Consider the following 72,089-nt stretch of genomic DNA (forward strand, 5'->3'; position numbering starts at 1 on the left):
TCTTTTACTCTGCGGTCTGAGTACTACATCTCAACAAATCACCAGCATTCAATATAATTCTTTACAAAACCCAGATCCTTCAAGTTGGCAAACTTGTATATGAGGAATCCGAGCTGAAAATACATTCAAAGTTCCTTTCTAGTAGGAAAGACATATATATGGATCCATAAGAAGCCATTTTAAGTCCTAGCTCTGCCACTCAATGGCCATGTGACCTTGGGCCAGGCACATCTTTTTAGAGCCACTTTCCTCACTTGTCAAGTGGTAATAACACCTGCCCTACATGGTTATTGTGGGGCTCAAAGGAGATAATGCATGTGAAGTGCTTTATAACTAGAAAAAGCTAGACACATGTAAGCTATTATCATTAAATGCATGAAGAAGCTACGCTTTTATCAGCCCAGAAACTCCCTCCACCAAGTTAAGCCCATGACTCAGTAAATAACTAGTAACTAGAGACTTACTTAAGGCACTCAGAAATAAAGTGATTTTTCAAGGGTAATAAGTGACAATATATCAAGGACTCAAAAGGGAGTCTGCAGTCTCCAAGACAAGAACCTTACTATACCTTACTTTGTCTCTAAGTTAGTCTCCTCTGTATGTTCATGTATACATGGATGCATGTATGTGTCTGTGTATACATGTCTATGTATGTATTTGTGTGTGTGTGTGTGTGCGTGTGTGTATGTACACACACACGCACACACACACACTCACTCAATGGACTTTCCATTCACTTGCATGTCCTCATCTGGGTAAGATGTGTTATTCATGCACTTTGTTTCTCCTCTGTTAATTTTTCGACTGACCTTCTTCTAAGTGGTCCTGCATCTCAAGGGGGGCCCATAGTATTCCCAAGCTCAATGACAGCAGCATGCTGCAAAGCAGAACAGCTGGAAGATCTCATCACCCACCAACATGAGATAATAACAGAAAGACCTTTGCAAACCTTAAAATGTGTTGCTGTTTTCGTCAGTGTTGTTGTTGCAGTATTTTTCCCATTTTGACCTTACACAATATATTCCTCATGACAATGCCTAATATGCTTGATAAACACAAGCATATTTAATTTTTTTTGATATTCAGATGTATGAAATCATTGCACAAAATGATTTGTGACAGCATTGATCCCAGTGAATCATTCAGGGACTTAAATTCATGATGAAACAGGTTATGAACCTCTTGACAGAGAAGCGAAGGCCCAAGTGCAAAATGAGAAATATTTTTTAGGAGATAAACAATGTAAGAATTAGTTTTATTTGACTCTGTGTGAATGTAACGGGAATTTTCTCACTTTCTCAATGGGGTGGGTGGATGCGGGATGGAAAGAAATAGACTTTCTTTGACTGAAAAAAGAAAACTTAATTTAAAATATTTTAAAAAGATGTGCATGCTAATAGATTGTTGGTGGAGTTGTGAACAGATCCAACCATTCTGCAGAGCAATTTGGAACTATGCTCAAAGAGTTATCAAACTGTGCATCCCCTCTGACCCAGCAGGGTTTCTATTAGGCTTGTATCCCAAAGAGATCTTAAAGGAGGAAAAGGGACCCACATGTGCAAGAATGTTTTTGTGGTGAAAATTGAGTGCATGCTCATCACTTGGAGAATGGTTGAGTAAATTGTGGTATATGAATGTTATGGAATATCATTGTTCTGTAAGAAATGATCAGCAGGAGGAATACAGAGAGGTCGGAGAGACTCACAGGAACTGATGCTGAGTGACATGAGCAGAACCAGGAGATCATTATACACGGTAGCATCAAGACTATACAATAATCAATTCTGATGGATGTGGCTCTCTTCAACGAGATGATTCACTCCAGTTCCAATGGTCTTGTGATGAGAGGGAGCCATCTTCCCCCAGAGAGAGGACTGTGGGAACTGAGTGTGGTTCACAACAGAGCATTTTCACTTTTTCTGTTGTTGTTTGCTTGCATTTTATTTTGCTTCTCTTTTTTTCTTGTGTGGGCCGATAATTGTATAAATATGTATGCATATATTGGATTTAACATATATTTCTACCATGTTTAACAGGTATTGGAGTAATTGCCATCTAGGGGAGGGCATGGGTGAAGAGTGGAAAATTGGAACACAGGGTTTTGCAATGCATAATATTGAAGATTGTCCAGGCATATGTTTAATGAAAGACAAAAAGCTTTCATTAAAAAAATGAAAAAAAAAACCTAAAACAAGTGTATGATCTTATCACGTGCGTGGGAGACACCTTCTTGCAATGAAATTTTAAGATTTCCTTCTGTTCAACTGAGGCAAGTACTTTTCAGTATAGTACCTCAGAGGCACTCCTCAGCCCAATTCAAACTCACTAGCCAGGTGGTCTTGAGTACAGTTATCCCAGGTACGCAGAATGCACATGATGCCATGTGCATGATGTGGGGGAACACAGGTGGAGAGGCAATTTATGCCTCCTAAACTGCAAGGCTCCCAATATCCATTGGGGATATTTTCACATTGCTCCCTAAGGGGAAAGACTTCTTAAGTGGCTGTGTTGCTTTTTTGGGCTCAGTGGGTCTGTTGTCTGCTGAGTGTGTAGCTTGGCCAGAGCCACTGAGCCTGCTGCTCTTCTTGGGCACATTGGTCCACCAGCTGTTTTGTAAAGAATTTGTGTGTTCTTTTAATGCTTTTGCCTTTTGTTTCTAGTCTGCCAACTTTTCTTCCACTTCAGCCTTCTAGTGATCCTGAATCTATTAACCTTTTCCACTTCTTTAGAGAGATTCTCTATCACAGATTCCATTTTGCCCATTCTGGTAAACTGTTTTTAAATTCTGTTTTGAGAACTCTGCTTTCTATATCAAAAATATCATTTCAGGGGGAAAAAATCAATCCTTATTTTTTCTCCTAAGACTTGTATTTCTTGAGACATTCTGAGTTTTTTTTTAATTTTTTAAAAAAGAAAGTTATTCTGGCTTCATCTCAGAGCAGGAGAAAGGGTAGAAAGCATCAACAAGGTTCTGTCTTTCCTTCAGACATCAGTGGTTCACTAAGCCCAACCCTGGATGAGTTCTTTAAGCTTTTACTTTCAGTTTTATCCTTTCCAAAATGAGCAAAATAGCATCTCCCTCTTAATTTTTTTTTAATGAGAGCTAAAAGAATCAAGCATTGTGCAAATCTTCTATAAAAGCATAATACATAAAAACAGTATATATAATTTAGCTACCATCTAATATTCCTTTATTTTGTTATGTTTTCTTACTGCATTCTGGTTTGTCTGCCATTTTGCTCATTTTCTGCCTAATTTTTTTAGGATTTTCCATTTTGGCTAGTCTGGTTATTGGTTACCATATAGCATTGTGATCTAGATGAAATAATATAACATGGAAATGCTTTGAAACATAGTGACAAATTAAAATCATAGCATAAAAAGAAAATAGTGGAAGGTTATATTTTAAACAGTTGGGTAGGGGAAGACTTTATGGTCAGACATGGAAGAGAAGAGACTATAAAAGACAAAAGAGAAAATTATGATTAGATATAATTAAAAGGATATTCACAAACAAGTACAATTCAGATAGCAAAAAAGTTATCAGACATCTTTGATAAGAGTCCATCACCAGAATCTACAAAAGAATAATACCAATACAACCTGGCATTCCCCAATAAATAAGTGGTGAAAGGACACAAACCTTTTCCAAAGAAGAAATGCAAACAATGTGATATATAAAAGTTCAAAATTATTAAAAATAAAGGAAATGGAAATCAAACATCTCTGAGGTTTCATCTTACACTCACTGACTTGGCAAAGATGGCAAAAGATTTACAAAGTTATTGTTGGAGGGACCATGGGAATAAGCATAGCAATTTGATATTATTAGAACCATGAATGTGTCTATCCACTCTGGAAAACTGGTAAGCACGAGACAAAAGTTACTTTGATCCTTGTCAGCAAGGTACCATACATACCAAAATATTCACAGCAGCTCCATTTGCAATAACAATAAGTTGCAAATAAATGGTGTGCCCAAATGTACTGAAAAATGGCAGTATGTAAACGTAAGTGAATATTACTACCCCAAAATGAAAAATGAGTATGAAAAATTCAGAAAAGCGTAGGAAGACTTGTATGAACAAACAGAGAAAAAGAACCAAAAGAACAAAATATACAGTTCCTACAATAATATAAAGAAAAGCAACACTAAAAGGCAACAAAATTCAATTAAAATACAATAGGCAACATAGGTGCCAAATGATTAGAACTAAAACACACTACTTTCTTTTCTGTAAACAAGTTGTAAACAAGAGTAAAAAGAGACAGGTACTATCAGCTACAATCTCCCAATTAAATGATGTATCTTCCTTTAAAAAAAAAAGTCCTGTGAGGGGAGAGTTGTTTATTCAGGAAGTGATATTTTGTCAAAACAAAATATAAAATTTAAAAAAAAAAACTTTAAAGCATGGTCCAAATGTTTTGTAATAATTGAATAACCCAGAAACACTGTTATGGTAAAGAGTGCTTCAGTACTATTAATTATCATCCAGGATTTCACAAATGAGCAGAGCTTATTGACAAAAGTGATGTAATTACCCCCAGAGACAGATGGGAGATGTGTGATGGGTCCAACTCACAGTAATATGGGAAATGGGACAAAGCTGTTATTTCATAGATCCCTGCTTCATGGTTAGTCTGGAAGTCAAGGCCACTTGGCCCCAAACTTTGATAATCTCTCCAAGTATATTCTGGTCACCCAGACTTCGGATATAATCATAGGGTAGGAAAAGCCTCTGGGAAACATTCTGATGTATAACAGCAGCGAGTCACAGAGGAGCATTCTACAATGCATAGTGTATGGAATATAATAGGTGCTTATTTCTATACCTGTTCTTTCATTCTGTCACACTGTCCCAATTTCAATTTAATTTTACCTTATGGATTTGTTTCTTCTAAAAATGTCTAATTTGGAAGCACAGACTTAAAAGTGCTCCCAAACAGTGATTCCTCCTATGTTTTGGTCAAAATTGTATAAGATTCCAGGGGCAACTAAGTGACACAATGGATAGAGCACCGGCCCTGAAGTCAGGAGGACCTGAGTTCAAATCTAGCCTCAAACACTTAACACTTCCTAGGTGTGTGACCCTGGGCAAGTCACTTAACCCCAATTGCCTCAGGGGGGAAAAACATATGTACAACATTCCTTGGAATACAGAACAACAGAACTGCCTTTATTTGATAACCTTTTGATAATTAATGTAGTGAGCCATTACATAAGGGGACATATATTCCGAAAAGATGTTAATGGTCATAAAGAAAATCCAGCATGGAAATCAAGTGGAAGAGAAGGATTCCCCAGGGATAGTACCTTCCTCTATAATGCTACTGTTTAATACATGTAATATACATAATATATATATCTTTCATTGACTAGTGACTCCTCCAGCAGTCTGGGCTCACCCAGATGAACTATTATTGTGACCTGGGGGGGGGGGGGCTCAAGCCACCAGAGGGGTTAGAGACAAAGCTTAAGATAGAGAAAAGGATAACTGGCTTCAAATATGTGAAGAGCTATCATAGGGAAGAGGGATTTGAATTGCTCTGCTAATGGGCAAAAGTTGCTAAGAGACAAATTAAGATTTAAGAAGGGAAAAAACACTCCAACTATATGGCAAATAAAAGTTAGAGCCTTGGTATTTTGGAGAAAGATGTGGGTTCTACTCCCAGCCCTACTACATATTCTCACCCTAACCCATTCAACCATGGCCAAGCCACTTAATAGCTCAGGACTTCATATGTCAAAGGAGGAGGCTGGATTAGAAGACCTCTGGGATTGCTCCCAGCTCAAAATCTCCAAGTTATCCCAAAATAGAATATGGTCCCTTGGGCAAGGAGTTGAATCTTGGAGGATGACGTAGTCCTCACTCAAACATTAGATGATGCCTTTTGGAGCAAATTAGAGAAGGGATCCTTGGCCAGCTGGCCCAGATGACTTCTGAGGTTCCCCTGATGTCTGTGATGTTGTGACTGTCAAATACAGAGACACTACTAAATTAACACATTTATTGATTAATCTCAATCAATCATTACCCAGAATTTTACTCGGTTGCTATGCAACTAGAGCAAAATTCAGAAGCCTTCCTGGGGTTTCTGACTGAATATATCTTCAATTTGCAGTAGATAAAATCGGTTCCAATGTGATTCAGTAGATCGGCTGGTCTTGTTGAATTTTCAAATAGCCTTGATTTATATATACCTTTTTCCAGTCTTACAAGAATTCTCTTGTGGAGGGTAAAATCATGTTTACACTCTGCCCCTTCATTATTGAATAACTCTAGGTTGTGGCGGTGGTTGTTGATGTATACCACTCATGTCCCTAAACATCTATATTTAAAGGTGTTTACTTGTAGCTACGTTTTGTTGTTTGGCATGCCAGGAAATATGATCCTTTGTTTCTTGTATCTTTGAATTCCTATTTTTCTGGCATTGTTTAAAAATGTCCTATCCAGTACATTACACCATTATAAGGAAAGCCAGCCACATATCAAAGAACTCTCTAAAGGTCAGTTACGTGCTTTCTGTGTCAGGCTATTTAGTGACTATATTGGACTATGGTGTGACTGGACATCCGATTTCATTCCTGTAGGCGACTCTCCGGGTGGAACTGCCTCCACCAATGCACACCGGCCCTGAATTTCATCAGCGTTTAACATCTCATGTAACATTGATCAAAGGTGATTGTTTAGAAATGATTTGAAATTGAACATGTATCTGAATTGTAATAGGAAAATTTCCTTTAGGTTCTCTATGACCAAGGGCAATAATAAAGAGGAACAGGATCGCTATGGGCAAGCTGCAAACCATTTAACACCTGGGAAGTGGAAAAGAGAAATGGTCCAAGAAAAGCACCAGGGAGATGGAGTCGTGGAACAGAAGGCTGAAAAGCCAATGGGAAGCTGGAATCTTGCACTAGTGTCCACCCACTGGTAAAAAGAACTAAAGGAAGAGTTCCAGTGGGATGCATGAACATCTGGAGGGGATTTACAGGAAAAGACCAATAAAAGATGAACGGGCAGCAGTTAGGGCTTCTGTTGCTGGAGGGACAACCTGGATCCATGGCAGTACTCAAGTCTTTCGGCTCCCTTTGGCCATTTCATTTCTTTTATTACCATTGTCCAACCACTGCCAACAATTGCTTCACTATTCATAGGGAAATGCAAAGACTATATGTGGGCATATAACGAGTTATTGACATATTGTCACTGCCATCATCATGGGAGGTTCTTCAGGACAAGGACTGTTCTTTCTTTGTATTTTCATTATTTAGCACAGCACTAGACACATGGTCATTGCTTTAGAAATGCTTGCTTACTGATCTTGAATTGGAAGAACCAACAGTTGAGTTGGAATTAGAGTAGTCCAGAACAGGCTCAAAAAATTAACCAAACAAATAAGGTAAAATCATAACAAACAGTAGAAACAAAAAGAACAATGGGAATCTTTAGAGGCAGTATGGCAAAGTGGGGAGGAATCTGGCCTCAAAGGTAGGAAGCTCTGGATTCAAGTGCCCCCTTCGAGCCTGAACAAGTCATTTACCCTCTTAGGAAATGAGATGACTCTCTTCTAAGGAAAGTAGGTGACCTATAGAATAAAGAGGTGAATTTGAAGTCAGGGAGACCAGAATTTGAATCATGCTTTAGACACTTAACTGAATATATAGGATGCTGAGCCAGTCTTCTAACTTTCTGTGCCTTCAGTTCTTCAACTATAAAGTTAGGAGTATGGACTCAGTGGTTTGCCTCCCACCTCCCACCTTCTTCTGACTCTATGATCTTGTGATCTCTGCTCCAGATATCGAGCCAACAGAAGCTCTGAAGATCATTTTCCCAACTTTCACTCATTCTACTGAGCTAGACTGACAGAGCTTTCTCCTTAGGATTTCAGGGGTAACTCTGAGGTACCAGGAGTAATTAACTCAAGTCTCCACTCATGTTCTTTCCTCAAAGATTATCATTTGAGAAATATGCAGCCATTCGGCCTTAAAATAAAGCTTGTAGAAAACGGCATTTGGACAAGGCTGGTACATTAAAACCAGTGAAATAAAACATTTTCCCTATCTTAAAAGGGCTGTAACATGCTCTTCCCTAAGTACATGAGGAGTCTAAAGGAAGATGGATAGGTTCTAGGAGAGAGCATGAGCTACAACTCCCATCTCTTTGTTTCTGGAATCTCTTTTTCCTCATTCATGAGAGTCCCCAAATGTTTTCTCTTATTCACAGTATGATCTCTTTGCTGGCTTCTACCTGTCTTTGGCTCCTTATGATTTAGGCACCGCTTCTAGATTTGGGGATTCAGTTTGGCAAATCATTGGAAAGATATGAAGTCAGATATTTCTCAGCCCTCCAAAGCTGGAATCTCCTTCTCTGTTCAACGGAGGTGGGGTAGCAGCGGAGAGCAAGGAGACATGTTTAAGGGTGAAACCAAAGCAAAGGAAGAAAAAAGAGATGGAGGCCTCTCCCATGTTACTGTACCCCTGAAGTTGTTCCTTCAAAAGGATATGCTAGAAAACGATATAGTCCAATTTCTAGAAAAGCTTTATAGATATCCCTGGAGACATGGAAGTTTCACAGTCTACTAGCATAGATTTTGAGGCATTAGTGCTAAAAGGAAGTCAGGTGGTTTCAACTCCACCCTTAAATAGAATTAGAGGTCAGTGAAAATGAAGATTTAAAAGAGGGGATTACATATCCCCAAACCCCGAAATAACCAAATCAACAAAAAAACAAACTAGAGATCTTACATAACAATTTTAGAAAAGGAAATTAAGTCATCTAAGAATTTCCAAAGAAAAAGATACATTGATCTAACTGGATTTATAGGAGAATCTTGTCAAACTTTTAAAGAATAATTAAAGCCTACACCACACAAATTATTTTCAGAAACCAAGGAAGACAACATTTTATTGTTATGAGACCAATCCCTAAATGAGAAAAGGGGAAAGCAAAGGAAAAAAAAAAACCAACAATAGGCCAATATAATTAATGAATATCAATCCAAAAACTCTAAATAACATCTTGGCAAAAAGACTATAGCAAGAGATCCAAAAAAATTATCCACTTTTATCAGGTTGGCTTTATACCAGAGATACAACAATAGTTCAACTTTGGGAAAACAAATTACATAATTAATCATATTAAAAACAAAACACCCCAAACCACACGATTACATCAATGATGCAGGAAAAAAGCCTTCAACACAATACGACACTAATTTTTTAATTAAAGCTTTTTATTCACAAACCATATGCATGGGTAATTTTTGCAACATTGACCCCTGCATAACTTCCTGCCCCAAATTTTCCCCTTCTTCCCCATTCCCTCCTCCACCCAGCAGGCAGTCCAACACATGCCAAATATGTGGAAATATGTGCCAGATCCAATATGTGTATATATATTCACACAGCCACCCGGTTGCGCAAGAAAAATCAGATCAAGAAGAAAGAAAAAGAAAAACCGAGAAAAAAGAAACAAAATGCAGGCAAATAATAACAGAGAGTGAGAATGCTATGCTGTATTCCACCCTCCGTTCCCATGATTCTCTCTCTAGGTATAGATGGTTCTCTTCATCACTGCACAAGTGGAACTGGTATGACACTCATTTTCGCCAAAAAACCTAAACTATATTTACACGATTAAAAAGTACCTAAAACTCAAAGCCAGCATTATATGGAATGGAGAAACACTAGACTGTGTCCTAAAAAATAAAGGAGAAAAATTCTGTTGTTTGATATCATTCTAGCAATAGCAATAAGACAAGAAAGAAATTAAAGGCATAAAGTAGAAAAAAAGAGGACAGAACTATCACAACTGGATGATGAAATAGTGGTTTGCTTAGAAATTCATAAAGGATTAGGAAAGAAAATAAATGAGACAAGGAATTGTGTCAGTGTAGTAACAAGATAAAAAACAAATCCAGAGAAGTCAATGGTATTTCCATACAGTACTAACAAAATGTATAAGTGAATAACACAAAAGAAAGTTCCAATCAAAGTGATTACAAAAATCAAAATATCTTGGAGCCAAGCATACTCAGTTCCTATGTAGTTGCAATTATAAAAAAAATTTGAAAGAATTAAGGAAAACCTCATTAGAACTAGAGAGTTCTTTGGTGCTTCTGTTTGGCATTCCATAATCCCCAAAATGATGATTCTACCTAAAGTACTTTACAAGAGCCAGTGCTACATTAAGCTTCAGGAGGATACTTTACAGAACTATACAAAATAACTGCAAGTTATTACCAAAAATCTAAAATATCAAGGTCAAAAAAGAATAAAATAGAATGAAGGAGAAAGAGCACTTATAAAGTATGAATCATGAAAATTATGTGATACTGGTTTAAAAATGTTTAAGTATTTTTTTATTTAGTGATCAGTGGAAGTGATCAGGTAAACAATAAAGAGAAACAACTGACCTTAATAAGCTAGTGTTTGACAAATCCCCCCTCAAAATAAATTACCTGGCTGGGATCTCCTTATTTTATAAGAATTACTGGCAAAAATTGAGAGCACTTGGGCAGAAATTAGATTTATATCAACATCTTATACCATAAACTTCAATAAATTCAAATTGGATAGATGACTTGAGTATTAAAATGTAGGTTGTAAAAAATTAGAAGACAACCCATATCAGATAACTTTCATAGAAATGGGAAAGTGGTAGATTTTTTTAACCAAATAAAGGGTAAAGGCAATCACATAAAATTATCATTTTATTGCTTATGTAGCAGGACTCATCCCCCCTTGCCTTCCTCATGGAAATTGCTTAGAATGATCATGGTTCCTACACAGAAGCTTAAAGGAGTTGGGTGGGTATTGCTTTTGGCTGGGTGTGAATCTTTGCTGGGGATGGCTTTCACTGTGATTTGATGAAGATAACCCTTAGTGACTGATGCAGCAGAAGATCTGATGATTCAGTAGATGGAGATTTAGCTACCTGTTCCTTCACTCTCTCTGCCTTTGTTGCTGACAGCCATGAAGAACTGTTCTGAACTGCTTCCCGACAGTCAGATGGAGAAGGGGGAATGGGTCCCATTGTCTGTCTGCCATGCAGCCATATATATATATATATATATATATATATATATATATATATGGCACATGCCTTGCCTTGGAAAGTCTGAATCTGTGTTTGAGGAGTCATTTTGGTCTGCAATTGACTGGAACGATTGCAGGAATAGCCCGGCAGCAGGAGTGCTTCTGCATCAGAAAAGACAGCCACTGACAAGGAGACTGGCCCAAGCCTGGGTCTTTTACTCTTGGACCTGGTGCTGGAGTTGTTTGGACAGTGCAGAGAAAAGGTGAAAAGTGAACTGTAATATTGTACTCACTCTGTGCTGCCTTCCAAACCATATACCCTTTACACTGTATTAGCCTAGCTTCCGGGAATATTGTAATAATTAGAAATTTTATTGAATCCTGTTTTGATAATGTGCTCTTGTGAGTGTCTTCTGCTTCATACTTTCTTTCTGTAGAGTAATAAATTGCTTGTCTTGTACCAAATTCATTTTGGGCAGAGTATCATTTTCTCCTTTTTGTGGAAGCATCTAGGCATGTCACAGGTTAAATTGTCCCCAGGGAGTCAAGGTAGGGAACTTAATCCCCCGAGTTTAAGAACAGGGAGTCTAACCTCCGCTCATGAAAGGCAGGCTCCCCTAAGACTCAGTCCAGCCCAAATCACAGGCCTCATCTAGGAAGGAAGAAAGATAGTCACCTAGTTCCTGTGGAGCCAGGCTAGTAGTGCATCAGAGTTAGACTGGAAACTGAATAGGTTTTACATCAATAAAATAGCTGCGACTAAGAAAAGAACAGAAGTGGTTGATTGGGAGGCAAAGCTTTACATCATATCTCACCGAAGGCATGGAACACTACTTAGAAGGGGTTGGTTACTTTTGCTGAACTGTCTGTTCCCTCTTTTGAATTCTTTGATATAAGGCATGACTTTCTTGGAAGGCCAGAAGGGTAGATAATGGGAAGTACAGATGAGATACAAATAAAATATATCAATTAAAATGTTAAAAATTTAATAAAACACATCAGCAGAGAATTTCCCCCAAGTTCTGTCCTATCGTGTTAAAAGTCAAGCAACAAGAATCAATAGTCTACTAGTTGTATTCGCTGCTGTAGTTTCAGTTCTTTCTTGGTGGGGAGTGAAGAGTGGGGTCAACATTGGGAAAAGTTGGATTTGTTAATATAATAAAACAGCATATGAACTAATAGTTTTTCTTCATTTAAAGGATATAGCTCTCACCCTACATTAAATGTTGTTTTGAATAACCATCAGTAATGTAGAATCACCCAATTTTAGGGCTCCCACACAGGTAAGAAAGCTAACACCCTTGATCTTTCAGATGGCAAACCTGAGTTCCAAATCAGGGAAGTGACTTACCCAAGGTCACAGAGGTATTAGGTGAAAGTGACAGGCACATCCTGCTGTGGGCCATGGGCACATGAACTAGAAACAAATGCTCACTTTATCCCTCACGTTAAGTGAAAAATGAAATCAGGAATCAGTCACTTAATTTCCTTTTATGTACACAGAATTTAATCGACTTCCCATCCTTTAAAAAAACCCAACAACTTTTCCATAGATTGTCATGGAATCAGAGAAAAAAATCAGGAAGCCTTTGATCTGAGAACACACACCTGTCCTATAACATATCCTGTCGCAACAAAATATTTTATCTTATTTCTTGATTCCCAAATTATCTGCTCCGCCAGTAGTTGCGCCAGTCTATGGCTTTCAGCAGTGTATTTAAGAAGAAAGGGTAATATAAGCTTTGTCCATGTTGATAATATGTGCTTAGAGATCTTTATCAATTTGTCATCTCTATCTGGAACACTATTTCTCTCTACATATGTATGTACATACATATAAATGCATGGTATTGTATATACACACATATGTGTGAACACACACACACACACACACACTCATAAAATAATTGAGGTAGTTTGCCATAGTGGAGAGAGGGCTGAAATTTAAGAGACAGGAATACTGAGGTAAACCCTGCTTCAGAAAATTCATCTCCCTGATCCTCAGTTCCCAATTTGTGCTGATGGAAGGAGCTTTGCATACTGCAGAAATCACAGATCAGTCACATATTCAGGTAGAGCTCAGATAGTTGGGGACAGCAGAGACCTCAGACCTTGAGCTCAGAACAATTTGACCATAACATTCTCTCTCTGAGCAGTTTTGGAAGATGGTAACCTTGGCCTGAAAAAAGGTCCAATGGTGAAGCGTGTGTGCATGTGCAAACACACACACAGATACATACACACACACACAGAGTTTTAAATGTGAAAGTGTAGTATAAGGGAAAGGACACTGGATTTCTCAAAGATCTTCCCCCTTTCTACCCTGGTTTTGGGCAGGTCTCTGAGCCCTTGTATGAAAAGATTCCATTTCCTGATTTATGAAATGAGGGGAACACACTAGATAATCTCGAAGGTCCCTTCTGAAGACATGAGCCTCTCATTCTAAATACAGGCAGCATGCTGCAAAGAATAATGAGGTAGCCTTGGGCCCAGAAAGGCCCAGATTCAAGTCCTGCTTCTGACTCCTGCTGGCACGGCATCTGTCAGCACTCAAGAATACTCTTTAAGACTAGAAATTGCAGCAGAACTGGCAACCTGCATTGGAGAGGGCATGCCCTTCCCGAGGACGTCACAAGTTTACTTTCCAGCCTAAGATGCTTAAATGAGAAATTCCATTTATTATTTCCCAAACATGAAAGGCTGCTCACAGATATAGGGAAGATGCAAGAATCATCAAAGGTACTGCCCAGAACCGTCTTTTTGATACCCTCTAGACCTATCAGGGCCCAAGACTTTCCCATCTCTCTTAAGACCTGCCTGGTTGTGTCCAGTATTTGTTGACAGATCACTTACTAATATCAGAGCAACTGCTCAAACATCATAAAAGGAGAATTTGTAGGGGATCCTTTAGCAATGAGGAAATGGAAGCCAAACAGGATGAAGGGATCTGTTTGCTATCACACAGGAAATAAGTGTCCAAGTTGGGATTTGACCCCCCAACATGTGACTTCAAATTTCACAGTAATTAAATCACAACGACACTGAAAAGTTATTGATGATTCAGCTTTACAGTTTGGAGAATAGAAAACTGGCTGTTGAGCCCATCTTCTGGATCTCAGTCCTCCTCCAATATAGTCCCCAAGCCAGGATACCTTGCGAGGTTGTCGCACACACAATCTGACAATAATTCACACACAATTCACTTAGCCAGGATTGTTAAGCTGCACAGTTGTCAAACTTAAGGAAAAGGTTGAATTCGATGCCAACATTGTCTCTGTCCGAGAGTTAGGCTCAAAGATGTTCTGCCTTTATTTTATTTTTGCATTACAACTTTTGATTTTCAAAACATATGCATAGATAATTTTCAACATTCACCCTTGCAAAACCTTGTGTTTTGAAGTTTTTCCCTCCCTTCCCTCTACCCCTCCCCATATGACAAAGTAATGTAATATATGTTAAACATGTGTAATTCTTCTATACATGTTTTCACAATTATCGTGCTACACAAGAAATATCTAATCAAAACGGGAAAAAAGGAGAAAGCAAACAAAATGTGAGCAACCAACAAGAAAAAAGTGAAATTACTATGCTGTAATCTGCCCTCAATTCCCACAGCCCCCTTTTTGGCTCTCTCCATCACAAGATCATGGCAACTGGCCTGAATCATCTCCTTGTTGAAAAGAGCTGCATCCATCAGAACTGATCACCCTATAAGCTTGTTGTTGCTGTGAACAATGTTCTCTTAGTTCTACTGACTTCACTTAGCACCAGTTCATGTAAGTCTCTCCAGGCTTCTCTGAAATTTTCCTGCTCATAACTTCTTACCGAACAATAATATTCCATCACATTCAGATACCATAACTTATTCAGCCATTCTCCAACTGATGGGTATTTACTCAGTTTCCAGTTTCTGGCCACTACCAAGAGGGCTGCCACAAATGTTTTTGCACATGCGGGTCCCTTTCCCTCCTTTAAGATCTCTTTATGACACAAGTCCAGTCGAGACACTGCTGGATCAAAGGGTATGCACAGTTTTATAGTCCTTTGGGTATAGTTTCAAGGACCTCTTAAACTCTTTCCACTAGCTAGCCTTTTTCACCTGTGGAATTTTTAGGTGACCCTATGTATACGGGCCTATAAAATAGGTAAACAAATCAAACATTTACTGATAATAAATCATAATTTTGTGACTCTCACACTCAGTGACAAGACCTCACACAAGGTAGGATGCACAGTTTAAGAAGCTGGACTCTAGATCCCAACTTGAAAGGAAAAAAGAAATGCTCCATGTGAGTGCCACTTTTTATGAGCATATGCAGAACAGAACGTTTGAGTGCCTGAAGGGACTTTAGGGAGAAATCAATCATTTTGCAAATCACTTCCTCTTCCTTCCCTCCCACAAACATATTGACCCACCAGCACTGACAAGAGGAAATACTTCAGATAGATTCAGATCCTTGAATAATAACCATTGACTTTGTGCTACATCTTTTCCTCCTTTCCCAATATATTTTTTCTTGTGCTTAGCTGACAATGGGCAGTGTTGTTCTTGAAGTCAGGAAAATATGGGTTCAAGTCCAACTTCTGACACTAGCTTTAGGATTCAAGACAAATCACTTGACCTTTATGTGCTTAGGCAATTCCCTAGGACTTCTCTACTAAATCAGAAATAATTGGTAGAGGGAATTTATCAAGTTAAGACTATCCCAGATCCCATGCCTATCCTTAGTCTGACATTTAAAGTCCTTTTATAAAAATCTACTCCTACCTATTCTTCTAGCTGGATTTCATATCACTTCCCTTGCCACACTTTCACTTTCAGTCCAACTGGTACCAGTGGCTACTAATTCATTGCATCTCCTGCATATGGTCTCTGTATACGTGATCACCTGTGTCTAGAACATAACCCTATCAAATCTCAGCTTCTTAGCATACCCGTTTTCCTTACGCTCACAGTTCATGTACTACCTCCTCTAGGAGAGCGCTTGTTAGTGTTCTTTTATTCTTGAATTTTCTTTGTATTATTTTGTATGCTGCAGCCCCTCTGGGCTCACTCTTCCAAGTTTTGCTTACAGTGGCTGGTTGCCTTCCAGAGGGTTGTGGGGGATAATCCTGAAGAGTTAGAGATTTTAATAGTGTCCATGAATCCCAATCCACTGTGCTCTTCAATATTAATGAACCGGTTCACATCAGTTAGCTTTTGCCAAAATATTATTTACTCAAAAGTTATACTAATGAAACTCGAAAGTAAAGGAAATTCCACGTGTAGCTGCCACTTTTGATGAACATTTGCAGAACATACAAAGAACTGAAGATCCAGAAGTGACCTCAGATGTATATTTATCTCTCTGTAAACACTTAATACTTGAGGAAAGTGGGCTCAAACCTTTTCTTTTTGAGTCCCACCAAGATCACTTTGGAGAACTTCCTCAACAATTGAGGCCACTCCCTTGCTCAACTCAATTCTGTTGCTACTGTCTCTGATGACCTGTAAGACCACTCTGATGACTCTGGCAGATATGGTCTCACCGAGAGGCTTGGCACTCGCCTCTAAGGATATTCACTCAACTAAAATCAAGAAAGAAAAGGAAAACACAAAAGGTATTTTGAGGCCCCATGGCCCTAGAGGAGACAGGAACAGGGCAGCCATCAAGCCTCTCCTCATCTAATGGCTCCTAGTTATTCCTGCCTCAATCACATCCAGTAAGGAAAAGTAGAAGAGTCAAGGGAGAGACATCTAGAGCCTCATGGAGGCCCATTCAGTTCGGCCTCTATGCATACTAAATCATCTGTCTTTATGACTCCTCAGCCAACCAGAAAACTTTTCTCATCTTATGCAGCACTGCTTTAGCCACTCGGTGACACGTTGGAACGCCAATCTCCCATACACAGGATTGGCACGAGGCAAAAAATATTACACATGTTTTGTATAACCCATCAAGTAGAACAAATGTGAGGATAGACTGAGAATTGGAACCTTATCGGGCAGCCTCCCAATCATGTATGTGCATGTATTCACACAAAAATACATATGAACATGTGTGTTATGTGCACAATAATACATATGTATCCCATACATATACACACTTCTAATGTGCTTGGTTTTTTACATGATATTCCCTAGGAGACTCAAAACTCTGTGAAGGCAGTCTTTTAAGAAAAATATGATTTGGAATGTTTAGTTCAGTGTTTTATATATAACAGGTGCTTCATATTTTTTTTTTTGCATTTATTGATTTGACAATAAGGTTCTGTCTTTGGATGCTTGTTGCCTTAGTTACGGGGGCTACGGACACTGACTCCTCATGAAGGTCATACCCTCTACATCAAAATCTCAAATGTCATCTTCTTAATTGACAATCTTGCAAATACATCAATCAATTTTCAGTTGGACCTCACTCCTCATTTGTTATACCGTGTTTAAAACAGTTTCTTCTTCATTTCTCTTATGGAAATCAATGAGGACCAACAACTCGAGGGTCTCACCTACTGTCCATTTCCTTTCAACAGAAATATTGCTATTTAAACGTTTGTCCCAAGGTCCATTAAAACCCATTTTCATTTACCACCTTGCCCTGGCCAAAGCTATAAAACTACTATCTATTCTCCACCAAGGAGCTCATACCAACTCACACACACACAGAAGCGTTTTATACGTGGCTTCCTAAGTTCACAGATTCCCTAACTGTTGCCGGTCAGAACCCCAGGATTCCAGATGCATGATTTACATAGAACAATTTCTATGGAGAGAAAAAAAAGTCATTCCCCAAACCAGATAAGGTTTCCCAATTAGGGAGGTCTGATACAGTATTCATGGTTTGGGGCGGGGAGAGGAAGAACAGTCGTGAAATATTATTCTACAAAAGAAAATCTACTCCCTCAGTATTTTTCATTTGCTGCAGAATGAGGGGGAAAAGGCCTGGTTCTGATGCTTTGTCCTTCACTGTGGATCTCCATTTTAAAGATCCTACAAAAATACTAACAGTCCTTGGCAGCTTAAGCAGGTCACAGCTCAAATGAGCTCTGAGCACAGCTCCCATGGGAATGGAACTATGTCACGCTTCCCCATTTTCAACACATGGAAATTCAAATATTCTGAAAGAGAGTGTTGTTCACTGGAAATGGTACTGACAATAACAGAGACTGAAAAAATAGTTTATTATTATTAGGTGGCTTTAGATGGGAGTTTAATTTATTCAGGTCAGGTATTTCTGTCTTAAGAGCAGGTAGAAGACAGAGTTGATTTTCCTTCCCCCCCAAGGGACCATGGACTGATTTTGTTAAGGAAAGGAGGAGGTAGCTCACAATGTCATACCCTTCCTGTTACCAATGAAGGAAACTAGCGAGGGCTGCTGGATTCATAAGCAATAGTAAAGATGACTGGATTGGGCTTGCTTTGCAACCCAATGACCCACTTCAGCTTTAGGAGAGTGCCTAAGTGCTATGCCATTTAAAACATGCTACATTTCAAAGCGGATTATAAGGGCAGTACATAGTACCTGCTATATTTATCTGGCTAGTACTTAGGAGGCAGAAACACAAATCGTATGAGCTCCTCTTGTATATGCTCTCAGAGATCAAAGAAAAAGGGAAAAGCCTGGCAGCATATATAGCATCTTCTACATAAGTTCCATAAGGAGAGGGCAGCTAGATCACATATCAAACAGCCCTTGACAATTCATGGTAGAGGAGTCCTCCCCCATCCCTGTACACACACACACACACACACACACACACACACACACACACACTCAAACAGGTCCAGACATTTTCTGAGTACTGCTCGTTAGTCAGGAAGATTCCTTTAATAGGCTGCTAAGGTGGGACTCTGTGGATACAATAAAAGGTCTCTTCTTCCTATTGTCCTTGAAGTATAAGAATAACTGAGATCTGAAGGATCAGGAGTTTTTCCCTTCCTCCTCCCCCTCACACACTGAGCCACAAGCTGAGGGCTTCTAGCCTCCCTGGCAAGCCCATATCTCAGAAGGTACCGCCTCCCATTTGTAGAGGAGGACAACTTGGGAACAGGGCTTAGTGACATTTTTAAAGGCAGCTGGAATCTCCCCTCTTCCAGGGCACGTGAACAGTGGGGTCTTGGCTACTCAAGCAGCTGTGGTGGAAAGAAGAGAATCTGCAGGAGCAGACTGGCCAAGAGGGAAAGGGGGAGAGAGAGAGAGCACAGAGGGAAGAAAGAACCCAGATAGCATAGATGAGGTTGCACTCACTGGAGATGAAATGAAAAAGAGCTAATGAATCCATCTATTGTAAGTGTTCCAATGAGGCTTGAGTGCTGGCCTCTCAACTGATTGCGGCATTCTCTAACTCTTCATTACTTGATATTTTTTCTTTGTGGGAACAGAATTATTCATTCCCTATCTGATTCATGCTTGTGCTTTGGATACCCTTCATACTTCTTTTGCCAAGCTGGGTAGGATCCCTTAAACCAGAGCCAACAATAAGAAATGTTCCTTAAGAATCTGAAGTCCATTATGACCAAAGCAGAACTAGAGATCATTACTGATCACAAAATAGAAAATTTCGATTATACCAAACTGAAAAGTTTTTGTACAAACAAAACTAATGCAGACAAGATTAGAAGGGAAGCAATAAACTGGGAAAATATTTTTACAGTCAAAGGTTCTGATAAAGGCCTCATTTCCAAAATATATAGAGAATTAACTCTAATTTATAAAAAATCAAGCCATTCTCCAATTGAAAAATGGTCAAAGGATATGAACAGACAATTCTCAGATGAAGAAATTTTTTTTTTCCTTTTTTTTTTATTTAATAGCCTTTTATTTACAGGATATATACATGGGTAACTTTACAGCATTAACAATTGCCAAACCTCTTGTTCCAATTTTTCACCTCTTACCCCCCACCCCCTCCCCTAGATGGCAGGATGACTAGTAGATGTTAAATATATTAAAATATAAATTAGATACACAATAAGTATACATGACCAAAACAGATGAAGAAATTGAAACTATTTCTAGTCATATGAAAAGATGCTCCAAGTCATTATTAATCAGAGAAATGCAAATTAAGACAACTCTAAGATACCACTACACACCTGTCAGATTGGCTAAGATGACAGGAAAAAATAATGATGATTGTTGGAGGGGATGCGGGAAAACTGGGACATTGATGCATTGTTGGTGGAGTTGTGAACGAATCCAACCATTTTGGAGAGTAGTTTGGAACTATGCTCAAAAAGTTATCAAACTGTGCATACCCTTTGATCCAGCAGTGTTACTACTGGGATTATATCCCAAAGAGATTATAAAGAAGGGAAAGGGACCTGTATGTGCACGAATGTTTGTGGCAGCCCTTTTTGTAGTGGCTAGAAACTGGAAACTGAATGGATGTCCATCAGTTGGAGAATGGCTGAATAAATTGTGGTATATGAAAATTATGGAATATTACTGTTCTGTAAGAAATGACCAACAGGATGATTTCAGAAAGGCCTGGAGAGACTTACACGAACTGATGCTGAGTGAAATGAGCAGGACCAGGAGATCATTATATACTTCAACAACAATACTATATGATGACCAGTTCTGATGGACCTGGCCATCCTCAGCAACGAGATCAACCAAATCATTTCCAGTGGAGCAGTAATGAACTGAACCAACTACACCCAGGGAAAGAACTTTGGGAGATGACTAAAAACCATTACATTGAATTCCCAATCCCTATATTTTTGTCCATCTGCATTTTTGATTTCCTTCACAAGCTAATTGTACAATATTTCAGAATCTGATTCTTTTTGTACAGCAAAATAACGGTTTGGTCATGTATACTTATTGTATATCTAATTTATATTTTAATATATTTAACATCTACTGGTCATCCTTCCATCTGGGGGAGGGGGTGGGGGGTAAGAGGTGAAAAATTGGAACAAGAGCTTTGGCAATTGTTGATGCTGTAAAGTTACCCATGCATATAACCTGTAAATAAAAGGCTATTAAAAAAAAAGAATCTGAAGTCCAGGAAGTCATTTCCTTTTTAAAGAGACTGGTAACCCCAGACCAATGAACCTAAGGCGAACCATGAAGGCAGATCAAGGATATGCATCGGTGAAGTTGGCAGCCTCTATGTTTTCAGCCTACTGGTGTCAGGCTAGTCACAATACTAGGTATCGATTTCTCTTTCTATCTATATCCCACTAGGATAGGAACTGCTGAGGGGAACACTGAACGACAACACATGCAGGCAATCAATCCATGGAGCTACACTCACCACATTGAAAGAAAAGAAAAAGGAACTCTAACACTCAGCTCAATCTTAGGACTCAGATCTTCATACGTGTTCTAAGTGGCTCACACACACAAAAAGATCTAGCTAAGTATGGAGTTTTCTTTTTCAGGAGAAAATTCTGAAGAAGCAAGTGAGAATCGGGGGTAAAAAGAGTCACAGACAAGAGAAATCTCTCATACAGGGTCACACAAAATTCTCTTCAGGACACGCATCCCTGCTCCCCAACTGGCCCTCTTTTCCCAAGATGGAGTCTAGAGAGATGGGCCAGAAGATGCTGGGACAATCTGGTTAGTGACTCTCTCTCTCTGTCTCTGTGTCTGTCTCTGTGTCTCTCGTTCACTGTGAGAGAGGGCAGCATGGCTGACCCAATCGAGCTAGACTTTTGTATTAGGTTGACTTGGATATGTAATGAGGGGCAAGTTGCTTTAGCCTTCTGAGTACCTATTTCCCCACCTGTAAAATGGAGATAATAATACCTGGCATACCTGTGGCATGGGACTGTTGTAAAGCTCAAATGAACTAGAAGACACAAACAGGTTTAGTTATTACTCTGCGTCCACTTTGCTCTGAGGGCTTTGTGGTGTGTATGAGGTGAGGACCAGGAAGGGCAAGAGAGGCTTCAGACTCCCTGACACAGTTCATCTTCAATGACTCCCCTCACGCTTTGCAGTCACTGTCGACTAATTATTTCCAAAACCTATACCAAATCATCCTTCCTTAGTTGTTCTTTGCTCTCAGGCTATTTTGCTTCAGGATACTCTTTCCACGTTTTGGGCAGCTAGCTTCCATCTCCACATCTCTTGCAAACAACAGTACCAGGGGTATAGCCTGCTGCATTTTAAATAAGGTCAGGGCATAAGTTGCTGCTGCAGGCAGCTGTGTGTGCCTCTGCTGCCTTCTATGTGCAGCTGTTCTCCCTGTACCAGCATTCTCAGACTGAACTGGAATTCATTTCCAAACAATAGCCAGTCTGGCTAATAAACAAATGCAGATTGAAAGTATGTTTAATTTATCAAAAGAATGGAAAGTTTTCCAGGTCTATCAGAGAGATCCCCCCAAAGCTATTATTTCATTCTCCCCAAATTACAAACTTAAAGCCTTTTTGACAGTTCTAACAAAACAACCTCTACTGGAAAATCGTACAGTCTTTACAAGCTTGCCGATGCAGACACGCTATGCTTATTTCTACCTCGATACCTTTGTCCACGCAGTTCCTTCTGCGTGGAATGCTTGCTTTCTCTCCACCATTCCAAATCAGGCATTTCCTTTAAAATCTACTTATTTCTGGTCTAAAATTTCTCAATGACTCAAGGCCACAAAGATCTTTCTCTTTTGCATGATGGTTTTTACTTTGCACAATAATCTAACAGATCATTATATTCTATGGTGCCATGACCAAGTCAAGTAATCTCCCATTACCCCATTTCACATTGAATGCAGAATCAGGAACAAAGTAAAGATATAAATATATGTGTATATATGTACATACATATGCATATATATATGCATGTATATCTATATGTGTGTATGTGACTTCATTTGTTTTTACATGATTTTCATGTCTGAAGATACTCTTTCCCCTTCCCACTGAATCATCCCTTGTAGTAAAGAATAAAAAAGAAAGGAAGAAGGAGTTCAGCAAAACTAATCAACAGACTAGCCAAATCTGGCAGAATATACAATGTTTTGTAGCTCTGCAAAGAAGGTAGAGAGCTGAGTTTTCTCTATGCGTCTGGGGCAGATTCTCAGTTGGCCCAGACAGCACAGGCCAGAGGGAAAAGCCCTTTGGATCTGAGCCTGCCTTTGCTGGTGACTCACTCCCAGCAGGACCTAGGCCAGCTCCTTGCCTTTTTCTCTGGGCCTCTGAGTGTTCCTATGTAAGATGACTGGGCTATCTCAGCTAATCTCTAACAAAAGCTGTGATCCTATATGGAGATCTTTAGTCACTCAAGGAGTGTATCATGGCCTCCGGAGCAGCTGGATAATTCATGTAGCCTATAAGGAGCATATTTCTCAGTATTCCAAGTGCTAATAACAATTTTAATAATAACAGCTAATAACAGCAGTTTTAATCAAAGTGAAAAGGAACACTCAGACCTAGATCGACAGTGGTCTGGCTTCTAGTATTTTCCTTTACCTCTTTATTATGTTTACTGAATGACTTTTCCCTTTGTAGACCTGAGTGAGAACAACTTGACGGTGGTACTATATTTTACTCACATGAAAATGTCAAGACAAGTGAGAAAGCAATAAAAACACCAGAGAAATACTGAGAGATTTTAGAAGAGAATGTTGGTGGGGCTCTTGTTTCTGGGCTGTTCATTATTCTCAGCATGACCAGTACCAGATTAATGAAAAGCATACAAAGGGTTCTTTTCAGCACACACATTTTGTAGGTGGGGAGTCAATCAGGACATGCCTTATCAATTGAATTCCTGCCATCCCGGATGACAAAATTCTAAGTCTTAAAGTGTAAAGGTACCTCTCCATCAGGCTACCCCTCTGTGAGGTGTGAAGAACTTCAGTGAGTGGCTACTTTCTAGCCAAACAACTGGCTACGCCCCTGGTGGCATTTAAAAAAACAAGATATTCTCTAGAGAGTGAGTCAAACATCAGACAGCTCAGAGTTTCATGAGCATTGTTGTGAGCTGAGAAGAGAAGCAACAAAAGAAGAACCCAGCCCTTGAAAGAAACTTCTTCCTACCCATCACAGGATTTCTCACTGTCCTGGAAGTTGAACTCCATGCTAGTAAGAGAGAATGTACCAGCAGGCAACAGCCAAGGAATAGAGTCAGGTCAGTCAAAGAATGAAACATTGTGAATCTCCAAGAGCTAGTCGTGAGCATCATGAGCTGAGTTGGGAAAAGGAGTAGGCCTAGGGTTCCCAGATGAGTGACCTACCTGGGAGAAGAGCATTACAAGAGCAGAAAAGACAGCAAGGCTCTATACTGTCAGAGCTGTGAGATGAGTTCTCTAAACATAAGTCTTTGTATTGCCTACCTGTATTCACTTTCCTCGATAACATGTGTAGTTATCAAAGGATTCACCTCAGGTTTATAGAGGTGAACAGCTACTATTCTTATGATGCCATCTTTGAAAAAAAACCTTTCCTTTGAGCTCAAGGTGTCCTTTGAATATGTCCACGGAGGCTCATGAGCTACACTTCTTTTGGAAAAAGTACAATCAATCAATCAATCAACATTTATTAAGCATCTACTACAAGGCAGGCACTGTACAAATGCTAGGGATAAAAACAGAGGCAAAGATAGTCCCTGCCCTCATGAAACTTACATTCAAATTAGGAAGACAATATGCAAACAAATGTATATATAAATATAAACACATTATATATGTGTACACATTATACACACACATATCCATAAATCCCAAGCTATATGGAGGGTAAATAGGAAACAATTAAAAGAGAGAAAGCACTGGAATTAAGACTATTTGGGAAAGACTTCCCATAGAAGGTAGGATTTTATTTGGGATCATAGAATTCCCTGTCCCTGGAGATCCAACCTTCAAGCTAGAAGGGAAGTCTTAGGGGAGGGGAGCAACAATTTTGTTAAAGAGCACTCCGAGTCACTCTTTTTTTGACCATTGAAATAGAAAATGGAAACCAAAAATTAATTTGAGCAATAACTGGCACCATGTTTTCTCTATAAGCACAAAGATGGGTAAAATGAACATTAGTGAGACCATTCAACTAATTTTTATGCCCCCAAATGTGTGTGCAGATACAAATTAAGTTGTTCGGTCATTTTCAGCCACCTTTTGGCACTTTCTTGACAAAGAGACTGGAGCATTTTCCTTCTCCAGCTCATTGTACACACGAGGAATCTGAGGCAAATAGGGTGCAGTGACTTGGTCAGGTTCGCATAACTAGGAAATGTCTGAGGCCAAATTGAACTCAGGAAGCCGAGTCTGACTTCAAGGGAGGAGCTCTATCCACCGTGCCAGCTAGCTGCCCCACCAAGATCACATTCAGGATCATGACGCTAAATGAACTCTCTGGAAGGGGGAAATGGCTACAGGACACCTCTTGAAGTTTACTTTACCTCAGTGGTTCCAGCATACCTCAGCCTACACAACACTTTACAGTTTGCAAAGCACTTTTCTCTATCGTCCTCTTATATCCTCACAACAGAATCTATGATATAGTGAATACAATGTCAGCCTCAATTTTTAAATGAAGAAGCTGAGACTTTACAAAGAGTATCTGAGGTACAGTCTGAATTCAGGTCTTCCTGACAGGAAGATTGGCCCTTTATCTACCACACCATTTACACACACACACACACACACACACACACAGTGCACGTGCATATGCTCTTCACCATTCCAAATATATTCATTACTCTAGTCCAAGTTTCAGCTATTACAAAACAAACCCTTAGAGACAGTGTGACATTGGAAATCTTATTGGGCTTAGAGATAGGAAGGCTTTGAATCTAATCAGGAAGCAGTAAGATCCTAGACAAGTCACTAGATTTATGTACCTCAGGCAATTCAATAGGATTAAGTCCCAGACTGAAGCTAAATTGCTTGAGAAGGTTCTCACTACTGGAGGAGTTTCCTGTACTGAAATCACAAATCCTCTTTGTATTTTTTTCCCTTGCTGGAAATTAGAAAGGAGATCCTACAGAAGAGACAAGGATGCTGTTTAAACAATGCCCACGAAGGGGAAATAATCAAAAGGAAAACATTCAACCTAATGGAGAGGATTTTCACGTGTCTTGGGATGGATGAGTAGATTGGGGGGGAAGGGTAATGAGCACCCATGCTGGCACACCTGCATGTGGGCACCTTCTTTAAGCCCTGGTCTTTAAAAATTCAAGGCACAAACTAGAGAGGGAGGTCTAGGAGAAGCTGCCCATTCTAGCTGCTTTAAAAAGAATTAGTAATCAGAGTCCAGAGCTAAAAAAACTATCCAATGTCCCGAGGCTGTAAGGTCAAAGACAAGAGACCAATTCCTGAGGGTGCAGGCCTCTCCTCTCTGGCTGGTGAACCTCTGGGAGTCTACAGGGATCTAATTAACATACCATTGAAAGAAAACAATACATGTTCCTAGCAGCCAGGCAAATGACATTTAAAGTAGAGAACTGTTTTGATTTACAAACTGAACCAGGGAGATGTTCAATCCCCATGTCTGGTGCCCACGCACTGGCACTCTGAGCACACCCCCACCTTTTCTATTACTTTTTCCCACATCCCATAAAAAAGACTATAATACTGGGCACTTTGCAAGGGAGCAGATCCAGATGACCAATTTATATGAGGACAGGAGCTTTGTAAAGAGAAACAACTTTAAAAAACTTCATAAGAACTCTTATTGATGCAGTGACCACCCATGATGCCAGAGGGCTGTTGATGAATCATCATCTGTCTGACTCAAGTCTGACATCACCTCCTGACTCAAGCTACAAAATAAGCTGAAGACATGGCCAATATGAGATTTGTTTTACATGGCTATACATATTCATTGCGAGGGTTTCATTTTTCTTTCTTTTTTTTCTCAGTGTAACAGAGAGAAAATACTCATTTACTTGAAAAAAAAGTAGAAATATACATTTAAAAACAACAACAAAGTAGAACTTCACAACAGCCTTGTGAGACAGAGGAGGGTAGAGACCATCCTCTCCACTTTCATGGCCTAAGGTTACTCAAACAAGGCTTTATCTAAGGGAACATATCCAATGGCAGAGCAAGAAAAGGTACTTCTCATGCTTCCCAGCACTTTCTCGTAGACGTTCTTGGAGGAGGAGAGACTCTTTCCAAATGCAGCTACACTCAAGGTCAATCTATAGTCTATATCTCTACCTTACCTGTTCGACACTTTTTGTACCAGATGAAAACATCTCCAGCTATGGCACCACACATCTTACCAGCTGAAGGAACTAAAGCTTGAGACATTAAGTCAATTTAAAGAATGACAGTGCCAGCAACTGAACCGAGTCGAGTGTCCATTCTCTGATATCAGGTTGCTTCAAGATGGTTGCTTTGGCCTAACTTCTGGGCTGGAACACATGCGTGGAGAATCAATATTTACAACCACTGAGGTTGGAAGTATACCATGATGGAGGCCAATAAGGGGACTGTCATAAAGAAATTCAGCAGGAACTTTTGGTCCATTTAATCTTCTTACCATCTTCTCTTACACTCTGATGTGTTCCCCATCTGTTGGTCCTCATTCAGGCACCTGAATCCAGACAGTTCCTGCCTATGTCGGCTGAAGATGCAAAGGTTTTGTTAGAAATAAGAATATCAGGGTGTGTGTGTGGGGGGGAGAGGGGAACGTGAGCTAGGAACCCTTATATTCAGTCATCTTTAACAAGGCAGGAAATGCTCTTCTGACCCTTTTGTTATAGTGTCTACTTGGCTGAACTTTCTTGAGAAGGACAACACTGAAAATTCTTACTCCCTCAAATGGGAAAGTCTCATTTTTCATAATACATTTTATATATAGATAGATATAGATATAGATATCCTTTTTTGAATGAGGAAGTCAATCATCAGGTGTACCATCTAGGCAAATACAGTTTAGTATTTTTATTTTGAAAATGAATGAATAAGTCCATCAACAAGCATTTTCCAAGTGTCAATGTGCTAAGTTGAGGATTTGAAAATAAAATTGAAACACTCTGTTTCCTTCAAGAGTTTCCATTCTAACAGAAGAGACAAAATGTGCTGTGCATATATTGAAGCCCTATCCCTGCTCACTAAGAAATGTCTAAACTGATCATTTCATGAAGGGATGTAATCTCAATTTTCTATTTCAATTTGGTTCCCTTTCTCAAAAGATTTTTCTTAAAATCCTTTAATTCTTCACACATGTCATTAGTAACTTCTTGAAGCACTGTGCAGACCTGGATTGTCAATACCCCCTCTACAAACACCTTCCACTACCAAAAAACCCCTAAAAATCATCATTTCTATCTCTAGGCTATGGTTGTTTTTCTACTTAGTAAGGAATAACCCATTTGGGGATGAGGCTAAAGCAATCACTTCTACAAGTTCTGTGCTTCCCCCAAAGATTTGTTTCAAATCTACTTTTTTCTGCATTACAGATGTTGTTGGATCATCTCCAGATTAATGACCTCTAGGCAATTTTCAATCAGATTTTCAACTATGCCACAGTAGAGAAATTGCTGTTCCCAAGATCACCAAAAGCTGATATATGTAAGCAAGTTGATGAAATATGCAGGTGGCATATACTACTGCTTGACCTCACTGTGGCTTCAGATCTGACACACCTCAGACTCAGAATTCAGAGTGAAAAGAGTGGGCAGGATACCCCAGCAAATCTGGGAAGTGGTATCCACATTCCCATTTCTATCCGGTACACAATCTCACTTTGGTAATCAGGGTCCTGGTCAATTGTGAGTTCTGTGCAGAAGTGGTAAAGTGAAAAGAGAATAAGATTCGGAGTGTGAGGACACTAAAGATACAACCCAACAACATTTATTAAGTAGCTACTACATGCCAGGCACTGTGCTCTGCAGTGGGGATACACATAAGAAAGACAGTCCTTGTCCTCAAGGAGCTTACAATTGAACAGGAAGGACAATGTAGTAAAACGCTCCAAAGAGCATTGGACTAAGGGAGGCGCTGTGAGGGTTCCTGGTGAGAGGGCACGATGGATATAGCCAGTGGGAAATGAAGTCACTGTGTCCTAATCCTGCCTCAACAACTTCCCGCCCATGTGTCTTGGAACAAGTTTCTCCTCTGCAGAAGGATGAGGTTAGGCGAAACGCCCTCTGAGATAACTATCATCTCTGAATCTTGGGCTTTGTCCATTTGGAAACTTCATTTCTCACAAACTGTGAAAGCTCCAAAGACTCTCTGTCCATTAGGTTACCTAGAGTCCACATTCAGTAACTCAGTAGAAATCGATGAAATTGAAGGGAGCATTTTGTAATGGGTAAATACAAAAAGTACCCCTGGTTTCATGGGAGTGGCCTTCACTAATGCAGATCATAATGAGTCCTTGATTTCTAGTCAGCGGAGCCTGAGGAGCCTGGAGCTCTGGAGTATCAGAAGAGTGAACATCAAAGAAGAAGCTTGGTTAGACCAATGCCTTGTTGGATGCAGATCAGGACACTATGAGAACCACCATAATGTGCTGCTTCTCATAAAATCCTCATATAATGGGATTAATCAGGGGAACCTCTGTGATCTGGTTGACTGGGACCTTTGGGGGCCACTTCATAGAACACACATAAGGCCTGGTCTATTTCCAGTGACATACATACTCCAGATATGTGTGATCAGTCTTGTGATAATCTCCTTGGGAAGGAGGGGGAATTAGGCATTTATCTAGGGCCCATCATATGCCAGACATTATGGTGAGCATTTTTTATAATATTATTTCATTTGATCTTCACAACAATCCTGGAAGGTAGGTGCTGTTATTATCCCCACTTCACAGTCGAGGAAACTGAGACACAGAGAAATTTAATGTCTTGCTCAGAGTCACTAGAAAATGTCTGAGGTCATATTGGAATTCAGATCTTTCTGCCACCAGACCCAATTTTCTATTCACCATAGTGTCACCCAACTGCACATTGGGCTCCATGGAAACTCCTAAGGATGAAAGATTGTGCCAAAAAAGAATACTGGGCCAAAAAGAACTACCCACTCAATGTGCTTAAAAGCAAAAACAACATCTCTGTAGTTCTTACTCTTCTCTTTTCTTTAATATGTGGTTTAGGATTATGACACATTTTCTCTGGACTTCCCTATAGAGCCTTGGGGAGGCAGCAGGGCTAGGATGAGAACACATACTTGCCTAAGTGCATCTGAGACTGGGTTTTTAAGTCTTCAGCTATGTCTTTAGCTTCTGAGCAGAGATGAGATTAGCTACGTCATGACATTAAGAACGTCAGTCTTTGCTCTGGGTGATTTTTGTCTGTGGATACACATAGCATTTTTCATCATGGGTCATTTGGCACTACTTTGCATCATTGCATTCATTTAAAATAGTAAGTCACTCAGAGTTGATCATTGTATAATATCACCATTACTGTGTACAATTATTTCCTGGTTTTTCGCACTTTATTCTGCATCATTTCAAATACATTTTCCCAGGTTTTTCTGTGGGCATCCTGCTTTCCATTTCTTAAAGCACCATAGCATTACATGACAATCATACAACGCAACTCGTTCGGCCATTTCTCAATGGATGGGTATCAATTTCCAACTCTTTGCCACCACAAAAAGAGCTGCCATAAATATTTTCATATATTTAGGTCCTTTTCTTTTTCTTTCATTTTTTGAGGACAAAAATCTAGTAGTGGTATTATTGGGCATAAACAGTTTTATAGTCTTATGGGCATAGTTCCAAAGTGCTCTCCAAAATTCAGTGTACAACTTCACCAAGAGTTATATTGGTGTCTCAATTTTTCCATATCATCTTCAAATTTTATTTTCCTTTTTTGTCATATTACTCAAATGTGAGGTAGTAACTCAGTTTTTTTAAATTTGCATTTCTCTAATCGATATCAATTGAGAGCATTTTATATGATTACGGATAGCTTTGATTTGTTTTGAAAACTGCCTGTTTACATTCTTTGACCAACTATCAATTTGTGAATGACTCAATCAGCCCTTTTTAAAGTCAAAGTGACAGTTCCTCCTGGCTCTGTAACCACTCCTCTTTGATGCAGAAACCATGAACACATATTTATTCATTCATACATCATAAACTGAAAGGGACATAAGCATTGTTGATGTCTGTCAAGTGTATAATTTTTTTAAAGACATTTTGAAAAAGTATACCCAAGGCTGTAGAGATTTGCCATTGTCATGGCAAACAACATTTTACCAAGCTATCCCATTGCAACACCAAACAACAAGGGGGAGAAACAAAAATTACAATAATGCAAATGACTAACAAAAGGGAGAAAGAAAGGAAAGGAAAGGAAAAATGAGTTTCTCCTCTCCGATGGAAGGCATAATTGCAGCTGTAGTATGTAGAGTATGTAGAGTTCTCCCAAAAGGAAAGAGGATTTGAAGTTGACCGGAAGCTGCCCCTTCATCCCAGTGAGACAATAAAATGACCTAGAAAGAAAGCCTTCCATGGGCCCCCTTAGCACCTAGTACAACCTAAACCTTTTTCCCAACAGATTCCTGCCAAATGCAAAGAGCATTGTAGAAAGAAGTATAGACAAAATCCCTACAGAGATCCCAGCAACACATAGGACAAAACATTAGAGAAAATTCCAAATTAAGGTTCAAACTTAGAACAAGCAGTTGAACCCAAAAGAAATGAATGTAAATATCTGAAACCCAAACATATGCAGGACCCCAGAAAAAGATCAGCCTCTCTTATCCCAGAGAAGTACCTGATATACTCTCAATGGTACAGTGGGGTAGACCTCTCCTCATGCATGTTCCACAGAATGGCTTTGGCAAGTTCCAGTCAAGAAAAGCAGAGGGTTTCTCTACTTATCTCCACTGGATTTTCTAAAACCTTATCTGAAGTATAAGGTAGCATACACAGATTAAACTACATCAGCACTTAAGTAAAATCATTTCTTCTATGCCAGCCTTTACAAAAAGAGACAATTCTGCCAAAGAACACACAGGGTAAACTCACTTTGCTGCTTCGGTGCATATGTGATCTCATCTATGTGGGTATCTCTTCCATGATACAGACTGTCGCCAAATCCTGGTATCGAAGTCCCTCCCAGATATCCTGTCATTCTCTTGAGATTATATGGCTATTCATCCTGTGCTACTGTTGTCATGTGACTGACTAGCCTCTTGAACTGATCCTCTCCTTCTCTCTCACTCCTTTCTTCTTTCCCTCTCCCCTCTTCCCTTTTCTCTCTCTCTCTCTCTCTCTCTCTCTCTCTCTCTCTCTCTCTCTCTCTCTCTCTCTCTCTCTTTCTCTCTGCCTGCCTCCCCCCTCCCTCTTTCTGTCTTTCTGTGTCTTTGTGTGTGTGTGTCTCTGACAACATCCTTTGGGCTGCTTCCCTTGTGTAATTCTTTACTGAATTCTTTCTTGGGAATGTGATGAATCCTGTTCTGTCACCCACACCTCTCCATTGCCATATGGGTGATCCTCAACTACAGTTCTTCAGAACCCACAGGGCTTTATTCCTCTATTCCTAGAATCTATACAGCATGACCTGAATATGAGGGCTTAAAGGACAGCCTTCTGTTGCCCTGAGAAGCTTAAGGGCATTAAAAGAGCTGCACAATTTCCCGAAGGAAGCACATGCGTTTCTCCTAGCCTTGTCTGAATCCTGCTCATCTGCCTGTACATGTGCAATGTCTATTTCTTTGTTTCAACCCATGAAACAAAGCAGGGCTAGGACTGTCAGAAGAGCCTGGTGACCCAGTAGCCTAATCACAGATCTTTAGAAGCAATCCTCTTTGAACACTTTCCTAATTTAGTGCTGACACTGGTTTTTTGTGACAGGAGAGAGTATTTCATCTTTATGATATCAATAGAATAGGATTAGTAAAATCGACTTCACAGAAATAGAATCTTAGAGTCAGAAAAGAGACGAGAGGACATCCAAGCCCAAGGTCCTTCCAAATGCAAAATCAAATTCAACAAACATTTATTAAGCATCTACTGAGCTTGCACTGTACTTGGTTCTAGGAGGTATCGAGGTGAAAAAACAGCACATTTCATGCTCTCAAGGAGCTTCCATTCCATGGGAGTAGATGAAGGAAGGTTGGGGATGTGTGATATATAATATAAGGTATAGCGCAGTGAGGTAAAGGAAAGCTCTAGGTGCCACACTGTGGTGAAATTTGAGAGGGGAGGGAACACTCTCAGCTTGGCTGGGAGATATTGTGTGTGTGTGTGTGTGTGCACATGCACAGAGGTGCATGTTGGGAAGGGGAGGGGGTGTTAGAGAAGGCTTCACTGAAGAGGTGGAATCTGACTTGAGCCTGGAAATGATTCTCAGCTGTGAAATGGAGCTGAAGGGGGCATTCCAGACATGGCAGATGTCATGCCTCGATGCATTCAAGCAGGACAGCGGTGGTGAGGCTGGACAGCTCCTAGTCTGCTTTGGCTAGCATATAGACTAAACACCAGGGTACAAACGATGGCTAAGGCAGACCAGAGTCAGATTCCAGGGAAGGAGTCTTCACTTCAGGGACTCGGATGTCCCTGGCATGTGGTCATTCATCCTTGGATGCTCAAACACAGTACTGTTCTAGTCCAGAAAAGGGGCTTCTCTTGTTTCACATATTGAAGTGACGACCCTGCCCTGTATCCAACCCTTTCCATTAACAGAATTAGGTTGTCGCTAAATCGTTCACTCCAGTATCTAACTAACCAATGGCACACAGTGGTAAGATGGCTGGCCTAGAGTCTGATGGTGTTTGGTGGGAAGGTAATAATAATTCAAGGATAGCTAACATTTAAATAGAATTTACTATGTGCCAGATACAGTGATAAGCACTTGACAAATATTCTTTCATATGATCCTTGCAATAGTGCTGGGATGCAGGGGCTCTCATTATCACCATTTTACAGATGAGGGAACTAAAGCAAAGCAAAGGTAAGTGACTTGCCCAGGGTTACAAAGAAAGTGTTTGATGATTTTTTTAAAGTGTCTGACAGCAAATTTAATGTCAGGTCTTCCTAACTCCAGGTCAGGCGATCTATCCACCATGTCACTTAGCTGCCCATACAACAGAAGAGCTTTTCTAAGTTTGAGGATGACTTAAGCAGTTTTTCACTCATGAGCCTGTCCTCAAGTACTAACCACGTAAGCTAATGAGACCAGCCCTCAGATAGAGCCTAGGCCTATCCTGCTCCTAGGCCAGCAGCACATTTTCAGCTGAAGCACGCACTGAAGGGCCAATGGTTTCATTCATTTTTTGCTGTTGATGTTCTAACACCCCCCTCCGAGAGAAAAAAGAAAGCATCAACCACCACATTTCCCTGTATGGTGTGACTAAACAAAGAAGAAGAGCTGGGAAGGCCTTAGATTCTTAGCCATCTTGGTTACTAAATGGATTCTGCAAAATGACTTTCTTTCCATGTCAGTTTCATCAGCTAATAAGCAACAGCTACTTAATACAGATCCAATTCTCACAGTCAGCACCTGATAAATATTTCTTAATGATTCAAGAGACTACATTTCAGAAATATGTCTAACTTGTCAAGAAAGTTTCTGTGTAAGGTTGGCAATAATACTGAGAAGTACATGCCTATTTCCCTTCTTACTTTTCTTTCTTAACCCATCAGAAAATGCACTATTTGGAGCTCAGGTACTCAATATGAACTGGGAAGAAAGCAAGGAAGATAGCTGTAATAGAGATACTCATATATGGATAATGGAGAATTGTCTGCATAGTGACCTGCCCTGCCCCCTTCTTTTTTTCTTTCTTGGTGAAAGGACTAAACAGGGCTTTATATAATAGTACTTTGATTGCTGCAGAACCACCCATCTTAGGGAAGTCCCTGAAAAAGAAGGAAGCACTGGCCGGAAGACCAAAGAATAAAACATAAATATTGTTCTACTATGAACATGTTTGTCACAAGAGCGTAACATTTTCACAGATGATGATCACTGAATGGTCAAGCAATCTTTCATACTGATGCATCATTCATAGTGAGAAAAACTATGGAGACTGAATAGGAATCAAAGAATAGAATTTTCAATTTCTGTTCACTTTTTTCTTTCATTTTTTTCCTTTTCTGTCTGATTTTTCTTATACAATATAACGGATATGGAAATGTGCTTAAAAGAATTGCACATATTTAACCTATATGAGATTGCTTCCTGTCTTGGGGAGGGGTAAAGCAATGGAGAGAGAGAGAAAATTCTGGAACATAAAGTCTTTTTATATGCTTTCTTGTTTTTTCTTTCTTTTTTATTGCAGCTTTTTATTTTCAAAACATATGTGTGGATCATTTTTCAACAATGATCCTTGCAAAACCTTACGTGGAACACAGAGTCTTACAAAAATGAATGTGGAAAACTATCTTTACATGTATTTGGAAAAATAAAGTACTATTGAAAATCAAAAGAAAAATACTGATGAATGTAAGTTGGATTTGCAGAAAGTGGTGGCAATGGTCCAGAACATGCTCGCTACTCTACAATGTCTCCATTTTTTTTCTTTCTCAAGAACATAGAATGGCAGTTTGAGCTTTCTTCAATATTGAAAAAAATCACAGAATTTGCAACAACTTATGTGTCATTCTATTTCAGCATACATACGAAACATAAGCCCAACAATTATATATGTAGACAGGAGTCATCTAGTTTCTGCCCAAAGATCTCCAGGGATGGCAAAATTATCACCTCTCAAGACAACCTTGTACCCTTTTGAAAAGCTCTAATGAGAGCTTTCATCAAACCTAATCTGGCTTCAGGGTAACTTAGGTCCTCCAGGGCCAAATAATAAACTTAACTCTCCTCCATGGGACAACCATTCACACACTTCAACAGAGTTATAAGGTCCCCCTTGGGTCTTCTCTTCTTGGGAATCAACACCCTTGGTTTCTTCAACCAAACCTCATAGATGATTATTTCCAGGTCTTTTGTGTCATAGCCACTATCCTCTGGACTCTTGATTGTCAATTGCCTTTCTTAAATGGTGATACCCAGAACTGAACTTAATCCTCCAGATGAGGTTGGAAAAAATAATACTATAGTGGGTCTATTGCCTCTCCAGTCATTCTTAAAGACAGGCCAAAGCTGATGCTTTGAGGAGCAAGGAGTAACCTTCACGAAGTCCCTCATGACTCCAGCCCTGTAAAAGATGAAATGAGACTCATCTGGACAATATGCTGCTCATGAACTTGAGAGGACCAATGTTATGTCAAAACTGAGCCAAATTTGGAATCTACTTCCCTAGAGAGCAAGCCAGGAGAGGAGAGACTATGCTATGGAGATATCAAGAGAAATATTGGTCCATTTGCCCATGACACATCTTTGAAATGAATATCACTACAAAAACTACTTGGTGGGTTTGTGTGTATGTGCACGTGTGTGTGTGTGTGTACACATGCGTGCATGCATGTGTGCATCCTCGAATTCTCAGAATGCATTATTTTGGGATTTTGGTGCTTTGTCTCCCAAGCGTCTGAGCACTCATGACTCATCAGCTTGCAAGACTGAATCAGCCTCAAGACTCAACTCCTCATTCCCCTTTTGCCAGACTGGAGAACACTCAAAGCTAAAGATTTAGACAGGCACCTTCTGAAGTCTCTTCTACCTCTGAGATTCTCTGAGCCTACTGTTCAACTCATGTGAAAAAAATGACAACAACAATTTATAACACCACTGGAGATTTTTTTTAAAAAGTAAACAGAATACTTTAGAGATCTGTAATTTCATCAAAATGGTTCCTTCCTCCATTGTAGAGCACTAGATGTACTTCCAAATGTCATTCCCTCAGGGGCTAGTCTATTCATCTGGCACAGTCCTCTGCCACATAATACAAATGACTACAATGAAGAGAAGTATTTTTGTTTAAAAACCTAGTTCCAGTTGGTAAAATGCCCCAATCAGCTCCTCCCTTAAGAACTAATCAGAATTCACTCTCAACTCTAACAAATTGAAAAGTAAAAAGGAGCATGCCATCTAGAAGGAAACATAAGGAACTTGTCACATTGCCAACAAGGAAAAAAAGAAGTCTCATAAACACAACAAACAGCTGGGATCAAACTATCCCATCCTGTAATGTTGGCTAAGAACATCTCGGCTTACACAATTTTTGTAAATGAAATCGAAATTAAGCTAAAGAAAACACAATACTCTAGACAGACTCACTGTTGCTTCATATCTTGTATTTCAATAAATATTCTCACCCACACTAGATTCATCTTGACCAATGACAAAATAATACCTATAATAAGGTAGAAACTCCTATTCCTATTTTAGGATCATTGGTCACTAAAAGAAGGCTATCTTCCTAATGCGAACAGCCACGAGACATTTTTGTACATGGAACAAGTAGCACAAAACTAGTTTGTGTGTGTGTGTGTGTGTGTGTGTGTGTGTGTGTGTCCAGCATCCTGTACCTATTTCAACTAATTGTTCTTACTAAGCAGGTGCTAAGCTCTATAGTTTTAGCTTGGTTGAAAGCCTCCAAAGACCATTAACATCTTTTAAATTTAGTATCTGGAGGCAAAATTCTGCTCATCTCACCCTAGTTTTGGCTTTACACTCCACATATGAAACACACTGAATTGTGTCAGATTTCAGCTAGGTGCCTGAAAAAGACAATCTACATCAGGTTTCCTATTCTATATCTCAGAATATCCCACCTCTTTTTTCTAGTGTTTCTTATGTCAAAAAAATGATAAGGCAAATGATATTCTATCCATTTTGTACTATATCTGGCAACTGATAATGGCTCAAATTTAAAGTAATTTCATATGACTCCAGTCTGCTCTTACCATGTCCAAAGGGGTCATTTTAATCTAATGGGAGGTGTTCCTCTTCTCATTTGGTCAGGAGGAGAGAAGTTCAAGATACACGAAAGGATCTCAATCTTGAGCAATTCTAATGTATCCTAAATTCATACCTGGTAAAAGTGTTTGGTTACTCCTTAAGAATGTGTGATGTGGAGTGGTATCTTGTTTGTCTGAGGGAGAAGGTGGATTTAGAATATTAAACAACAATTCCTTCTCCATTTATTAAGAGCATTTGGGCTCAAATGGGTACTATTCTTATTAAAGACATGCATTTTGGCACTAATTAAATTTCAGAATAATAATGATGGGTACAATTTACATAGAACATTGAGGTTTGCAAAGGTTATCTCATTGGATCTTCACAACAACCCTGTTTAGGACCCTGACTTGCCGAGGGTCATGCTAGGGAGGTGTTTATAGGAGGATTTAAAATCAAATGTTCTTGATTCCAAGTCCAATACTCTATCCACCGAGCACCTAGCTGCCTCATATTGGATGCCTCGGCTAATTTCTCCTAGTGGGAAAATAGGACCCTCAGATGACATTTAGAGTTAAAAAGAAAAATCCTGGATATCATTTAGAATTTTACTGATTTAGAATTCCAAGGATTTCAGGCTAGTTCTGTAACCTTGTGCTTCCTCTTCTCTATTTGACTTGGTTGATTCTCAAAGGTACCAAGAAACTTTTGTTAATTAATCCTTATAAAAATACAGTTGAGGCTCTCAAAAGGACCAAATTACAAGGTACTTCACAGAGACGTAAAATGTGACCAAAATGATTCTCCTCCTTCCTCATGTGTATTCAAAGCTGGCTAACTCACCTACAATAAATGCAATTTAAGCCTCAGCTTTCCTTTTTTTTTTTTTTCCTGGGATGCTTGTCAGATCAATATTCTTATACCTTCCTTTGGTCATGGGATTGTAGGAAAAAGTCAGCCCGAGGGGGTCTTCAATCAGTTCTCCACATTCAGCCTTTGCTAACTAATTTGTACTGAATGGGAGTTCCACCAGTCCTTTGCAGACGGGTGATTTACTATCTGGGTGACTGAGCACCCCTTCCAAGAGATCAAGTAGAGTTCTTATGAAACCATAGCCTTTGTAAGGACTTGGAAAAGAGGAACAGATTGGTGGGGAGGGGGAGGAAGAACTAATTTGGTTCCCTGCCCAGGGCTAATCATGTGACATACTAATCAAGCTGGTACTCTCAAATCTTTAAGCATGAGTCAAGTGGCAAAAATTGGGGAAGAGGGGAGTACAATGATACTGTTTACAGAACAGGCCCAAATCAGATACTCTCTGATTAGGGAGGGCTGGAGCAGATCAAAGGACTAGTTAGGCCAGGGTTGTCAAAGCCTGCTCCATTCCTTGCCCTGGTGCAAAACTTCATTAGTTCAGGCCTACTTATAACCGTGCCTAGAAAGCCTGTCCACTTCTCTTATCTCCACCTCCCTCATATTCTCTTTTGGTCTGAGGGAAGGGAGGGAGGAAGACATGGAAGGAGTGGTCTGCCTCTCTTCTCAGCAGTAAGAGATGACAGAAAAGGTACGCTACTCCGATGTCCCTACTCAACAGCATCTTTTCTATTTGTAGCTCATTTGATGATAACATGTGAATTGAGTACTCCAAGTTCTTCCCGAGCACAGCACAGCACTGTATTCGCATTAGCCAGGCCCATACCATTGTAACATCCTTCGAAGAACCCAGTTCACAGATTCAAGATTTGGTCGACCCAAGAATCAGCTAACTCTGTAGCTCCAGTTGCCTCCACAATGACAAAGCATCACAGGAATGAGCAAAGAGTATGGATGTCTGGGGAAAGCTTGATTTGTGGTGTCTTGGGCTGGGACTTCTCCCCCTCTCCCAGGGGTAGTCAATAGAGGGATGAGATTTACCAATGCATACTCTGGCCAGCTTTCTAGTAAGAGATTAATAAAAGTGTTTCTTAGCCATTTGGACTGTCACCCCCTACTCCCAAGTATCTGGTTTATGGAGGGCTCCATGATGCTGCTTAGACAGCCGTGACAGAAAGGCTAAGGCACTCAGTTCGGCATGCTATTATATATTAAGTAACTACTGAATCCAGGCAATTGTGCTTGCCAGACAGTGGGAATCAAAAAATCAAAATCAAAACGATACAATCTTTTCCCACAAGTTGTTTATATTTTGCTGAGAGTGGTGTAGTGGGAAGGTACAAGACACAAAATGCATGTATGCACAACATATAGCATGAAGGCAACCTGAAGCCAGATTATGAAAGGCTTTCAATGTCACCCTGAGGAGATTGTATTGGATCCAAGGGGGGCCCTGATGGGTTTTGAGCAGGGCAGTAACTTGGGAGATGATCATGAAGAAAAGAATAGTGGTAGGAAGAAGTTGCAGGTAGGAAGACTGGGTATAGAGGCTATAAGCTGAAAGTAAAGGTAAGAGATGAAAAGATCCTGAACTCAAAGGATGACTCATTCCTCAGACGGGGGGGGGGTGAGGAGGGGAGAAAGTGGAGGAAGCAAGGCTCCTGGACATAATTAGAGTTCTTAGAGGACCGGCATTATCCTTCCAGGACAGTGGCAAGTAATAGTTATGTCTCCAGTCACCAGTGGTCTCTGAAGTAGGTCTGGGATATCTATGACATTATCTACAATGAAGACTGAAAAGACAGCACCCTTTCAACTTCTCACCTCTTTTTCCTCTAACTAGAAGACTTTCCAGGTCATAAGAATAGGATCACATGGTGCCTTTGCTTGCTTCACAAAGGTGCCCTCGTTTTTGAGCGTCAAGTCATAGATAAGTATATCCTTTAGCAATCTGTGATTTCATTAGTATAGTGAGCTCCTACCACCAAAAACCCACTGAAATAATAAATAATATCTTTTGATCATTTATCAGTTGAGGAATGGCTATTATTTTTTATAACTGACTCAGTTCTCTCTATGACTTAGTACAACAGGCCTCTGGGGGTTGCCTTAGACGCAAAAAGGTGAAGTAAAATTTGTTCAATGTCACACAGCTAGTATCAAAGATGAAATTCAAACCTTGGTCAAAAGATCACAAATTTTGGAGCTAGAAGGGACTTTAGAGGTAACTGAATACATCACCTTATTTCAGAGATGAAGAAAATGTCTCAAACAAGTTAAATGATTGCCGAGGGTCACACAGCTAGTAGTATCTTCAATCACGTGTTTCAAGGTCAGAGTTCTGTCCTCTATACTCAATTCTCGAACTGTGGGATATAACTACATATAGGGTCTCATAATTGAATTTGGGGGTTGAAAATTATGATTATTAGTAAATATTTGCTTTGCATACCTATATATCTGGGGTCACATAAAAGTTTCTCTGGTGAAAAGTGGCTGCAAGTAGAAAAAAGTTTAAAAAGTTCTGCTCTGTAAAACAATGTTTCTTTTTTTTTCCTTTTTTGCTGAGGCACTTGGGGTTAAGTGACTGGCCCAGGATCACACAGCTAGGAAGTGTTAAGTGTCTGAGGCCATTTTTGAACTCGGGTCCTCCTGACTTCAGGGCTGGTGCTCTATCCACTGCTCCACCGAGCTGTCCCTACAACAATGTTTCTTAAATTCACATATTATTGCAATAAAGGCTAGCATTTGAGATTGCTATTAAGATGGCTGAGAGAGTTCAAAAATGAGAAAATGAGTTCATGACTTTTCTGAGGTCTCTTGCTTCTCTTAATGGCACTATGAGTATGAGAAACTCAATCTATTTTCTTCTCACTTAACTTAACCTTAAGTTCATTTTCTCTTGGCCTTATCCATTCTTCACCAATCTACCACCTGTGGACTCAAAATGGCGTTTGGTGAAAATTTAAAAGAAAATGGAAATATATGAAGGCAGTTAGTTACTTGAGTAAGAAATACATATTAAGAAAAGTCATATCTTCCTTTTCCTCTGGTATGAATTTGAGGGGGGAAATCAAGAAAATAAAGATTTTTTCGGAAGTTCTTTAAGGTAGTCCTTAATTGGTCCTACCAGTGAGAACGGAACAAATAGGTAATTTTACACATGGTATATTTCATGGCACTATTTATAAGCAAAGAATTTCTTAATTTAACTTTCCTTCTCACTAAAAATATGCCTATTTCTTTTGTGTCAAATCCAAAGTTTGATAACTTCCTAAGAGCATCTTAGCTCATAAATCTACAAGATTAGGGTTAACTTGCAGGTGCCACAGGAGATAGTGTTTGGTCTAAAGTCAGGAAGAATAGATTTAGGAACATCTCTAGATGTTCCAAAGATGGCAGAGAAAAATCAGCAAGTTGTCTGAGCTCTCCCTAACTTCTCTCAGAAACAATGTTAAATCAAGCCTCTAAATGGATTCTCCAGGAACAGAAGCTACAAAAAATTTTCAGCTTAAGATAACTTAGAAGTACTTCAGGAAAGGTGTCTCTCATTTGATAAAAGGGGAGCCCAGCTTAGAACAGGCCAGCATAGCCCAATGCAGTGAAGTCCAGCCAAGCCAGAAGGAGGCTCTTAATCATACCATAGATCAACAAATGTGACACCTCATTCCTGTTTCAGCAAGCCAGTGGCACAGCAGGTCAGGTGTGAGACTTTCAGCACCAATGCAGGAGTCAAACTGCTAGCCCTGGAACCCAAGAAACAATAGGTAGCTGGGCCATCCCAGCACAGTAAGCAAGCCACCAGTACAGCACATAAAATCAGGGCTCTGGCCTCCAACACAAGAAGCTTGGGATAGTGCTCCCGTGTCCCAGACTCAACTTTAAAAGCCAAAAAAACACCTAAAAATAAATAAGAAATTTAAAGAAGAGTCCTGACCATTGGAAGCTATTATGGAGATAGAGAAAATCACAACAAAACTCAGAAATATCTACATGCAAAACCTTAAAGATTAATAATATAAAGTGGTCTCAAGCCCAAAAACTCTTCTTGGAAGAGTTCAAAATGAGTTTTAAAAGGGAAATGAGAGGTAGAAGAAAAGGTATGTAAAACAGAGTCAGAAGCTTGGAAAAGGAAGGACAAAAAGTGAATGAAGAAAACAATTCCTTACAGAATATAAGTGACCATATGGGGAAAAAAATCTACTGAAGAAAACAACTCCTTAAAAAGTAAAACAGGCCAAACAGAAAAGGAAGTACAAAAGCTCACTGAAGAAAATAATTCCTTTTAAAATTTAATCTATTTACTCAATATTTCTCCCCAGTGACATTTAAAACAATTTTTTTTATATTTGTTTTGTAAACTTTTGAGTTCCAGATTCTCTCCCATATCCCTACCCACAGCCCCCATTAAGAAATCACATGTGAAGTTACACAAAAAAAAAATCTCCATGAAAATCATGTTGTGGGGGGAAAAAAAGCATCTATCTTGCACTATAAAAAAGAAAAACTTTCAAGAAAAATAATGAAAAAATAGAATAAAAAATGAGAGAGAGCAAGAGAGCGAGAGAGCAAGTGAGAGAGAGAGAGAGAGAGAGAGCAAGTGAGAGCACACTTCAATCAAACAACTAGGTCTTTCTGAATATATTCAGACACAATTCCCTGGGTATAAATAGGATTTTTCATCACAAGTCCTTCAGAGTACTGCTGAGAATAGCAAAGTCTCTTTAAAACTGATCATCCCACAACATTGCTATTATTTTGTATACAATAGTACATTTCACTTTGAGTTCATGGAAGACTTTCCATGTCTTTTCTTAGAGCACCCTATGCATCATCTTCCATAGAAGAATAATATTCCATCATAATCATATACCACATTTATTCAGCCATTCTCCAGTTGAAGGGCATCCCTCAATTTCCAATATTTTTGCCTTCAGAAGAGAGCTGCTATAAATATTTTGTACATATTTCCTTTTTAAAAAATCTCTTTTCGTATTCATGTGTAGGAATGGTATTATGATGTCAAAGGCAGAAAGAGGGAATAACATACACGCTCGTTAGGAGGCAGAAATTTATCTCACCTTATAGGGAATTAGGAGGGAAAAGGAGACAGGAAACAGAAGTGCTCTGATAGAAGGAAGAGCAGAGTGAGGGCGGCAATAGTCAGAAGCAAAACACTGTTGAGGGACAGGGTGAAAGGAGAGAAAAAGGTATAAACAAGAGAAAAATAGGATAGATGGCAATATACAGGTAATAATCATTATTGTGAATGTCAATGGAATAAACTCTCCCATAAAACAGAACTAGATAGCAAAATAGATTAAATACCAGAACTCTATAAAACACATCTGAAGCAGAGAGATGTACGATGAGTAAAGGTAAAAGGCTAGAACAGAATCTATTATGCTTCAGCTGAAGCAAAAAAAGTAGGGATCGCAAAGTTGATCTCAGACAAAGCAAAAGCAAAAATAGATCTAATTAAAAGAGGAAAGGAAGGAAACTTCATCTTGCTAAAGTGTCACAGACAATGAAATGGTATCCATATATGCACCAACTTGTTTGGCATCCAAACTCTTAGAGGAAAAGTGAGTTATAGGAAGAAATTGATAGCAAAACTCTACTAGTAGGGGATTCTCAACGAGAACTTGAGAACTTTCATCACAAAATAAACATGAAAAAAGTTAGAGGTGAATGGAATTTTAGAAAAATTAGATATAATAGACCTCTAAAGAAAATCGAATGGGGATAGAAAGGAATATACCTTTTTCTCAGTGGTACATGGCAGCCACACAAAAGTTAACCATGCATGAGGACTGAAAAATCTCACAATCAAATGCAGAAAGATAGAAATATGAAATGAATTATTTCAACATCATGATACAACAAAAATTATATGTAATATAGGGTCATGGAAAAACAGATGAAAAATTGATTGGAAACTAAACAATATGATACTAAAAAATGAGTGGGTCAAACAAGAAATCATAGAAACAATCAATAATTTCATCAACGAGAATGACAATGAGAAAATATACGAAAACTTAAAGGATGAAGCTAAAACTTCAATACTTAGGAGAAATTTTTTTATCTCTAAATAGTTACATGAATAAAATAGACAAAGTGCGAATAAATGAATTTGGAAATGCAACTTTAAAAAGCTAGAGAAAAACGAAAAATCCCCAATTAAATGCCTTATTAGAAATTCTGAAAATCAACAGGGAGATTAAAAACATTGCCGGTAAGAAAACCATTAAACTAATTATTAAAACTAAGAGCTGGTTTATGAAAAAAAAAACAATAATACAGATCAACCTTTGGTTAATTTGATTTTAAAAAGAAAGAAAAAACCAAATAAGGATAAAAATTAAAATGGTGAATTCATCACCAATGAAGTAGAAATTAAAACAATCATTAGCAGCTATAATGCCAAATTTATGCCAATAAATCTGATAATCTAATTGAAATGGAGAAATAGATGAATATTTTCAAAAACATAAATTGTCCGGATCAACAGAAGAGGAAACAAAATACTTATATAACCGCATTCTAGAAAAAGAAATTGAACAAATCATCAATGAACTCCCTTAAAAAAACTCTAGGACCAGATAGATTACCAGGTGAATTCTATCAGTCAAAAAATAGTGAATTACAACACTATATAAAATATTTAGAAAAACGGGTGGAGTTGTCCTACTAAATTCTTTTAATGACAAATATAGTGCCGATACCTAAACCAGGAAAAACCAAAAGAAAGAAAATTATAGACCAATTTCCTTAACGAATATCTATGCAAACATTTTAAATAAAATATTAGCAAAGAGATTATAGCAATTTATCAGGAAGATAACAAACCATGAGTAGGTAAGATTTATACCAGGAATGCAGGGCTTGTTCAATATCAGGAAAACTATCAGCATAATGGACCATGTCAACAACAAAACTAACAAAAATCATATGATTATCTCAAGAGATACAGAAAACGCATTTATTTATATATTTATTAATTTATTTTTATTTAATAGCCTTTTATTTACAGGTTATATGTATGGGTAACTTTACAGCATTGACAATTGCCAAATCTCTTATTCCAATTTCAGAAAAAGCATTTAACAAAATACCCTATATCAATATTCCCCTTAAAACACTAGAGAGCATAGGGATATATGGAGTTTTCCTTAAAAAGAATGGACTTAGGATCTGCTCTCAGACACTTACTAGCTATCTGATGTGGGGCAAGTCATTAGGGCTCTCTCAGCCTCAGTATCCTCATCTATAAAAGGAACATAACAATATTACCTATCCCCGAGGGTTCGAGGAGTGAACAAATAAAAGAAGAGTTGTAAAGTTCCTTGCAAACTTTAAAGCATCATAAAAAATGCCAGATATCATTATTATTACTAAACATTATGACATATCTTAACTAGCAAAGGCTAGGGAATCTCTAAGTTCAATACACTATCCACAATCCAGCCAGAGCAATAAGAATGTGGTATCAAAGGATCACAGATTTAAAGCTGAAAGGGATAATAAAGATCAATTATAGATAAAGAAACTGAGGTTCAAACAGCGCAGGCACTTGCCCAGGGTCACACACATAGCAACTAGCAGAGCTAAGACTTAATTCAGCTGCTCAGATTCCAAATCAAGAGCCCTTTCTATTCTGTTCTGCAGATCACTGGCTACAAAAATAGTTTCAAATAAGCCCTCATCCCATTTCAGCCCATCACAAAGCATTCTCTCTGTGATTTTTTGATCAGCTAATAAGATAAAATATACTAAGCATACAAACGAGGTGTTAGGTGGAACGGATGGATTCTTGTTTTCACCTGGGATTTTTTAAATACCAATGTCTAATGAAATTGGCTAAGAAATACTGACATGAAACATAGAGGTACATTTCATAGTATCACAGATTTAGAGCTGAAAGATGGTAGGTCTGAATCTCCTTGATTTTACTGATGAGGAACATATGCCCAAAGAATGGAAATAATTTCCCCAAAGTTAATCAGGTAAAAAGTGGAGTCAAGAAGAATTCCTGTCCAGGGCCTCAATGTCCAGATCTCCTGTTCCTTCCCCTGTACCTTAAATTCCAACTTCTTTTTGCTAAGGAAGGGGTGGTTCTTTCTTTTTTAAGTTTCAATCTAATAGAGATACACATCACACCTTCTCCAGGTAAATAAGATTGAAAAGGCCTTTTAAAAAAACATTTTGTATAATATCATGAGAAAACTTTATCATCTGCTGGCCTTAAAACAGTGATGACTTGCAGGAACAAGCAGGGACTGGTTCTTTTGCTTTATGTACTTGGTCATTTTGGAATCTGTTTTTGATATGAAAGGTGTCCAGCTTATCTACAAATGTGGAAAACAGATGAGGAGAGATTGTACTCGTGATTTCATTAAAAGTAATAAGGCAGCAGTTCTGAACCGAAATTTAATTCCTGATTCTCTGATCTCTCATTTGATAAAATCTTCTTCCAAATTACCAAAGGACCCCCAAACAAACTCCCCTGGTTCATCTCTTATGTAGGTCTTTCTCTAGCTCCCATCCATGTCAACCCATCTCACATAGTTCAGGCCTACATAATTTGATAATCTATTTTCACCATCAGAATGGTTTCCTAAAATGTGAGATCTCAGTTCTCCAAGGTAGAACTTAAGTTGTTTCCTGCCTGGTCCTTGGTGACCACTGTTGCTATTCATACTATCCCTTCCCACCATAGAAGACCGAGTAAGTTTATAAGCATTCATTAAACACTGATTGTGTGCCAGTCTCTGTGCTAAGTGCCGAGGATACAAAGAAAGGCCAAAATAATCTTTATGCTCAGGGATCTCACAGTGTTAAAGAGATTTCCCCTTAGTTTTCTCTTCAGCAAGACTGAGAAAGCAGGACTCTTTAACAACTGGGATATTCCCAAATACTGCAGCATCTTTGCTTCCTTTTCATTTTTTCCAGATTATGTATTCCCACAAGTAAAAGGTGGGGAACTGTGACAGGTACTCCAGCAAATGTCTGATGCTTCTCACATCTACAAAGAAAAAAATAGAACTTTCAATCTGGAGTTTAAATTTGTAGTCAAGTACTGCCTCTATATTTTCTACTGTTCATATCATTTTTATTTTTGATTATTTTACTTTTTATTCACGGAGTTAATTTTTATCGACTACTTCAAAGAATACTTTCGTGAAAACTTAGCTATGAAGAAGATTTCTGTAATTTGAATTATCTTCTCATTAGTTTCCATTATTAAAATGGTGTCTTTGGTTCTGAAGAGGCCAAACAAACACACAATTCAATTCTACTCAATTTAAAATACTCGTTAAACACACAGTATGTGCAAAGCACAATACTAGACATTAGTGATGGAAAGACAAATATGATAGACCCTCCCCTCAAAAAGCTAATATTCCTTTAAAATTTTTTTCTAATATTTTAATTTTCCCCTAGTTACATGTAAAACTATTTTAACATTTGTTTTTAAAACTTTGAATTTCCCTCCAAAAAAATTTGAGCTCCAGATTCGCTCCCTTCCTCCCTCCTCACCCCCACACTCATTGGGAAGACACATGTGAAGTTAAGCAAAACATTTTCATAAAAGTCACGTTGCAAAAGAAAACATATTTTCCCCTTAAAAAAAACCATCACAAAAAATAAAATTTCAAAAAGATGCTTCAATCTATATTCAGATATAATCAGTTCTTTTTCTGGAGATGGGTAGCATTTTTCATAAGTCCTTGAGAGTAGTTTGGATCACTGTATTGCTGATAACAGTAAAGTCTTTCACATATGGTCATCCTACAACATTACTATGACTGTACACAATAAATTGCACTTTGCATGAGCTTATGGAAGACTCCGTTTTTTTTTTTTTTTCTGAGAGCACCCTGCTCATCACTTCTTATAGAACAAGAATATTTCATCATAATCACATATCACAATTTATTCAACCATGCTCCAGTTTATGAGCATCCTTTTAATTTGCAATTCTTTGCCCTTAACAGCTGCTATAAATACATATTTTTATATTTAGGTCGTTTTCCTTTCTCTTAAATATATTTTGGGATACATGCTTAAAAGTGATGTTGTTAGGTCAAAGGTTATTCATGATATAGCCCTTTGGGCATACTTCCAAATTGTTCCACAGAATAGATGAATTTCACAATTCTACCAACAATGCATCATCTCCCCCACATATCCTCCAAAATTTTCTAGCCCATTAGCCGATCTAAGTATGATCTACAACCTCAGAATTATTTTAATTTGTATTTCTCTAGTCAATAATGAGAGTATTTTTATATGGCTATAAATAACAAATAGTTCATATGAAAACTGTTCATGTCTTTGGATCATTTATGAATTGGGAAATGGTTCTTATTTTTTTTTATAAATTTGACTCAGTTCCCTCCATGAGAAATGAGGTCTTCACCACAGAAACTTGAAGGAATTTATATTCTACTGGAACCAGCTTAGCCAACAAACACTCTACAGCCTTAGTAACGGGAGTCAAGATAGCTAAGAACAATGCTGAGAATTTTTGAAACATAATGGAAGAGAATAAAAGATAAGAAGTAATAAATATCACTTTGCAAAATGTCAAAAAGCAGCAGATTAAGGTTAGGGGATAAGTCCATACACATTTTGGAATTTGTCCTAATTAAGCCATGTCATACTAAGATATTTATAAATGGAACATGAACAAAAGTACAAATAGCCATGGCAGTATTGCTTCAGTAATCTCTTATCAGGGGCACCTGAACTACTATACTTGGAAACTAACATATATGTACCCAATGTGCTAGATGAAGAAGTAGAAAAGGAAATTAAGAAAAGAAGTGAGAATACAAGTGGCTGACTGGGACTTTGCAGAAAGCTATCCTTGCTCTTTGACAACACTTTCAAGGTCTGGAGGAAAAAGAATGGAAGACAAGAGCGGGAAAGGCCAGGGGGACTTAACTGAAAAAAGTTGCTTTAGGGAACAGGAAAAGAAATGATCAATCAAATACACAAGCAATAAAAACAATTTGCAATACTAAGAACAAATACAAATTTAAAAGGAATTGAAGAAAACATTCTGGAAGGAAATGAAAAAGAAAAAATGAGTCTTGAACTATTTCAATACATATCAGCTTGGAAATTAAATAGAGTAAAAGGAACAAAGAACTACATCAATGAAAAAAGCATCATGGAGATATTAATAGAAATAGAAAGGTAATTATAGATTCATAGAAAAACAAAATTATTCTTATGAAAGCAAAACAGAAGTCTCAAAAGAAACTTAACAGTAAAAATGATTTCTATTTCAAAGCAAAAGTAATAGAACTAGAGAAAAGAACTCATGAAGACATCATAAGACCTACTGAACTCTGTCAAAAAGTGGGAAAACATGTATAATTTTAAATTTTCAAGAAATGATCAAATGAAAAAAAGAAAAATCCCAGAATTATTGACATCAGAGGACAGACTGGCTATTAACAGAATTCATATGACACTAACAAGTATAAACTTCAGATTCAACTTGTCCAGACATATTCTTGTCAAACTGACAAACTGTGATACCAAAGAGAAAATTGGATCATTAGTCAAAAAGAAAAGAAATTCATTTCATAGAATAACAAAAAGAATTAATGTTTTTCTATTTTTGTTGTTTTTTCCCAAAAAGAATTGTGAAGGGTTTTTTTTTTTCTTTCACATAAGACAAAAACCACAGAAAGACCCGGAAAATGATATAATGAAAGCCAAAATAATAGGCTTCATCACAAGATCAGCTACATACCTAATCTAATCACATTATTTATAAAGGAAAAGATGCTCATTTGATATGTCACAGTAATTGAAGGCATCTGTGGAGAGGAAGCAAAGTCTTGCTAAGGACTCTGATATGCAAAGCTCAGAGACACAGTTCAGCAACACTGAAACTTTTGCTCATCAAAAAGCTTCTTCATTTAAAGCAGAAATTCAGTAAAACCGAAGACAACTGTAATTATGAATGACTAATCATTTATTGGATGGAAATTTTATATGGGGATATCAAAACAATAGTAAGGCTCCTTTTGATCAACAAATATCTCAAAGTAATCACTTCAAAGGGACAAGAGAATATGAGAAGTGTTGGTTTGATTAACAACTTCCTCCACGTTATTGCCATGGGGACATCAAAGCAACACTAACTTTGTTTTGTTCAACAATGCCTCCGCATAATCCTTACAGGGGAAAAACAAATCAACACCAATGTATTATTTTGTTGCTGTTGTTGTTCTCTCTTTCTAGTTAATGGTGCTTAGATACAAACAGCATTGGAATAAATCACTACCCTACTATTGTTCTTTTATCTTTAATGTTCAATATCTTATTGCACAGGTGCATTGCTTTTTTGTAATAAAATACAAGTGTTGAAGGAAAGCTGTTTAGGTTTACTAAGCTTCTTTAGGTTTACTAAGAACATCTTAGGGATCATTTTAGTAGCAGTCAAAATGATGGAAATGAAGGATAGACTTCATCCTGTTCCCACATAGTTTTGATTTTTTCTGTGAGGAATTTGTATTTTGAGAGCTTTTCATTCCATGTAGTTTAAAGTTCTGAGGGTTTGACATGGTGATAACTATTTTTTAAAGTTTTTCTTAAATTGTTACTGGGCCACTGAATAGAGCAGAGCATATTTGGGATTATCCTCTGGCACCAGTATAATTAAGTTGTTGAATTCTCAAGAATATGTTAAATTTACAGTAGAGTACAGGTATTTTTCATATATTACCATCATAATTCTTAATATGTTCATATATTTTAATGGAATTAAAATAGAAATAACCAAGGATAATTAGCTATTCTGCTATTTAAAACATTAAATATGTATGCTCAAAAAAAAATAAATAAATATGTATGCTCTTCAGGCACTTCACTTGTGTCTGACTCTTTGTGATCCATTCTTAGCAAAGATCCTTCAATGTTTTACCATTCCATTGCCAGTTCATTTTATAGATGAGGAAACTGAGGTAAACATGGTGAAGTGACTTAAACATGGTCATATAGCTAGTAAGTGTGTGAGGTTGGATTAGAACTCATCTTCCTGACTCCAGGCTTGGGGATCTATCCTGTGCATACCCTTTGATCCAGCATTGTCTCTACTGAGCCTGGATCCCAAAGAGATCTTAAAGGAGGAAAAGGGACCCACATGTGCAAAAATGTTTGTGGCGGCCCTTTTTGTAGTGGCAAGAAACTGGAAACTGAGTGGATGCCCATCAGTGGGGGAATGGGGGAATAAGTTTTGGTATATGAATGTTATGGAATATTATTGTTCTGTAAGAAATGACCAGCAGGATGATCTCAGAGAGGCCTGGAGAGACTTATAGGAACTGATGCTGAGTGAAATGAGCAGAACCAGGAGATCATTGTACACGGCAACATCAAGATTATACTTTATGATCAATTCTGATGGACATGACTCTTCTCAACAATGAGATGATTCAAACCAGTTCCAATTGTTCAGGGATGAAGAGAGCCATCTACACTCAGAGAGAGAGGCCTGTGGGAACTGAGTGTGGACCAAAACATAGCATTTCCACTCTGTTACTTGCCTGAATTTTTGTTTTCTGTCTCAGGTTTTTTTCTTTCTTTCTAGATCCAATTTTTCTTGTGCAGCAAGATAACTGCATAACTCTGTACACATATATTGGATTTAATATATACTGTAACATATTTAACATGTATTAGACTACCTGCCATCTACGGGAGGGGGTGGGGGTAAGGAGGGGAAAAGTAGGAACAGAAGGTTTTGCATGGGTCAATGTTGAAAAATTACCAAAGCATATGTTCTGTAAATAAAAAGCTATAATAAAAAATAAAAAGAAAAAAGAAATGGTAACTAGAAAGAATAGAAAAAGTATGTAAAGATACATGTGAACTGATGCCAAGTCAGCAGAACCAGGAAAACAATATACACAGCGGAAATAGGTAAAACATTCTAAAACTGACACTTGTGTAATTTTAATTACCAACCTTAGCCTCAAAAGAAGACAGAAGAAAATTCATCTTCCTCCTTTGAAGAGGAAGAGGACTAAGGATATGAAACATCATATACATGGCCAGACTCAACTAATGTTTTGGCTGTTTTGGATAAGATGCTTTTTCTCCCTTTTAAAAACAATCTTTGTTATAAGCAAGAGCTCTCTGAAGAGAGAAGGATTTTCAGAAATGAAGGGGATATAAAAGTGAAAATTCTAAAAGCATTTTTAAAGGAGAAAAAATATTTCCCAGGTTCAAAAAACTTGCCCTCAGAACAAATTTATGTGGCTATAATGGCTTTATTTGAAGATCTGATGACCACAGACAGCCTTCAGAATCATTCTTAAAACCAATCCCATACTCTACCCTCTTTAAATTGTTCCATCTTTCTGTTAATCTGTAGGGGATCATACATGGAAAGCTAGAAGCAATCTTAGAGATCTTGTCCAAGCCCCTAAGTGCTAAAGGGTCCCAAACAGTCCCAAAAAGTCTCAAAGAGGTTAAGTGAGTTGCTCAGGTTGATAGCAGCAGTACTAGTGATAGGAGTGGAAATGGATCCCAGATCATTTGATGCTAGAACTAGACCTCCTTGCCACCAGAACCATCCCTGGAGGATCTAACTTTTTTTTAATGCATCCAACTTGCCTTCTAGCATTTCATTGTCCTGACTGATGGATGCAGGGATGCCAACACTATCATTATCCTTATTTTGCAGAAGAAACTGAGGCAGACAGAAATTAAATGGCCTGTCCAGGGTCATACAACTTATATGAACTCAGCTCTTCTTAACTCCATGCCCAACGCTCTCTCCACTTTACCATCGAGGGATCTAGCTCCAACCGTACTTCACCGTACTCCCTAGCCATCTTCTTGCCTACTGCCTCGCTGTCAGAAAGTTCCAATTTGGGAATCATGATCAAGTCCATACTGTCAGGGGTACTCAAAGAATGTAAATCTATGCCCAGTTATACTATTCTGGTCATCATTCCCCAATTTGTATTGTATCCTATTAGACAGTAAGTTTCTTAAAGGCAGGGGCCGTCTTTGTTTTCTGTATTGGTATACCCAGTGCTTTGGACAGCGTCAGGCACATAGTTAGTGCTTTTCATTCATCCACTTAATTACAGATACTAATTCCCTAAATCTTTGAATTGACTGTCTTTATAAAAGGTTTCAATTCATATTACAAAGAAATAAAATTTTACACTATCCAGCTATGAAGTCCTATAAGGCACAAAGGATTGACAGTAAATTTTTCTGAGATGAGAGATTCTTCAATAACAATATAAAGTAGAATAATGAGAAACAGGAATCCTTTTTCTTTGGCTTTGAAATTGTTCTCTTTTCATATTTTTTTCCGGGAGTCAATTAAATATGGTAGAAGGATGACTTCACTACAGTAGGCAGGAAAGAATATATAATTGCTATCTTATTACCTGTCAGCCATGGACTGGGGATACCAATATCCCAAATACACTGTAGCAGAAAAGATAAAGACATTAACATACTTGAATCTTTCAGCAAACCTCTCTTTCTCTTTTCCTGGTTTGTCGAATTATTAGCATCTATTTGTGTATGGTTTTTTAAGCCAGAGAACATACTCATTGGAGCATATTATTTGGGAATGTAAATAGCATTCAGCATGATTATGCTAGACAAGCACAGATTCCCCTGGCTTGATTGTTCAACAATTTCAATTTCTTTTCTCAGTGGTATAAAGCCCAAGTAATCACCACTGGACAAGTTTCGAGGCTATAAAAGTTTAGGTGAGATAAATATATACAAGAACATTTGTTTCTTCAGCACTCCTTTCCTTCAAATACCCCTCCTCATTTTTATAAGTATTCATTTTTTCCCATTAGAATTGAAGCTTGTTGCAAGTGAGGATTATTTCCTTCTTTTCCCCTGAATCACCAGTGCCCAGTTCAGTGCTTGGTACGCAATTAATAAATACTTGATTGATGTTCTAATAGTTTTTGAGAGGAAGCAGGCCTTCTGAGGAGGCCTGACCGACCTAGCATCTACATTGCCAAGTTCTGGTTTGTAGTAGAGACCTAAGACCACACTCAATTTCTTTCAAACTTTTAAAGAGACATTCTTTTGTATAAAAAGAAACTTTCCTTTTTGAAGATGTTGAATAAATAACTGCTCATAGCTTTTGAGTCATTTGGCTAGAGCCGTATGCACAAAGTTGTCTTTATTAGTCCCAAATTTGTGTTTTTATGTGTAAATCTCTACAAATTGCCCAGAACATTTCCCAGCAAGCCACAAGCATGTGTTCAGGCCAGCCTCCTAGGCTCCAGAGCCCTGTCGGCTCTTCCTTGGTGGAAGAGTGAGAAGGAAAGTCTTTTTAGAACAAATGAGACAAACAAGATGCCAACACTGCCAGCTGTGAACCTGATTAAAATCTCATCAGGAAGTAGTTAACAAAATAAATGAAAAATTCAACAGAACATAGATGATGTTAATGTGTAGTTTTCCATGTTACCAAACGGCCCCCAGGTATCTTTATGCATGGTTTAGTGGCCCCATCTATATCTGAGTTTTGACTCCAGTCTCCTGAGCTTCATAAAATCCAACATTAAAAATATGAGGCCCCTTCAACTTTAGGGGTTGTTTCACCTTGAAAAACAGATTCTACCCCCACACCTACTCTGCTCAGAAGGTAATGGCAGGAATTAGGGAAGAGAGAGGAGAGAGAAATAAATTTGATTGAACTGTTTTAGAATTTTTTGCAACACATTTATATAGCATGAACACATTTTCATATTGGAACATATGGTCCAACAAGGGGACAGAACATTTTAATCAATATTCTCCAAGAAAAAAAAACATTTGGACCTATGGCCACCAAAGGGAGACGGCCCAACATAAGTCAGAAAGTCCTCCTTTCAAGCCTTGCTCAGCTCTGACATTTAGTAATTGAGGATCCTGGACAAAACATCTCCCCTCTCTGAGCTTCAGTTAGAGTCAGTGTCTTTATTTTTTATCTATTTTTACTTCTCAAGGGTGAGCATGCTGCATGGCACAGTCATTATGGGTTTGTTTATTTGGAGAAATGTTCAGACTCATGAATGCATGTCCATCTCTCTAGCTTGTCTGTGTTGTTTCTGCTTTTATTACATCCTTATAATATGATAGTTCGGTTGTCAGTGGATATTAACTGATAATCTTATACTCGACTCACTAAGATAAAAATAAGTTAAGAGATCTATTAGAAAACCAGCTCCTTCATGATTTAAGCACTGTGGTTAGTCAGCAAGACAAAGTGAATGCTGGGTAGGTCTCTCAGAGGTTTTTCCTGGAGTCAGCTCCTGCAGGCTCACAAGAGCCCTCACGGGATCTGATTGTTATTTTTCAACGTGAGCATTTACTTCTGTGAAATTGACAAAACACTACAAATCTGGGCTTAGTTTACAGTTTTGTTAAATGCCTTGATTCAAGAAAATGATGTTAAGAAAATGTTACTAATGTAAGTTAAACTTAAAATGGATCCTTTTTCTGGAGAGCAGGTTGTTAAACATATAGCAGCACATCTCTGGAATTATATCCTAGTTACAAAGATCAAACTCCAGTCTTTTAGTTAATTTCTCCTCCATCACCTGACATACTTGCTGTAGGGAAGTTAAACTTCTTGAATAGGAAAAAATCTTGGAGAGATGAGTCAGAGTTATAAAGTCAATGGAGAAAAGAAATTTATTTGGTTGTGCCTCGGTCCTTTCTGTTGGAGAAGAAGTATGAAAGCAACACCTTTAGCAATCATCACATGAAGATTATATATGTTCAATGGGAGACTATTTGGGGTATGAAATCTATTGGGATCTGGACAGGAGAATTAAAGGAGAACTGAAAAGCGATTTTAGAAGTCATCTAATTCAAACATCTCATTTTACAGCTGAAGAAACTGAGTCAAGAGACGTTAAGTGACCAGCCCACGTTCGCACGGCTAGTCTATCTTTCAGGGCTTCTTGTGAGGAGGAGATGAGATGATATATGCAAACTTTCAAGTTGGATCTAAACATTAGATATTTCTGTTATTAATTGGCAATGCCAAGATCGGAAGCCAAGTACTCTGGCTCTTTATTCAGAGAGGCTTTCTCTTGTAAACAAAAATACTGCATTTATTTTCTTGTTTTATTAGTCAATTCATGATAAGCCAAGGCTGTTTGTGTTCATTTCTCCCCTGACTTGCTAGAGTTTTCCACTTTCTTCTCTTCCACCTTCCTATGTTGCCTTCTATGATAAGAATGTAAGCTCTTTGGGGGCAGTGACATCTTGCTTTCTGTTTATATTTGTATCCTCTTCATACAGTGCCTAACACATAGCAAATACTAAATTCTCTCTCTCTTTCTGTCTCTCCTTTCAATCTCTTGCCTTTTGGGGGACTCCATCTACTCATTTTCCTTAAACCATTCAATTTTTTAGCATAAAAACTTTTTTGTTTGGGTCTTTTGTGTTGGATGCTTTTTCTTTGTATTATTAGTAGTAGTATTTTGGTGAGGCAATTAGGGTTAAGTGACTTGCTCAGGGTCATATAACTAATGAGTATGAAGTGGCTGAGGTGGAATTTGAACTCAGGTCCTCTGGACTCTAAGGCCACTGTTCTATCCATTTTGTCCCCTGGCAAAGTTTTGTTCATTTTGTTTTTGAGTAAGCCGGGAATACCAGATCCTTTTGAGTATGTGGAGGGGCAAAAAAGTGTAAGAAGACGAGAGAAGTAAGAATAGGGTCAGGTTGCAGAGAGCTTCAAACTTAGCGTGTGATAACTGATCTTAGAAATAAACAGAGAGCTCCTAGAGTTTAATGAATAGAAGGATGCTTTAATCAGCCCTCCACTTTAGGAAAATCACTTTGGTGGCTGTATGGAGGGTAGATTAGACTGGGAAAACTTATATCAGAGAGAACATATAAGAGGTTTCTACAATAGTTCAGGTGACAAGTGACAATATCCCAAACAAGGGTGTTGTTTCTGTGACTAGAGGGAAGTGTGAGCTATACCTGGCAACAGACTGAATACGTGGGGTGAGTGAGAGTAAGGAGTTGAGGATTATACTACATCTGTCCTCTGCAATAAAAGCCCACTTTGCCAGGGAATTATGTGTGTAAAGCTAGTGTATGACTAGAATTTGCAAGAATATTTTATAGTAACTTATTATACCACCTTGGAAATGCTCTTTTCTAAAAGGCAACTGAAGTTTGGGTGGCTGGTTATAAGTGAGAAGGCCACTAGTGGGGGCTCATGTCTGATTGTATTATAAATCCTAACTGCTCAGGGTTACCTGGAGGATCCTGAGAGGAAGAGTAAGTTTTGTCTTCTAGAGACTCAGCATTCTATTGCGAGTTGGAGTCCTGATACGGAAGCCTCAGGGCATGCTACAGTACTATCCATAAGTCATCACTGTCTCATTTAAGACTCCCAAGGAGGCTTTGAGGAAGGGATTACTGGTACAATCATCCACTATGCAGATGAGAGAATTGAAGCTTACTAAAGTTGAGGGAATTGTTGAGGATCACACCAATAGTCAAAATCAGAGGGGGAATTTAAATCCAGATCTTCCCAATACTAGGCCAGGCACTATATCCACAAACTCCCACTGCTGGCTAGAAAATTCACTCATTCTTAAATCGTACTGTCTTGGATTTCTTAAAGAGGACATTTTGTTGTGCTTCTCTCACAATGAAGGAAGCTTTCCTATAATCAGTGGCCAACTAGCTGCTTTTCATTTATTCCCAGTAACTTGGGGCACAAAATCTTGTCAATTAGCCCATTTGTTGGTTACTGGTCAAACTGCTACAACATCCGTTCAATGAAATAAGCTCTCTATTAAGCATTCGTTCAATAAGTATTTATTAAGTGCCCACTATGTGTCAGTCACTGTGCTAAGCATATGAATTATACAAGGTCTTAGGGCCAAATCCACTTTGGGCCTACTGTAATCAGAAGAGCCGATTGTGGTCTGGTCTTTATTAGTTTTTGATCATTCTAACTGCCTCCTACAACTCAACCACTCAGCAAACATGAATTCAGTGCACACATAGTACAGGCCCAATGCTTAGGGCCAGAGATCCAAAGACAAAAACTGTCTCTGCTTTCAAGGAGCTGACATTTTACTGAAAGAGGAAAATATAGACATCTATTTATTTGATATGAAATAAATATATATATATATAAAAGCTCAAGGTCATTTTTGAGGGAGGCACTAGGCAGCACAGAAGGAGGGAAGGATTAAGAAAAGCCTTATAGCAGATGCCCATCAGTTGGGCCAACTACGACAGACAGTTCTTCTCAGCGGTACACTAATCCAAGACAACTCCAATTGATTTGGGATGGAAAATGCTCTCCACATCCAGAGAGACAGAAAACTATGGAGAAAGAATATGGATTGAAGCATACTATTTTCATCTTTTGTTTGTTTGTTTTTTTTTCTATTTTTCCCTTTTGATCTGATTTTTCTTGCACAGCATGACAAATACGGAACTATGTTTAAAAGAATTGTACAGATTTAACCTCTATCAGATTGCTTGCTATTTTGAGGAAGGGGAATGGAAGGGTGTATGGGAGAAAAATTTGAGCACAAAGTCTTACAAAAATGAATGGTGAAAACAAAATTTATATGCATTTGGGAAGAATAAAATACTATTGAAAATAAAAAAAGGAAAAGCCTCATAGATTTGAGAGGCAACATGGGTACACTGAATAGAGGCTCAGCCTTGGAGTCGGGGAGAAATGGGTTCAAGAGCTGCCCCAGAAACATAGTAGTTGCAGGACTATGGGAACATGACTTAACCTCTTAGTCTTGCAGAAAAATTCTCCAGGACTATCATAAGTGACAGATAAATTGTCATTCTGCCTAAGTAAAAAGAGTTTTCACACCATGAGCTATCCATGCCAATGAAATCAGAGTTCTGGACTCCACAGCCTCCCTCCCATCCTTAAATTGCCTTGCTATCTTCTGTGGCATGAATATAATTGCCTTCGCTTTATCATTTCAATTTCCTTGGCAGTAATCTATGAAATATAACTTTTTCCCTGTGTACACTGAGGTAAATAAAATACAAATGGATTATTTGCAATATCAGCTTCATATGTCACTAGCACCTTTCCATGCCCTTTTAAATTGCTAGGAAGAGACTCTTCCTAGATACGATTTTACTTTATTAAGCAATTCCTTATTGATTATTGCTTATTTTCATTCACTGCACCACCTTAGTTATACTGGTTTGAAATCTTATAATTGCTTTATGAGTATAGCCACACATACACATATGCACACACACACCCTATTCCATTTTTCAGTCCTCTCTCCCCCAGAGCTGGTAAGATGATCCTCTGCCTTCATCATTCAGTCAGTTTCCTCATCAATCTTGATCAGTTCGCATAAGGCAGGTGATTCTGATGCATGCTCTCCTTATTACTAATACCCAAACCCAAGCTTTGTTCTGGGAGTAGATTTGTTTATGTGGTATCCTTTATTCCTCTCATGCTTCTTGTTTCTCCATAAACCTCACCACCAGGTCTGCTTTTCATATTTATCAAGGATTGTCACTTCAAAGGTAAATGTTTGCATCCTCTCTACCTTTGACGTTCACATTTGTCATAACACTGTCAGCCAACAGAATTTTTCTAAATACAGCCTTATATATTATGTACATGGATCGGCTCAGCTCATAAATATTCACCAATCAACAGTACGTCAACGGGCAAATTAGCAGTAGTTTAAATCAGCTCTATCACAGGGCCCGGCTGCATCAAAAAAGAAAAAAAAAAAGATTCAGGAAGAAATGTCAATGCATGCTTTCAGATAACTTTTTTTAAAACAAAATTCTGTCAATTACTTCTCTTACCCACAGAGATGGGACCAGTAAAAACAAATAAGAAAAAAAAAGAAATCTAAGCATAAAATAAGGCTTGAAATTACTCACTTAAAAATTATGGAAGCCATCGGTCTTCCACTAAAAAGGGAAGGAATCACTTAGATTCAGTAGTTCATCCACATGAACTGACCACTCAAAACTTATATTTTGACAGCAAAAGAGAAGGCTTGATAGGAAGCCCTGAACGTCCTGTCCAATCTATATGAAACTGCCAAGCTTCACAAATTCTATTCGTTTCTAGAAGTAATAGGGGAATCACCATCATTTACAAAATCAAGTATCGTACCCAAGAGACACTCAGCTAGGAAGTGTCAGGGGTTGGGTTTTTCGGACTGTAACATCAGCAGTTCTCTGGATAGCTTCACACTATGCCTCTGCTACCATATGAGCTCTATGCACTATGATGCCACCTCTAGCTGCCTTTTTAACATAACAAGATTACAATACTTAAGTATTTTTTAAAAAATGAGTAGTACCAAATCACAGTATTTGGGACAGTGGAGTCAGAAAATGGAGGAATCCAGGTGGGGTAGTGGATAGAATACTGGATATAGTCAGGAAGACCCAACCTCAAATCCTGCCTAAGATATGACATCACAGTCAGATTCACAAGTTATTCTCAGTTTCACTTATTTTTCATCTGGAAAATGGATCGTAGTAATAACACTTACTTCATGGGATTATGAATATCAAATGGCTTAGCATATTTAAAGCTCCTAAAGTATTGAAAATATTAAACCTTAAAGCATTAAGTAAACGTTAGATAGTAATTATTATGAATATTATGGTTATTATTTCAGAAGTGAAAGGAAACTTAAAGATTAACTGGTCCACTCCCTTCAGATAACTGATGAGGCTAATGATTCTAAGTAGTAAGTTTTGGTTTAGATAGAAAGCCAGGTCCATTCTGGAGAGCAATTTGGAACTATGCTCAAAAAGCTATCAAACTGTGCATATCCTTTGATCCAGCAGTGTTACTACTGGGCTTATATCCCAAAGAAATCTTAAAGAAGGGAAAGGGGCCTGTATGGGCGAAAATGTTTGTGGCAGCCCTCTTTGTAGAGGCCAGAAACTGGAAACTGAATGGATGCCCCTCAATTGGAAAATGGCTGAATAAACTGTGGTATATGAATATTACGGAATATGATTGTTTTGTGAGAAATGACCAGCAGGATGATTTCAAAAAGGCCTGGAGAGACTTACATGAACTGATGCTGAGTGAAACGAGCAGGGCCAGGAGATGATTATATACTTCAACAACAATACTATATAATGACCAGTTCTGGTGGACCTGGCCATCCTCAGCAAGGAGATGAAACAAATCATTTCCAATGGAGCAGTAATGAACTGAACCAGCTACGCCCAACGAAAGAACCCTGGGAGATGACTAAGAACACATTACGTTGAATTCCCAATCCCTCTATTTTTCCCGACTGCATTTTGGATTTCCTTCACAGGCTAATTGTACCATATTTCAGAGTCCGATTCTTTTTGTACAGCAAAATAATGGCTTGGTCATGTATACTTATGGTGTATCTAATTTAGACTTTAATATATTTAACATCTATTGGTCATCCTGCCATCTAGGGGAGGGGGTGGGGGGAAGGAGGGGAAAAATTGGAACAAAAGGTTTGGCAATTGTCAATGCTGTAAAATCACCCATACATATAACTTGTAAATAAAAAGCTATTTAAAAAAAAAGAAAAGAAAGCCAGGTCCTCTGACTAAAACTTAGCCTGTGTTTGACTCCATATGTAACTTTTAATCAGAGTACACCAGTCTTATTTTCCTTGCAATTCTCAGCCAGGTGTTCCACAATCAGTGGTTCTGGCTTTCAAAGGAAAAAAAGCTCTCACTAGGCTGAAATCAGTCCTGTTTTGTTCAGAAAATTTTCCTTAACTGCCCCTTTATGTTTGGCTTATCATATGTTGCTCAGATAAACTTGAAGATAAATGCATCTGAAAGAAGAAAGCCTTCCTCATGTTGTTCCACTGTCACTTATTATACCTACCCAGGAGAGCCACTTACAAAACTGAAGAAAGGAGTCTGGGTATCTTAAGGTGCCATCCTTCTCTCCCCACCCAAGGGGCACAGTTGACTTCTTAAGTGTATGTTACTCTTTCCATTTATCCTACTGCAGGGCCTCTGGTCAGCTAGGTCATTTCAGAGCTATGAAAAGTGGGCTCAGCTCATGGGATTCCTTTTTTCTGTTACCCAGAAACAGTCGCCTATATCTTAAACTTGAGTCATACAGAATATCATATAACAGATGGTAATGCAGCAGCACTCTGGAATGGACTTATTTAATTTTATGGCAATATCAAATGATAAGAATAAATTTGAACGAGCAAAGAAAAAATGGACAAACCAGGTCATCAGAGTACTATTAGCCACCCCAAAAATAATCACCAAATATTATGGAAAAATACAGAAAGGAGAAAGCAGCATGTGCTGCCAGTCACTATAACATGATGAGGCAGTTTTGCTTAACTGTGGTTTGGGAATTCATTCATTCAATCATTCAAAGAGCATTCATTAAGTGCTTTTCTACCACACATTATGTTAGATACTGAAGAGATAGAGACAAAAATCAAAACAATTCCTGTCTTAAAGAAGCATATATTAAGATGGCAGAGAAAAGTCAGGAAGTTGCCTGAGCTCTCCCCAATTTCCCCCAGAGACAACATTTAATCAAGCCTCTAAATGGATTCTATAATGCCAAAATCTACAGAATGACAGAGTGAAAATTTTCCAGCTTCAGACAACTTCAGGAAAGGTCTGTCTCACTTGGGTAAAAGGGGAGTGCAGCCCAGCACAGACAGTGTTCCCACAAACCAGCAGGAGGCTTTTAGACATAGCATAGATCAGCAACCAAGGCATCTTTGGTCCTGGCTCAGCAGGCCAATGGCACAGAAGAACAGCTGTGAGGCCTCCAAAACCAGAGCAGAAAGCAAATAGCCGGTCCTGGAACCCCAGGAATCCCTGAAACCTTTCAGCAACAGGCATGACTAGGTTGGGTGACCTTAGTGCAGGTGGCAAGAAGCCAGAACTCATGACTTCAGTGCATGAAGCCAGTGAACAGGGCTCTGCCCCCCAACACAAAAAAACTTGGGACAATACCCTCTGTGCCCAACAGAGCACAGGAGCAGAGCTCAACTTTAAAAGTCATGACAGAGCTCAAAGAAGATTTTAATAGTCAAATAGAGGTTTAAAAAACTGAGAAAGAAAACAAGAGATACTCCAGAGAGGATCTTGGTAGTCAGCAATTTCTGACTGGGGATGTTGGGTTGAGTAGTATCAGAATCTGGCTCACTGAAAGTTCTTTTTGTTGTTCAAAAAAGAAATGTCCAGTGCCTTTCTGGTTTCTCTTCCAAAGAAGCAGGGCTCCAGGGACCAAGGTTGCATGGAAACTGGCTAGAAGTACTTTGGCAAAGGCAGGTCCTGGGCATGGTAGGTAGGGCAGATGCAGCTTCTTGGTAGTACTTTAAAATTTACCTTAAATCCTTTAAAAGGAGCCTGGTGATCAGTAGTTTCTGCTTGGGAACTATAGGTAGAGTCAACTGAATGATCCTTTTGCCTTGAGAAACCTCAGGAAGGTGCTCACGATCTGAAGGCTTCTTTGCCAGGGAGAAAAGGTCGAACACAAATAGCCCATATGAACATTTGGGGTGACTTCTCTAATTTTATGCATTTCATATTTCCTTTAGACTAATTCAATTCTGCTTTGCTCAGAGTACAGCACCTTCTCTGAGGGGGCATACCATTCAATAAGATTTAAAATGTTTCTATCCCCACGGGGAAGATAACACTTCTAACTCTTGAGGAGAACTGTATCTCTTTAAGGAAGTTAGAAGGAGTATGCATAGACAAAGGGTGTGTATAAATTGAGGTGTTAATATTAAAAAATTAAGGAATTTTAAAAAAGGATTTTATTGGTTGGGAAAAGAGGAAAGGGAGGGAAGAGAATAAATTATGTCACATGAAGAGGCACAAAAGATTTATTCAAATAGAATGAAAAGGAGGGCATTAACACTATTTAAACATTAATCTTCTTGGATTTGGCTCGCATATACATTTAATTGGGTATAGAAATTGATCTTACTTAGGGATGTATAAGGACAAAGAAAATGGGGGATGGAAACATAAAAGGGAGGGTAGATTGAGGGAGATAGTGGTCAGAAGTAAAACACTTGCAAAGAGGGATTGGGTGGAAGGAGAGGAAAAAATATAAACAAAAGAAAAAATAGGATGGAGGAAAATAATTGTAACTGTGAATGTCAATGAGATGAATTCTTCCATAAAACAGAAGCAGATAGCAGACTGGATTAAAAACCCAGAACCTTACAATATGTTGTTTATAAGAAACACATCTGAAGCAGAGAGATGCACATAGAGCAAAGGTAAAAGACTGAGGAAGAATCTATTATGCTTCAGCTGAAATTTTAAAAATCAGAATTGGCAATCCTGATGTCAGATAAAGCAAAAGAAAAAGTAGATCTAATTAAAACTGGTAAGGAAGGAAATTACATATTGCTAAAAGGCACCATAGATATATATGTACTAACTAGTATAGCAGCCAAATTCTTACAAGAGAAGTTAAGTGAGTTACAGGAAGAAATTGACAGCAAAACTATACTAGTGGAAGACCTCAATCTTCTCCTCTCAGAACTAGATAAATCTCACCACAAATTAACAAGAGAGAAGTTAGAGAGGTGAATAGAATTGTAGAACAGCTAGCTATAATAGGCCTCTAGAAAAATTAAATGGGGATAAAAAATAATAGGGCAAGCACTCACAAGATGGTCAGAAAAAGTCATACAAGGACACTCAAGTGTCTTTAGAATAGGCCCTGAAGTCAGGAAGATCTGAGTTCAAATCTAGCCTCAGACACTTAGCACTTCCTAGCTGTGTGACCCTGGGCAAGTCACTTAATCTCAGTTTCCTCAGCAAAAAAAAATAAAATAAAACAAAATAAAACTTTAGAATCAATTGTATGATATGGGAGACATTGGCACAGTACCACCCAGCATGGTATGTGTAATAAAGGGTCATGGAAATATAGACTAAAAATTAAATGGAAACTAAATAATTTGATCCTGGAGAAATATAGAACATCAAATTAAAGAAACAATCAATAATTCCATCAAAGAAAATGACAATAATGAGACAACATGACAAAATTTATGAGATATAGCCAAAGCAATACTTAAGAGAAATTTTATATGTCTAAATATTTCCATGAATAAAATAGAGAAAAACATATAATGAATTGAGCATGCAACTAAAAAAGTTAGGAAAAAAATTAAAAATTCTGAAAATCAATGGGCATATTAATAAAACCGATAGTAAGAAAACTACTGAACTAATAAATAAAACTAAGAACTGGCTTTATGAAAAATAAATATTTGGTCAATTTGATTTTTTTAAAGAAGAAAACCTATTTATCCATATCAGAAATGAAAAGGATATATTCATCAACAATGAAGAGGAAATTAAAATAAGCAGAAGCTTTTTGCCCAAATCTATACCAATATCTCTGACAATCTAAATGAAATGAATGAATATTTATAAAACTTAAATTACCCAGATTAAAAAAGGGGAAATAAAATACTTAAATAAATATCCTATTATAGAAAAAGAAATTGAACAAGCCATCAATGAACTCTCTAAGAAAAAAATCTTTAGAGACAGATGGATTTTGAACTAGTTGGAAAAACTGGTGAAAAAGGAGTCCTACTAAATTTTTATGACACAAATATGAAGCTGATACCTAAGCCAAAACAGAGAAAGGAAATCATACTCATTTCACTTGTGAATATTGATGCAAAATGTAAATAAAATATTAGCAAAGTGATTATATCAATTTATAACAAGGATAATACACTATGGCCAAGTAAGATTTACACTAGGAATTCCATAGGTATTAAGAAAATTATCAACCCAACTGACCACATCAATAACAAAACTAACAGAACTCATATAATTACCTCAATAGATGTTGAAAACACTTTTGGAAATATGTAGCAACCAATATTATTTTAAAAAAAACACCAAAGAGCATAGGAATAAAATGACTTTTCCTTAAAACAGTAAGTGTTAGAGAAGATGGGGGGGAAATTGGAAGACTAATGCATTGTTCTGAACTGATCCAATCATTTTGGAGAACAATTTGGAATATCGAAAGAGCAACCAAACCTATGCATAGCCTTTGGTTCAGCAACACTATGATCCAAAGGGATCATTTAAAAAAAGGGAAAAGGACCCACATGTACAAAAATATCTATAGCAACTGTTTATGTGTTGGCAAAAAAATGGAAATTGACGGGATGGCCATTAAATGGAGAATGGCTGAAGAGGTGTTATATGAATGTAATGGAATGCTACTGTACTATAAGTAATGAAGAGGAGGTGGATTTCAGAAAAATCTGGAAAGACTTACATGAACTGATGCTGAGTGAAGTAAGCAGAACCAGAATATTGTATGTAGTAACAAGATTATGTGATGATCAACTGTGATAGATTTGGCTCTTTTCATCAATATAATGATCCAAGACAATTCCAAAGACTCATGACAGAAAATACCATCCACATCCCGAAAAAGAATTATGGATCCTGGATGCAGATCTAAAGATGCTATTTTAACTTTTTTGGTTTTTTTTTTCCTTTCTTGTGTTTTTTCTCTTTTTTTCTGATTCTTCTTTCATAACATGACTAATGTGGATATATGTTTAACATGATTATACATGTATAATCTATATAAGGTCGTTTGCTCTTTGGGGGAACAAGAAAAATTTGGAACTCAAAATCCTATAAAATGAATATTGAAAACTATCTTTATATGTACGTGGAAATAACTAAAAATAACATTAAGTGGGAAGGGGGTAGAAGAAGTAGAAGTATTCCACTGAGGGGAAGAGGAAAGGAAAAAAAGAAGTAGAGTAATATATGCACTGGTAAGCAAATAAAAAATAGCTATCAAGTAAATGAAAAGTAATTTCACTTTTTTGGAATAGGACACTAGCAAGTGAGGTGGGTGAGTGAGTGGGCACATGGGTCAGGACAGGGTGAGTTTCAAATGGGGGTGTGATACTTGAAAGAAGAGTGATACTTGAGTATCACTCAAAAAGAATACTCTTCTAAGAGGCAACCTGTTTAAAGGCACAGAAAGAGGAGACAGGTCAAGTACTAAAAATGACAAATAGGTCAGTTCAGCTGTTCAGGATTACAAAGGAAAATTATGTTCAATAAGACTGGAAATGTAAGTTGAAGGCAGATCATGGAAGATTTTAAATGCCAAAGAATTCAGTCTTACTTTATCCAAGAGACTACTGGGAACTCCTGAAGCTTCTTGAGCAAAGCAATGACAAGTTGGTAACTGGACAGAGATTGGTTTGGAAAGATGGTGTATTTTGCAGGAAATTCATTTGGTTGTTGGATGGGAAGTTCAAATAGAATACATCAATTCATTTATTTAATTTATTTATTTTTATTTATTATAATAACTTTTCATTGACAGAACACCAATTCATTTTTATAAGGGAAAAGTAGTGAAAGATTCCTATCCTATATGAATACAAAGGAGTATTTTAATTCCTTTGAAACCAAAATTCCTTTCTGTCTTAATAAACTCTTTATTTCCTAAAAATTGATCCATGAATGCCTGAATATTTAGAAATAAACACAGATTTGTGACAGTTAACTCTAAGTGAATTGTCTCAGCAGCACTACATGTTGTGGATACTTGTTAGATCTCATGGATGTGGATGCTAACCAGCCTAGGCATCAACCCAATGAAATCTTCTAATCTTGTGTAACTGTTGTCAAAATTCTTCCAGAAATTCCCTCATATAGTATCTAATAAATGGGCTTCAGACTTTCTTCATAATTTTTTATAATCCTGTATTTGTCCACATAGCACTCAGCTCTCCATTCTTTTGCTCTGTGGCTAGCCTACTTCCTTTTCCAATCCTTCATATTCATGATAATGTCCTTTCCCCTACTTTCTCTATATGTTAATCAATGCTAATATGACACAGATATGCATGCCTATCAGAATCCCCATTTTGCACAGCCACAACTTTTATTCTTCAACGATCATGGGGTTCCATGTGCCACAGCCACCTAAAATCCCTGAGAGACTATATTAGCATTGAAAAGATAAGTTTTGGCAAAAGAGAACAACTTGTCACTGAAAGCCCTGATCAGTTTCCTAGATGTAATCCATACTTCAATTTCTCTATTCAATTCTGGGCTCAGATCATTGTCTATCAGCACTTTTGAGTCAGGATTTTAGAGTGATGGCATAGTTGAAAGAACACTGAATGTGGGGAAAAAAGAACTGTGTTCAAATCTCACCTCTGATACTTATGAACTGTGTATTCATGGGTAAATGACGCCATCTCTTTGAACCTCATTTTCCTCTTTTTTTAAAAACAGGAGTGACAATAATATCTGTAGTATGTACATGATAGTACTATTATGAAAATTAGATGAGCAAAATCGGGTAAAGTAGCTGGCAAGTCTTAAACGACAAAATAAAATAGCCATTGCCGATCTTTAACACACATATCAATTTCAACTATTATTTGTTGTATATGTCTTGATGGCTTACCACAATCATTTCCCACTATGATTTTGTGAGATGCAAATGAGATCAAGTTTGTAAACACTCTGCAAAACCTTCATGTGACTATAATAACTTTTTTCCTCTTTTATTTATTTATTTATTATAATAACTTTTTATTGACAGAACTCATGCCAGGGTAATTTTTTACAACATTATTCCTTGCACTCACTTCTGTTCCAATTTTTCCCCTCTCTCCCTCCACCCCCTCCCCTAGATGGCAAGCAGTCCTATGCATGTTAAATGGCTCGCAGTATATCCTAGATACAATCTATGTGTGCAGAATCAAACAGTTCTCTTGTTGCACATGGAGAATTGGATTCAGAAGGTAAAAATGACCTGGGAAGAAAAACAAAAATGCAAACAGTTTATTATTTCCCAGTGTTCTTTCTTTGGGTGTAGTTGCTTCTGTCCATCATTGATCAACTGGAACTGAATTAGATCTTCTCTTTGTCAAAGAAATCCACTTCCTTTTTTATTTAATAGTCTTTTATTTACAGGTTATATGCATGGGTAACTTTACAGCATTAACAATTGCCAAACCTCTTCTTCCAATTTTTCACCTCTTACCCCCCACCCCCTCCCCCAGATGGCAGGATGACCAGTAGATGTTAAATATATTAAAATATAAATTAGATACACAATAAGTATCCATGACCAAACCATTATTTTGCTGTACAAAAAGAATCAGACTCTGAAATATTGTACAATTAGCTTGTGAAGGAAATCCAAAATGCAGGTGGGCATAAATATAGGGATTGGGAATTTAATGTAATGGTTTTTAGTCATCTCCCAGAGTTCTTTCTCTGGGCGTAGCTGGTTCAGTTCATCACTGCTCCATTGGAAATGGTTTGGTTGATCTCGTTGCTGAGGATGGCCAGATCCATCAGAACTGGTCATCACATAGTATTGTTGTTGAAGTATATAATGATCTCCTGGTCCTGCTCATTTCACTCAGCATCAGTTCATGTAAGTCTCTCCAGGCCTTTCTGAAATCCTTACAGAACAATAATATTCCATAATATTCATATACCACAATTTATTCAGCCATTCTCCAACTGATGGGCATCCATTCAGTTTCCAGTAGGAAATCCACATACATCAGAATACATCCTCATACAGTATCGTTGTTGAGGTATATAATGATCTCCTGGTTCTGCTCATTTCACTTAGCATCAGCTCATGTAAGTCTCTCCAAGCCTCTCTGTATTCATCCTGCTGGGTCATTTCTTACAGAACAATAATATTCCATAACATTCATATACCACAATTTACCCAACCATTCTCCAATTGAAGGGCATCCATTCATTTTCCAGTTTCTAGCCACTACAAACAGGGCTGCCACAAACATTTTGGCACATGCAGGTCCCTTTCCCTTCTTTAGTATCTCTTTGGGGTATAAGCCCAGTAGTAGCACTGCTAGGTCAAAGAGTATGCACAGTTTGATAACTTTTTGGGCATAATTCCAGATTGCTCTCCAGAATGGTTGGATTTGTTCCATGTGACTAGAATAACTGACGTCTCATCTAACCCCATAGTAATATTAGTGATATGTTTTATTCATCCATTTGGTTTTACTACTATGAATTGCCAGACTAGTATATTTTGAGGGCTCACAGCTGTCAGCATTTGGGAAACCTCACTGTCTATGATCAATTCTTGTTCCATTCATTCTTTGAATGAAAAATCTTCCTGGTCTTTGCTAAGCACAATTTGGCAAGTCTTCTGCTGCTTTTGGCCTTTATATCGATAGTCAAAGGAGTGTTATGCCATCAGTAGTTCAGTCTGGCAGGGGGTTTTGTATGATCTTAACCTAGCCGTAAGAGATATTTATATATTTAGACGAGATCCTTGAAGGCTGCACTTTGTACTGAGTTAAATAAAAACAAACAATAAACAGAGATCTTATAGTCCTTTGTGTCCCTTCAGTCAACTTCATACTAATGAAAATGTGACCCTGCTGTTAAAAATCATCTGAGACATATTGCCAGACATGGTTGATGTATTGTTGGTTTCAAATTTTTTCCCCTATTTTTTCGAATCTCTGTCACAAATGATGACTTCCTTGGTGTGAGAAGTTACAGAGACATACTTGGAAATGAATACAATATAAAAACAAAAGATATCCACAAAATCAAAATAATTGCTTTAAAAAAGAAAATCAACTCTAAAAGCTGATCTATTCTCCTCTCGTATTTTAATCAAGGTTGCCCTTATCACATTAATATTCTATTCTCGAGAGTTGTAATGGAGATTAGAAAGCAGACAGAGAATGAAAATTACTGATGTCTTCCCAATCACCATTAAAAAGTAATAAAAATACCAGCTATGAGCTGCATTCTTTTGGAATTTTCCTTTCTTTGATACTTCATGAAAATTGAAACCCTGAGTACCTTTTAAATAAGTATCACTTGTAACACATATTTTTTCCGGTGTGCCTGGTCAGGTCCAATCTGTCTTTTACTCATGTTCTTACCTGATATTTCTACTTCCTCATGCAGCACATGTGGCATTGAGGCATTAGAGTACAAATATTTTATTTCCATTCTCACTGATGATGAAGAGAGATCACCAAAGGAATGCTACGAAATGTCTTCATTTTTATATCTTCTTGTTTCTTCTTCTCAATTTCATCTAGTAATGTTCCAAGGGACGATATGACCTAGTAATAATATCTTAAATCAAGCTTCCTGAAGGTTTCTTTTCTCCATTATTTTTCAATGATTTTGAGAAGATACTCTTCATAATTTTCACCCACTTTTGCAAATCAACTTAAATTCTTCATTACTACTACTTGGAGCTAACCCATCCACCTCTATTTAACAAAGAGATAAAGTGTTTGAGCGTCAGTGAGCTTTTTTTTGCCTCCTCATTGTGGTAACTGGATTACACTGGTTAAACTTTCCTGGAAAACACTGATAATGTAAGTCTATGTTTAACTTTTATTCATTTCTGAATTTTCAAAAATAGCTTATTTATATAGCTTGGGTTGTAGCTGTTGTAATCCTATACAAGATCATCTTCTTAGCTTTATACTCTTTAA

Source organism: Sarcophilus harrisii, chromosome X (assembly GCF_902635505.1).
Source record: "Sarcophilus harrisii chromosome X, mSarHar1.11, whole genome shotgun sequence".
Taxonomy (NCBI): domain Eukaryota; kingdom Metazoa; phylum Chordata; class Mammalia; order Dasyuromorphia; family Dasyuridae; genus Sarcophilus; species Sarcophilus harrisii.